Source organism: Dermochelys coriacea, chromosome 3 (genome assembly GCF_009764565.3).
Source record: "Dermochelys coriacea isolate rDerCor1 chromosome 3, rDerCor1.pri.v4, whole genome shotgun sequence".
NCBI classification, from domain to species: Eukaryota; Metazoa; Chordata; order Testudines; family Dermochelyidae; genus Dermochelys; species Dermochelys coriacea.
In genome coordinates this window covers 186,137,793-186,209,557 of record NC_050070.1, presented here as the reverse complement: position 1 = coordinate 186,209,557, position 71,765 = coordinate 186,137,793, and the positions used below count along the sequence as shown (strand labels likewise).

General features: G+C 44.7%; 1 long non-coding RNA gene across 1 annotated transcript; it reads left to right on the top strand.

Moving 5' to 3' along the window:
* The first annotated feature begins 39,527 nt into the window (after positions 1–39,527).
* On the top strand, positions 39,528–53,192 carry LOC122459672. The gene is made up of 3 exons (XR_006280496.1): positions 39,528–39,789; positions 45,283–45,284; positions 53,171–53,192. It is a non-coding gene; the product is annotated as an uncharacterized LOC122459672 (long non-coding RNA).
* Positions 53,193–71,765: the final 18,573 nt, after the last annotated feature.

Genomic DNA, 71,765 nt, shown 5'->3' with positions numbered 1-71,765 from the left:
TGCCATATATTTCCTCTTATAGCAATCTCGGATGATGACCCAGCACATGTTGTTTGATTTACGAACACCGTCACTGCAGATCTGACAAAACGCAAAGAAGCTACAGCACTCAACCTCATGTTTAAGAATCTGAAGTGCCATCCAAAATCTGAAAGGGACAAGGCGTGGAGCATGCTTTCAGAAGTCTTAAAAGAGCAACACTCTGATTTGGACATTACGGAACCCGAACCACCAAAAAAAAAATCAACCTTCTGCTGGTGGCATCTGACGCAGATGATTTAGGAAATGCCAGAATGTTTACTTGAACAATCTTAATTTGGCCTCCTTGTGTGTATACATTATTCTACAGTCTTTAATTACATGATCACATTCTGTTTTTTCCTACAGGACCCCCTGCCTCATTCAGTGCACAGGATGGACTTAATGAGCAGCTATTCATTATTTGCCTCTCTCTTTTGTTCAATGTGTAACCCCATGCCTAGTGACTATATACTATTCAAACCTTGCTCTGAAGACAGTATCAGAGTGCTTCACAAATATTAATGAATTTACCTTCACAACAACTCTGAGAAGACTAGAGGGTATTATTATTCCAATTTCAGAGATGTGGGGCTGAGGAACAGATTAAGGTCAAAAGTATCTACCAATTTTGAGTGCCCAATTTGAGGCACTTAGGACCTGATCTTTCAGAGTACTTAACACTATGTAGCATTTTGTATGTTCAAATTAGAGCTCCCATTGACCGCTGTTGTAGCTGTGAGCGTTCAGCTGTTCTATAAATCAGATCCCAGAGTCTCAAGTTGGGCACCCAGAAAATAAAGAACACACGATTAGTGACCACTTTTGAGAAATTTGCTTTAAGTGACTTGCCTAGCATCACACAGGAACCCTGTGCCAGAGGCAGGGATAGAATCCATTCTCCAGGGCAGCATACAATTGCCTTAATCAAGACCCTCCTTTCTCATCCTGCAGTTCCTTGTTTCCTTCACTACACACTTTCAGCTTTTGCAACAACTGAGGCAGACAACAGCCTCACTCACTGCAGAACCCTGATTCATCCCCAAAACAGGTCCATCGTGCAGTCCATTGTGCGCTCTGAATGAGGCAGAGGTCTCGTCATGTGGAAAAAATAGTGTGAGCTCACGTAAAGACTAAATCATATTGCATCTGCACAGGGTGAGGGAGGATGTCGAGGGGATGCAAATTAAGGTTCCACAAGCAACCGTGATTCTGGCATTTATTAACTTTTGAGTGCTTGATTTGCAACCTTAGTCATCTTATTTTAACATAATTTTTGTGAGTAATTTCATACTTAGAAAAAAGTTAAAAATAGAAATTCCATCATATGGTGCCATATTGACAGCTAGTCCCTCCCTCATGCATCCCATTTTTTTTTTCCCCTTTGGCGCCCAGTCTCTACCCTCCTGCAAAAGGCACCCAGTCCCAGTACAACCAATCCCAGGCCTCCTCACTCCCTGGCTCCTGGTCTCCAACTCCTTCCAGTCAGTCTCCTCTAATTCCCAGTCACAGTTTCTCCTCCTCTCCTCTAGTCCCACCTTCACCAGACTCTTTGTTCTAGTTTACACTGTTCCCTCCCCTTGGTTTGGCTTTTGTGCTCTCTGCGTTTGAATCAGACAGCTTCCTCCTCCACACTGCCTGGGTGCTAGCAAGGGGGTCACTGTGCAAACAGGAAAGAGAGGCTCCCTGTTCTCAGTTCTGGTACCCAGCCCCACCCTGGTCTGAAGCAGCAATTACGATGCAGACCTGAGCCCCCATGGCCCTGGGCTGGAGCCTGATCAGTTACTCTATGGGGATGGTGCATGGGCAGTCTGGTCAGCACTACGAGTAGGTCTGAGAGACTTGACATGATCAGTGAGGATGGAATCGTCAGAGATTTTAGTTGCTAAAATCTAAGTCTCTATTGAACATATGCAAACTGTGAGTCTTCAAAGGCTTATAACTTGGACAGATTTTCATGCAAATAGCAAAAGGCACATCCCTGACACAAAGCAAATTTCAAGTCCCTGCCCCAAAGCATAGGGGCACTAGAGCTTTTAAAAGAAAAGGCAGAATTTTTTAACATGGGCAAACAATGTATTTTTCTCTAGCCTCCTTCATGAAGTGGCAGAATCATTCTGGCTGAAACTAAACAAACAAACAAAAAACCTGGGCAGACAGCATGAAAAGTTGCAGCCCAAACAGTTAACATTTTGCAACGTTGTAACTGAAAGCAGGGTCTTATAATAGGTAGTGTTGAAAAACCTTAATAGGTGGTGCTGTCTGCCCAGCCTATCTATCTATCTAAATTCATCGCTAATGTAAGACCATTAAGTGAACAGAATTACACCAGGGATCATTTGGCCATTTTAAATAAAGTTACACAGAATTGCTTTTAGTACTAATTTTATCATTTCCCACTAATAATAAACATCCCTTTACAAGACAAAACAAACATAGCCTGTATATTTGATTTTCACATGTGTATTCTGTCATTTAATATACAAAATGAAATAGATAACAGGTCTTTGATCTCAGTGTGAAGTTCATATCTGATTAGTCTAGTGTCTGAACATATTCTGTTAAAAGCTAAGAACATAAGTGTGTTAAAGTGATACGTCACGTATGCTACAGTAAATTTCCACACTAAATCTGTGGTGTAAATTGAATTACACTAATCACACCTACACATTCAGCATTACTTTATTTGCATAACAAACAGATCTTACAAACTATGTGCACATTGTATGCTCACCAATTAGGCTCTTTTTTTTGTCTTTCAATCCTCTTGGTTGGTCATTCATAAAAAAAAAGTTGTTTTTGTTGGTGTTGCAAAGAAAAGCTGCTAATGAAGGAGCAATGAATGGTCTGATTGTGTTACTGTTTGTATGGTAGTATCTTCATTTGCATCAGTGCCAGGCACAGATCCCAAGACTCATTTTGCAGTCTTCAGTGTTCTTCTTCCCCTCCCCACACTGGAGCCAAACAAGCATATTTATAATTCACTTCAAGAATAAAGAAGGAGATGACTTCTTTTCTCTTGTCACATTACTGCAACCTACATGCATTAGAGAGTGAAAATACTCTGCTTCCTCTTCCCCTGCAGATCCCCTGTCTCAAATTTCAGATTGATTTCGCAATATGTTACTGTGGCAAGATGGCCAATTTTAGTCTGGTGGGTCCTGCGCTTTTCTGGGCGGGGAGCTAAGATGCCACCCTTTGCCCCTGCTCTTGGGTGCCAAGGGCCCTGCTACTAGCCCAGGTAGGTGGTAGAGGAGGGAAGCGGGGGAGTGGTCTGGGTTTGCTCCTCGCTCTGAGTCCCAGCCCCTCTCAACCCCTGTGGGTTTCTTATCCTCATCCCCCTTAGGTGGGGTTACTCTCAGTTCTTAGATGCTGGGAGAAAGAGAGTCTCCTTGTCCTGCTGGGCAGGGTCTCCCTTACTCCAATTCTCAGGTCTTCCAAATCTCTCAACACACCTCCAAGCTTCAGTTCTCTCTCCTCTTCCTCTGTCTGCCTGACGCAGGGGGTTTTATTAGGTTCCTAACAGGGCCTTAATTGACTGCAGGTGCTCCAATTAACCTGCAGCCACCTTCCCTAGTCTACAGGGAGCCATGCCTTAATTAGCCTTGAGTTTATATATTTCCCCTCTAGCACTCTCTCACTGATCCCTGGCCCTCCTGTATCACATATCCGCCCCCCCCCCCCCCAAACACCACGGGGTTCGGCTACTTGGGACGAGAGGCAGTGTTGTCATGACAGCCTGTATGCATTGCCGTGTTGGCTTCTGGCTCTATGCTGTATCCGGAAGTGGAAAGGTTGTAGGGATAGAAACCATCTAGTCACTCGTGCATTCCTCTCCTTGTTTGTGTGCATTGGAGTGGGGCATGGTCTGTCACAAGGGTGAACCGCCACCCAAGCAGGTACAACCATAGAATCTCCATGGCCCATTTAACCGCTAGGCATTCTTTTTCTACTACGGCACAGCGTTGCTCCCTGGGCAGGAGCTTTCAGCTAAGGTAAAGGATTGGGTGCTCCTCATCCCCTACCATCTGGGAAAGGATGGCCCGAAATCCTACCTCCGAGGTGTCTGTTTGTAGGATGAACTCCTTTTTGAAATCTGGGGTTATGATCACTGGATGACTGCAAAGGGCCATCCTTAGGTCTGTGAAAGCTTCTTCTGCTGCTTCAGTCCACTTAACTATCTCTGGGCCCCGAGCTCTTATCAGGTCCATCAGAGGTGCTGCCCTGTGGCGAAGTGAAGGATGAACTAGCGATAGTACTCCACTATCACTAAAAATGCTCTGACTTCCTTCTTGTGCATCGGGCAGGGCCATTCCTGTATTGCCTTCACTTTGTTCCATTGAGGCTTCACCAGGCCCCTTCCGATTACATACCTGAGGTATCTGGCCTTGGTTAACCCTATTGCACATTTGGATGGGTTAGCGGTGAGGCCAGCCTGTCTAAGAGCATCCAGTACTGCTTCCATTTTCCCCAGGTGCATCTCCCAGTCAGGGCTATGGATTACCACATCGCCTAAATAGGCGGCAGCATACTTGGCATGGGGTCGAAGTAATCTGTTCATCAATCATTGGAAAGTCATGGAGGCTCCATGGAGCCCAAAAGGGAGGACGGTATATTGGAAAAGGCCATCGGGTATAGAGAAAGCGTTTTTTTCCTTGGCGTCCTCAGCCATGGGAATCTGCCAGTAGCCTTTTGTCAAGTCCAAGGTGGTTAAGTATCGGGCCTTACCTAACTGATCCACCAGCTAATCAATACATGGCATTGGGTAGGCATCGAATTGGGATACCTCATTTAACTTCCGGAAGTCATTACAAAACCTCAGGCTGCCATCAGGCTTGGGGACCAAAACAATAGGGCTGGACCATTGGCTTTATGATTCCTCAATCACCCCAAGTTCCAACATCTTCTTTACTTCTGCCCTAATTTCTTCTCTTTTTGCCTCTGGTATGCAAAAGGGTTTTATTGTCACCCTTGCTCCGGGATAGGTGACGATGTGGTGCTGGATCAGCATCGTACAGCCTGGTTGTGTGGAGAACACGTCTTGGTTCCTCTGTTCATTGTTCTGGGGCTAATTCAGGGATATCTTTACCTTCCCTTGTGGGCCATCTGCCTGGGATGGAACCAGCAGGATGGTCAGGCACGTCTCCTGATCATGCCAGGGTTTCAATAAGTTGACGTGGTATATCTGCTTTGGCCTTCGGTGGTCTGGCTGCTTCACCTTATAATTCACCTCCTCAACGGCTTCCACGATCTCACAGGATCCATGCCAACTGGCCAGGAGCTTACTTTCTGTTGTTGGTACCAGCACCAGCACGCATTCTCCTGGTTGAAATTTCTGTGTTTATTGCCCAACGATTGTAGTAGGTTCATTGGGACTCTTGTGCTTTTTCCAAATGCTCTTGTACCATGGGGGTCGCTTGGGCAATTCTTTCTCTCATCTGGGCTACATGTGTAATGACGTTCTTCCCCGGGTTGGGTTGTTCCTCCCATTCTTCCTTCACAATCTCTAATATGCCATGCGTGTGGCATCCATACAGTAACTTGAAGGGAGAGAATCCAGTAGATACTTGGGGAACTTCTCGTATTGCAAACATCAGGTATGGGAGGAGGGTATCCCAGTCTCTTCCATCTTGGGACCACCTTTCGGATCATGCTCTTGAGAGTTCTGTTAAATCGCTCAACCAGACCATCTGTTTGGGGATGGTAGACTGAGGTTTGCAAGGCTTGGATGGGGAGCAGGGTACATAAGTCTTTCGTTACTCTCGACATGAAGGGAGTACCTTGGTCTGTCAGGATCTCCTTAGGGATGCCTACCTGAGCAAAAACCTGCACCTGCACCTGCATTTGCCTTGGACGTGGGGTTTCTTAAAGGAATGGCTTTGGGGTACCGTGTAGCATAGTCCAGAATTACAAGTATGCTTTGGTGGCCCCGGGCTGATCTTTCTAGTGGGCCCACTAGATCCATTGCTATCCTTTCAAAAGGCACTTCCATTATAGGCAAGGGTACCAACGGGGCCCTTAACTGAGGTTGGGGGCTATGCAGCTGGCATTCTGGGCAGGAGGTGCAATTGCGCTGGACTTCTGCCCATCCCCCCGGCCAGTAGAACCTCCTTAGGACTCTATCCAGGGTCTTGTCTACACCTAAATGTCCCCCAAACAGATGACTGTGAGCTAACTCTAATATGGCCCTTGTGTGCTTCTGTGGCACCAAGAGCTGTTCTACTACTTCCCCCTGTATTGGCACTACCCAGTACAACAGATCATGCTTGATTATACAGTAGGGCCCTGGGCCTTTGGTTTTCCCTTCTACTTGCATGCCATTTACCTCTATTACCTCCTCTATCACGTTCGCATACAGTGGGTCATCGGCTTGGTCCTGCCCAAAACAATCGCGTACGGGACCGATCTGTCCTGATTCTATTGGAATGGGCTCCCCTCCTTCTCCTGGGATGCTTCCGCTCATGCTGGGGGCCATCTCTAGGTCTCCCCGGAACCTCCTCCAAACCAGGGCAGCTCTTTGGTTTGCTGCCAAAATCCTTCCTAGTCTTTTGTCTGCCATCCTTTCCTGTCTGGATTTCCGAGGCTTCCCAGGGGAAAATAATTCTGGGGAAAATCCAGCAAAAATTGTGGTAGGGTCATCCATGGGCACCTCAGACTCTGCTCGGGGTTTACTTGCTTCCCCTAACTCGATGGGGGGAAGTAAACTCTCAAACCCAGGAAAGTCCCTGCCAATTAAGACCGAATAGGGGAGCTTGGGGACCACCCCTGCAGTCATGTTGGTATTGTTTCCCTGGATCTCAATCCATATTGGAATTGTGGGGTAGAAATTTATTGTGCCATGGACACATGTCACTCCATTGCTCTTGGTCCAGCTCAGTTGGTCTTGCCCCACTAACTTCGCTGGGACCAATGTGACAGCACTCCCAGAGTCCACCAAAGCTATGGTCTGGATGCCGTTCATTTTTACCGGCCTGGTGTACTCATGTGGGGCCATTGCGACCCCTACCAGGTTGATTAGTCCACATTGGTCCCCGGGATCTCCCAGATTACATTGCATGGGCTCCTCCCTATTGGGGCACTGGGCTGCTATATGCCCGAACTCCCCACACTCATAACAGCGATACTTTATCCCGGAGGTTGCCCTCTGTCTTAGACCCTATGACTCGCTCCCCCAACTCTCTCCCCCTGGACTCCCAGGTCCTCTTGGGACCCCAGGCCACTCCTTGGGGCCTATTCTTCCGGCTATGGCTTTCCTGGCATTCTCGATGATCTGGGTCCTCGGGGTTGGGACTGGTTTCCTGAAATGCTGTGTACCACCTCTTGGGGTTTCGAACAGTTCATGAACTGCCAGTTGTCTCTCGATGAGTGTGACCAGTTCATCATAGGTGAAGGGGTCATTCTGGCCTACCCAGGCTCGGAGACCCGAGGGTAGTCCCATCATATAGTGATCCAGCACCAGGAGCTCCATCATTTTCTCTGAGCTGAGAGCCTCCAGGCATAACCATTTCCGGGCTAGGTGAATTAGGTCAAATAGTTGTGATCGTGGTGTCTTGTCTTCGCAGTACTGCCATTCATGGAAACTCTGGGCTCGCAGGGCTGTCGTTACCCCTGCCCTGGCCAAGATCTCCGCCTTCAGTTGGGGGTAATCTGCCACCTCCTCTGCAGTCATATCATAGTTGGCCTTCTGGGCCTTCCTGCACAAAAATGGGGTGAGGATGCCTGACCACTGGTCTCGGAGCCAGGCCTCCCACGGGCTGTCCTCTCAAAGGCCAGGAGGTTCACCTCCACATCATCCTCCCAGGTCATTTTCTGCAGACAGTAGCTGGCCCATATGGTCTGCATCCCATCGTACCCGCAGCTCCTCTCTGTAAGGGCCTTCACCTGGTTCACTAGTTTCTGCAGCATGGCCCAATCTTGGGTGGCCTGGGTCATCAGAAGGCAATTGGTCTCTTGCTGCAGTTGCATGGCCTCCTGTTGGGCAGCTGCTTGGACCCAGATAGCCTCCTGCTGGGCAGCAGTGGCTTGCACCAGTGCTTTGACCACATGCTCCATTTTGAAGCAGGGTGGTTGTGACCCCCCCTGGACTATGTTCACGGCACAGAAATCCCACTATTCACACCACGTGTGGCAAGATGGCCAATTTTAGTCTGGTGGGTCCTGCATTTTTCTTGGCAGGGAGCTAAGATGCCACCCTTTGCCCTTGCTCTTGGGTGCCGAGGGCCCCGCTACGAGCCCAGAAAGGTGGTAGAGGAGGGAAGCAGGGGAGGGGGTCTGGGTTTGCTCCTTGCTCTGAGTCCCAGCCCCTCTCAACCTCTGTGGGTTTCTTATCCTCATCCCCTTAGGTGGGGTTACTCTCAGTCCTTAAATGCTGAGGGAAAGGGAGTCTCCTTGTCCTGCTGGGCAGGGTCTCCCTTACTCCAATTCTCAGGTCTTCCAAATCTCTCAACTCACCTCCAAGCTCCAGTTCTCTCTCCTCTTCCTCTGTCTGCCTGACGCAGGGGGTTTTATTAGGTTCCTAACAGAGCCTTAATTGACTGCAGGTGCTTTCAATTTACCTGCAGCCACCTTCCCTAGTCTACAGGGAACCACGCCTTAATTAGCCTTGAGTTTATATATTTCCCCTCAAGCACTCCCACTGCTCCTTGGGCCTCTTGTATCACAGTTACCTGTTGGAGAACATACAACACACATTTCCGGCCACCTCCATATGTTTCCTTGGGAATATGTAATTGTCACGGAGTGTGGGGGAGACTGGGCCCTGCACCCCCCATTTCCTGCAATCCACCATGACTCTCAGCCAGCCAGTAGAACAGAAGGTTTATCAGATGACAGGAACACAGTCCAAAATATAGCTTATAGGTACAGAAAACAGGACCCCTCAGTCAGGTCCATCTTGGGGGATAGGGAGCCCAAGCCCCGGTGCTGGGCCTCCCTCCATTTCCCAAACTGAAACCCCCTCCAGCCTCTTCTCTGGCTTTTGTCTCTTTCCCAGGCCAGGAGGGCACCTGATCTGTTTGTTCTCCAACACCTTCAGTTGGCACCTTGCAGGGGAGGGGCCCAGGCCATCAGTTGCCAGAAGACAGGGTGTTGGCCATTCTCTTTGCAGACAGCATCACACTGGCCCTCTAGAGCTCTGCAACAATCACACATCCTTATCCCACCACCTAGATACTTAAGAAAGGCATGGGGGAAACTGAGGCACACACACAGTATTCAGAGAAAACATTAAGAACATTCCCACTTTGTCACAGTAATGTATCCTCTCAGAATGTGCAGCCATTTACTGCTGCAGGGAACTGAACTGCTATTTATAATATTTCTGGTCATCACTGAGCAGGGTGCTGTAAAAACAGAAGAGAAGCCACAGTCCTTGTCTCAAAGAGCTTACACAGAAGAGTCCCAAAACCCATAGGTCCCCTGGGAGTACAAGCATTCTTCACTAGGTCAATCTTTCTCCCCTTATTGCAGCAAATGAGTTTATATATTTTGTAGTTCAAAAGTGACTCCTCAGATCTGGTGTTGTCTCTTGTTCTTCCCATTTTTTTCTGTCATTTGAATTTTTTGTTAAGCTTTAAAAAATAACATTTAAAAAAAAAGAATGTAGTGCTTTGTTTTCTGTATGTGTTCACAGAACAAGCCTCACTTCATAGAATGCCAGGGAGAGGATAATGCAGTCTCCCATTAGAGTTGTTTCCATCTTTTTCGGGGATGACAGTTTAAGTCTGCTGGCTACAGATGGCCTTTGAAAACTGACAACACTTGCTGTTATGCCAGTGTATGACTTCATCTGTGTGACTCTGCATGTGACCGCAGCTTTCTTCCTCTTCTGCTAGCCAAGAATGTTTCACAGTTTCCAATTTACTGGTGCAAGAATAATGGAGGATCCCTCTGCATAAAAGAATCACCAGCCTGAAACTGCTCTTCTGCTTGTACTAGGAGACATTCAGAGCTGTAAAAAGCATATTATTAAAATCTGTTTGTTTGGGGTTTTTCCCACCCACTCTGAAGTTAACTTGGATGAACCAGCATCTTTATAACTGGAATACTGTCTGAAATAAATAGTTTTCCATTCTGTTGATGTCAATCTGTCTGTTTTAGGGTTTTCTATAGTGTCCATCACTCTAGTACCTGAGTGTTTGCCAGGTAAATTAGACCTACATAGAATAGTAGGAGTGGAAGGGATGTCGAGAGGTCTTCTAGTCCAGTACCCTGCACTCAAGGAAGGACTAAGTATTATCTAGACCATCCCTGACAGGTGTTTGTCTAACTTGCTTTTAAAAATCTCAAATGATGGAGATTCCACAACCTTCTTAGGCAATTTATTCTAGTGTTTTACCACCCTGACAGTTAGGAATCTTTTCCTAATGTCCAACCAAAGCAGCCTTTGCTGCAATTTAAGCCCATCACTCCTTGTCCTATCCTCAGAGGTTAAAGAGAATAATTTTTCTCCCTCCTCCTTGTAATAACCTTTTAGGTACTTGAAAACTGTTGTCATGTCCCCTCTCAGTCTTCTCTTCTCCAGACTAAACAAACCCAATTTTTTCAATCTTCCCATATAGATTTTCTAGACCTTTAATAATTTTTGTTGCTCTTCTCTGGACTTTCTCCAATTTGTCCACATCTTTCCTGAAATGTGGCATGCATAACTGGACACTCCAGATAAGAATAATACTCCAGATAAGAACTAATCAGAGCAGAGTAGAGCGGAAGAATTACTTCTCGTGTCTTGCTTACAATACTCCTGCTAATACATCCTAGAATTACGTTTGCTTTTTTTTTTTTTTTTGCAACAGTGTTACACTGTTGACTCATATTTAGCTTGTGGTCCCTTTCCGCAGGACTCCTTCCTATGCAGTCATTTCATGTTTTGTATATGTGCAACTGATTGTTCCTTCCTAAGACAAGTACTTTGCATTTGTCCTTATTGAATTTTGTCCAATTAACTTCAGACCATTTCTCCAGTTTGTTCAGATCATTTTGAATTTTAGTCCTATCCTCCAAAGCACTTCTTACCCCTCCCAGCTTGGTATCGTATACAAACTTTATCAGTGTTCTCTCTATGCCATTATCTAAACCATTGATGAAAATATTGAACAGAACTGGACCCAAAACTGATTTCTGAGGGACCACACTTGATATGCCCTTCCAACATGACTGTGAACCACTGATAACTACTCTCTGGGAATGGTTTTCCAACCAGTTATGCACCCACCTTTATAGTAGCTAGGGTTGCCAACCCTCCTGGACCGGCCAGGAGTCTCCCGGAATCGTAATCGATCTCCTGGTGGCTATGGAAACCAATCCAGGAGATTTTAATAGGCCACTAAGTGTCCCCGCAGATTGGCCAGCTGGGAAGGGTGGGAGAGGGGCTCTGTCTTCCCACTGTGCCTGCCCTCCCCACCCCACCCTTTCATGCTCAGCTCTGTCCCTGGCAGCTAGGCTGGGTGGGGAGTGGAAGGGGCAGAACCAGCTGTTTCTCGCACCAGTCACTGGGTTGCTGCTCTATGTAGTGCAGCAACCACTTGAGAGAGTCTGGCTGAGGTGGCAGTGGCCTGCCGAGGATAGGCATCCAGGTACTGGGGCTGAGCAAGCCAGAGACCCCTTTCCTCTGGCATGCTTGGCCCTTGTCACCAGCAGCTGAGCCCAGGCAGGGAGCAGGCCACTGCTGCCTCCCTAGACAAGTTCTTTCTCAGAAAGCTGCTGTGCTTCATGGAGCAGCGACCTAGCGTGCCTGGCTTCAACCATGAGAGGTGGCTCTGTTACGCTTCTTTCCTGGACCCAGCTGCCAGGGAGACTGGCTGAATATGCCAGGGGCAGGGTGGAGCAGCGGGAGAAGGACAGGGCCCTTCTCCCTGCAGGTAATGTGGGTGGAGAGAGTTCAGCGGCCTCACGCGAGGCGCAGGGAGGGAGTCACTGGGCAGAGGAGATACATGAGGTGGTCACATGTGTGACGTTATTGACATGAACTGTGACTGTATAGAACATTGTTGCAACCAGGGTACTATGTTGTACCAGGTCTTGTACAGAGGAGGCCAAGTGCGGTGTCTATGGAAAGGTTGTAGTTTGCTGGTTATGATTATGCTGTCTGTATGTGTGTATCATTTTTGTAGTTGAAGTTATGAATATTGGCTAAGTACTTGTATCTCAATGTGTTTGATTCTAAGTAGCCTCAGTGAAGCATTTGGTAAGCTTCTTGAGAAAGGACTATTCTCAGTAAGTGCCCAATCAAGAAACACTTAACTGACAATGGACTTTGGGAGACCCCAATCCACATATGAGCTTTCCTGGGAATGTTCAAACTAACATGTAAACAATGGTGTTGGCCTGCAAAAAGCTGAATCATTTATGGACATGTGACTTGCCTAGGTGGCTACAAACTCCATCTTGTTGCTGTGACTTTGCACAGAAGAACAAAGGAGTTTCCACCCACAAGAAAGAGAATATAAAAGGCCCTTGCAGCCTCTCCATTTTGTCTTCAGCTGGCTCAAGACGTGGCCTTTCCACCCCAAGAGATGCCTGAAAGAAACTGGAACAAAGGACAGTAATTACGGGGGTGTGAGTGATTGCTGGACCCAGACTAGAAAGGAGTTCAGTCTGTAACTTACTTTGTTCTGTCTGTTATTAGTTGGAACCACTTAAATCCTACTTTTTGTATTTAATACAACCACTTTTTACTTATTAATTAACCCACAGTATGTATTAATACCTGGGGGGGAGGGAGGCAAACAGCTGTGCATACCTCTCTATCAGTGGTATAGAGGGTGAACAATTTATGAGTTTACACTGTATAAGCTTTACACAGGGTAAAACGGAGTTATTTGGGGTTTGGATCCCATTGGGAGCTAGGTGTCTGAGACAGGGGCACTTCTTAAGCTGTTTTCAGTTAAGTCTGCAGCTTTGGGGCACGTGGTTCAGACCCTGGGTCTGTGATGGAGCAGACTGGTGTGTCTGGCTCAACAAGGCAGAGTTCTGGAGGCCCAAACTGGCAGAGAAAAAGGGCTCAGAGATAATCTCAACACATCAGGTGACAGTCCAAAAGGGGGTCTCTGTGACCAAACCCATCATAATGTGTTCTCCCCTTTAGATCATTTCCCCCCAGTACGGAGAGGCACGGGTCATCTATGAAGTGACCACTATTTCAGTGCATAGACTAAGGTAGCAAGTGCAAAACAGCTGTGTTCCATCCCTACCTAACCACTGCACAAGCCTATTTGCCTCTGTACTCTAAAATTGCATGGGATTATTATAACCTATTAAAAATAATTCTATAAGCAAACAAGGCAAAAACATCTTTATTTTTAATTTAATGAGTATCAGGTACAGAAAATTTTTTTAAATTGTTTTTACTTACAATTATACAGTGTATATAGAACATATTTTTTACAGAGTCATGCTAATCGGCCAGGCATTTCATGTAGCCTAAAGACTGATTTTTGAGCACAGATGGAGCAAGTTTTATTTAATGTGTGTACTAAATGTGTTTGCTGGTGTAGAGAGTGGGTCAGCCACAGCCAGGGTTGTGTTTCAGGAGCACCATCCCAGTGGAATCTCTAGGAGGCATCATGACCATAGAGAGCTGCAGCATTCCTTGCAAGGCGTGGTGATAAGCCATGGACCCAGTCCTCCATTTTTCCATCCCTTCTCCAGCAGGTATGCAGACAATAGTGAAGCTATGTGAATCCCAAGCTAAAACTTCTACTGGCCCTAGTCCTTGTGCATAGGGAAGGAGGAATGTAAGAAACTTCTTGCAGGCCCAAGCAGGAAGAATAAAAGAGCCAATTATTACATTTATATAGAGAGACCTACCAAATTCACGGTCCATTTTGGTCAATTTCATGGTCATAGGATTTAAAAAATAATAAATTTCATGATTTAGGCTATTTAAATTTGAAATTTCACAGTGTTGTAATTGTAGGGGTCCTGACCCATAAAGGAGTTGTGTGTGGGATTTCAAGGTTATTGTAGGGGGGTTGCAGTATTGCTATCCTTACTCTGCGCTGCTACTGGCGCTGCGCTGCTACTGCCTTCAGAGCTGCAGCTGGAGAACGGTGGCTGCTGTCTGGGAGCCCAGTTCTGAAGGCAAAGCTGCCTCCAGCAGCAGCACAGAAGTAAGAATGGCAGGATATGATATTGCCAGCCTAACTTCTGCACTGCTGCCTGCAGAGCTGTGACCTCAGTCAGCAGCTGCCACTAACCAGCTGCCCAGCTCTAAAGGCAGCAGCGCAGAAGTAAGGGTGGCATGGTATGGTATTGCTACTCTTACTTCTGTGCTGCTGCTGGCAGGGTGCTGCCTTCAGAGGTAGGTGCCCTCCAGATCTCAAGGCAGCTGTCATAACCATAGGGGTAGCCTAAACTCCTCCTTACCTGTAAGGGGTTAAGAAGCTTAAGTAATCTGGTTGGCACCTGACCAAAGAAACCAATGGGGACAAAAGATACTTTCAAACTTAGTGGCGGGGGGGGGGGGGCAGGAGAAAGAGGTTTCATTTTAGGTTCTTTGTTTTCTGTGGCTGTTTGCTCTTGGGACTAAGAGGGACCGGACATCAATCCATGTTCTCCAAATCTTTCTGAACAAGTCTCTTATTTCAAACTTGTAAGTAACAGCCAGGCAAGGTATATTAGTTTATCTTTGTTTTCTCAACTTGTGAATTTTCCCTTTTCTAAAGGAGCGGACTCACCACTGCAGCGCCTCCTGCTGGTCATTGGGAATTAGCTCTTTTCCAGTGTGGAGCACCCTCTGCAGGCTGGTGATCCACACAGATCTGGCTCCCGTGTCTCTCACAGACCCTGGTGCCCCTTTCTCTGTGGTTCTGCCCCCTGGCAGTACTCCCACACCCTGCCTCTGGGTCTCCACTTCCTGGGGAACCCCCAACCCACTATCCCCACCTTGCCTCAGTCTGGGCTACTGCTAGTCATCACCAAGCCCCCGCTCCCTGGGGCAGACTGCAGTGTAAAGGCCACTCATCACAGGCAAGGGGGGTTCAGACCTCTTTCCTTCCTCTGCCTCCCTGTACCTCTATGGGCCTTGGACCAGGCCCTACAGCCTGGGCAGTTGCCAGCCTGGAGCTCCCAGCTCAGCCTGTTCCTTTCCCAGCATTGCACCACCCTCAGTACCCTGGCTGGCTGGCTGGCCCTACTCTCTCCCAGCCTGGAGAAAGACTCCTTGGGCCTCTGGCTCACAGCCTTTTTTATACAGTGCAGCTGGGGCCTGATTGGGGCATGGCCCAACTGCAGCTGCTTCCCCAATCAGCCATCCTCAGCCACAGCCCTCCCCAGGGCTGCTTTTAACCTCTTCTCTTTTAGGAGTGGGGTAGCCATCCTGCTACAACTTTGCTAGAAGGAGGTTTATCCTTGTTTTGTTGTAATTTTGAAACTAAGGCTAGAGGGGGTTCCTTTGTGCTTTCTGAATTTTCTGCTACTCTGTAAAGTTAACTACCAGCCTAAGTTTACAGAGTTGATTCTTTTACCTTTTTCTCTTTAAATAAAATCCTTCTTTTTAAGAACCTGACTGATTTTTCCATTGTTCCAAGACCCAGAGGTTTGGATCTTTGATCATTTTTAACCAATTGGTTAGGATATTATTCTCAAGCCGCCCCAGGAAAGGTGGTGTATAGGCTTGGGGGAATATTTTGGGGGAATTGGACTCCAAGTGGTCTTTCCCTGATTGTTTGTTAAATCACTTGGTGGTGGCAGCAATCCTAAGGCAAGAAGGGAATCTGTGCCTTGAGGAAGTTTTTACCTAAGCTGGTAAGAATAAGCTTAGGGTGTCTTTCATGCGGGTCCCCCACAGAGTTCAGAGTGGGGAAGGAACCCTAACAGCAGTGCAGAAGTAAGGTTGGCAATACCATGACCCCCACAAAATAACCATCTGACTCTTCTGAAACTCCCTTTTGGGTCAGGACCTATGTTCCCTGTAAGCTGTGCGGCCACACAGCAGGCTATCAAGGGCTGCGCAGGTGGGGAGAGGCGCCACTCCCCCGGCCCAGCCCCGCCCCACTGGAGCTGCTGGGGAGAGGAGTCCCTCCCCTGGCCTGGCCCATCCCAGTCCAGGCTTGCCCGAGCTGCCGGGAAGAGAAGCCTCTCCCCCGGCCCAGCCCAGCCCAGCCCCGCCCCATTGGAGTTGCCATGGCCAGGGAGCAGCCTGTATCCCTCATCCCCGGCCCCACCCCAGAGCCCACACCCCCTGCACCCAACCCTCCGCCCCAGCCCTGAGCCCCCTCCTGCACTCCGAACCCCTTAGTCTCATCCCCACCACACATCACCTCCAGATTGGTGCACAAAACAAAATTCATTCTGCACATGGATGTAAAAAATTAGAGGGAACACTGGTCAGGACCCCCAATTTGAGAAACGCTGGTCTCCCCTATGAAATCTGTATAGTATAGGGTAAAAGCACACAAAAGACCAGATTTCATTGCCTGTGACGCGGGGTTGGAATAAAACTATGATCTTGGAACATCCATTCTGTTCCTATTCAGCACCACCGAGTTTGGAAACCTTCAGGAGGTGACATACTTCATACCCATTAGAGTAGACTTCCTGATGGCTACTATCTCCAATCAGATGAGGGTTTTTTATTTGAAACTGGGAGCTTTCTCTACAGAGATCTGCTATTGTACTTTTTAATTCAAATAGGTAGTACTCACAACTGTCATAACATTCAGTCCCCAAGAACATTTAAGAAATATTCTTTCTCTGAGGTTTAATCAAAGTCCAGTCCTTAGGAGCACTGACAGTCTCAGGGTGGAGTAATCATGGTTTCTGTACTGAGAGCTGCTAGATGACCACATGGCTATCAATACATAAATTCACCACATTCTGCATATTGGTCATCCAGTTGCAGCCAATGACTTTTTTTTGGACATGCCTTAGTTCCCAGGGGAATATCCTCATTTTGTTTGTCCATATTTAAAGGATGATCCTGCTTCCCACCCTGCAGGCATGCTGCTGTGAATATCCCATTGTAACAGATCAGTAGACCTTTAGCATGATGAAGAATAGGAAAATTTATCTGCTTACCTAAAAATTCCCTTTTTTGAGTAATAAGGTCCACAGATCCAACCCACCTTGGAGACAAACAGATCATCAAGACTAGAGATGGAAATTGACATAAAATAATTTGGTTTTGTTGTCATTAGGGGGAATTTTCTTACTGAGGAGCATGGGGAAATTGTGCTTTTTCCTCAAAGTACAGTTAACACAATCTGTAAATTGGGAAAGTAGAAGTGAATTATCCTGGCTGTGGAAATTATCTCAGTTGGAGGGAACTCCAGGGAGCAAGATAATACCTTGCTGTCAATGACTGACAGGTCTCATTCTGCCCCACAGCTGCAATCAGGCTGAAGTATTCAATTGTAATGGATACATGGATTTTATAAATAGAAGAAAGAACACTTTCAGGTAAGCACAGATACGTTTTCCTATTCCTCTCTCCTTGCTGCGAAAGAACAGGGCAGATGTCACAATTTCTGAAGCTGTTGAACCCAGCCCACCTGGCCAAATGTCAGTTTAGCAGACACCAAATTAAAAGAATGATATAGACATAAGAATTTCTATTGCAGTTTCTTTAGTCACATAGCTGAGATGTAGCTGAACAATTAGGATGGGTTGTTCCATAACATAACAATTCAGAAATGTTTCACACTGTTTGAATCTGATCACCTGCTAGATCAGGCAGAGTGCTTGTTGTCTGGCCAGCTTGATGTCATCTTTCTCTTGCTGGTCATGACACTATAATTCCCCTCATCATAGACTTAGTTACCAATGCCGCAAATATTATTATTCCTATGGAGTGCCCTGATAAAGCTTCTCTTACTTGGATCCAAAGTGCTGGCAGCTTCCCTGGTGCAGTTGAGGCAGATGTCATACTGGCAGCTTCCTGTGCCCTTGAAACTTGTAACTGTGAATGAATTTGGCTCCCTTTACTTGGCTTGTAAATGCTACCCCAAGGATGAAAACAGAAACATGAAAATTTCCCTTGCATTTCTTGTTTTATCTCTATTTTATCCTGCTGATGATTGTGTCCTTTGGAAAGGACAGAACACAGCAGCAGCTGGTTGGCTCTTGGGAAAATTCTCTCTGCCTGCCAGTTAGTGAAAGGACACAATATATTGACTGGTAATGACATAAACGATCAGGGCTGGATTGACAACATGCAGGTACCCAAGCTTATGGGAAGTAGGAAATCAATCTATGAATTATTTCCTTTTACAAGTACTCCCTCTTCAAGGGGGAAAGGGATGTCTAGCATTAAATTCCTTCCCTACTCCAGGTCAACTACCAGAGGGAAGATCAGGCCTAGCAGCCAGCCCTACCACACTATGGTTGTACTACTGGAAATGGAGATAGAGCTGGTCAGTGAGTTTCAGCATCCATGTAGATTATGGGGCCCAGAAAAGTGGTGACTCTCAAGATTTCACTTGCTTTGCTTGTGCTTAAGGCTAGCCCTGTAAACAGTGCACTGTGAATGGATACTCTACCACTGTTTTGGGGCTGCTTTGGGTAATTGTGATGGGATCCCTGGGGTGCACCTGGGTCTGTCCTCTTAACTGTCCAGCCTGGACTGCCTCTCACAATGCTTTGCTAGTGACAAGCAGCAAACCCCTCCAGGCACTGTTATCACTCAGCACAACCGCATGTGGAGTCCCACACACAGCTAGATTGCATGAATGCTCCCAGAGCCACTCATGAATTACACAGAGAAAAACACCAGCCGATACTAGTCAGCTCTGTGTTCTTGGGGAAACAGGGTGCAGTATCCAGCCAGTCTGATTCATGAAGGACACCCCTCCCACCCAGCCTCTGCTTGAACCAAAACCAATCAGAAGAAAGACTTACAGAAAGCAATGAAAAGGTGGTGGGAGACACACCTAAACCCCTCCTGACAAGGGTGATAGGATTACGGTGATTCCCCTAGCCTCATCTGCATCAAAGATGGGACAGGGAGGCATCTTCATTAGCATACAGAGTGGAGAACAGAAATTCCAAGGCAAGAACCACACTGAACTCTGGGAGCAGAAAAGCAGGGAAGCACTGCATCATGGGGGATCTCTGCTCCAGATGTTAATGAACCTACACCTGCACACACCCAGCTCAGCAGTTATCAGACCAATTCTAGTTATGAATCCTTGACTGATATCCAAAATAGTGAAGCTGCCTAATTGCATTGTGATCTCCCTTGAAGGAGCACCACCCATAGCCAGGAATGATCAGTTCCTATTGTCTAGCCTAAAGAAAACCCTTGAGTCATCAGTTTACCCATAAACAAATCTAGTGTTCTCCCTTGAACTATTGTTGTTTCCCTACAAAAACCCCTACCTATTCTCAAGTAAGGGTTCTAATGCCTGGATCCAAACTCTGTATCAGTTGCACTGGGACTTCATTTTCTCCTGACTGATCGTGCTGGGGGCTCTGCCTGTCTCCAGCATTCAGGACCCTGAGCTATCACCATCACCTGGGAACTCCGACCAGTTCAAGCTTCATGGAGTGGTGAGACCCCAGTGCTCTCTCTCTCTGTTTTTTTTTTCTACCTCAGGTATAACTTTTTAACCCTGAATTGTTTGATCAGATATAGTTTTCTATATCTGACCTTTGTAATATTTAAAAAGGTAACTGTTATGTTTGTTTAGGCTCTCCTTGTGTGGTTATCACTATTATTCAATACATAACTTTTATGGTTAAGCTGGGTGCTTCCCTCCCTCTCTCTCTGAACTTTACTGTTTTGTGGTTTTGGCTTCCCATTTACTCTGCAGCAACGCTCCTTTTACCTAAGCTAAAGATCCCTGTAGTGCCCCAAAATACTGTGGGGTTTGCTCATCAAGTGAGTTACTACCAGAACAATTGTAACGTGAAAATGGGGATAAGGACGTGCCATGAGGTTGGCAGCTTGGAAGTGCTGCTTGACCCAGTCCACTGAGTCCATGGGGCATATAAGGGTGGCAGCCTGGAAGTGCTGTTTGACCCAGCTTGCTCAGGCTTACTCTATTCTGGTGCGATACCTGTGACATATAAGGGTGGCAGCTTGGAAGTGCTGCTTGGCCCAGCCTATTGAGTCTAGGGGCATATAAGGGTGGCAGCTTGAAAATCCTGCTTGACCCAGCCACTGAGTCCAGGGATATATAAGGGGTCAGCTTGAGAGTGCTGACTGATCCGGTCCACTCAGACTTGCTCTATTAGAGTGTATGTGTGTGTGTGTGTGTGTTCATCTGATTCTGGGGCTGGAGAAACCCAGCCCTGGGGAACCTAGATCCTGCAGGATAGCTCCAAGGGAGGGGACTTGCAGAAGGGAGAAGCAGAGCTTCATAGGAAAACACAAGTGACACCAGCAGTACATTGATAGAATTACAGAACACCCCCTCACCAGAAGAGTAACCCTAATGAGCATACCCCAAAGTAAGAGGCAAATCTGGTAACACAGCCAAATCCCCCCAGCTCCCAGACTTGTACCTCAGGAATATACTGTCTTGCACTGCTCACGACAAGCTGTGCAAATTTATTAATTGGTTCACCACTTTCACAATGGAAAGCGGATATACACTAGCCTTTGTAAACCTATGCAGATTTAACAAACACTTCAGGAAAACTCACTGGTAAAACATGTTTATTGACTACAAAAGATAGATTTTAAGTAATTATAAGTGATAGGCAAAAAGTCAGAGTGGTTACCAAAAGAAAAATAATATATAAGCACAGTTTAAACTCTTAACCCTATTAGACTGGGCAACATCTAGATTAAGCAGTTTTTCTCACCCCACCGGATATTGCAATTCATAGTACACAGGTTTCACCCTTGAAACCTGGGCGTCTCCTCTGTTGGAGTTTTTGGTCTTCTGAGTGTCCTTGTTGCTTGCACCATGGTGGGAGGAGAAAAGGCGAAGCAAGGGGCCACTGTGTTCTGTTTTATACCTTTAGTCTCATGTAGTTGGAGAACACAAGTCCAGGCATGTCTGGTGGGCATTGCTGAGTCCCCAGGCAAGGTTGAGCAATTCTCCTGGTGTGGCCTTGTGCAAGTAAGTAAGTGCATTGTAGCTTCCTTGCTGGACAATGGCTGTTGATTGTTGTTTGACACCCGCCCAGGTGTTGTCTCTGGAGAACTAATATCTGGCCGATTCCTCAACTTACAGCATGTTTTAGTGATAATCATACAACACAATCCCATAACTTCATATGAACTAATGACATATATATTTAAATAGAACAATGACTTTCTGCAGATCATAACCTTTCCCCTGATACCTTACATGGCATACTTTATATGCAAGATCACAATTATATATAAATGAGGAATATGGGGGTTACAGGGCACTCCCGCGAGGTACAGAGTGTCACAATTATTTATTAGGATCTCATCTGAGGATCCTTGGTCTGGGACTCGGTGTTAGGACATAATTAATCTCCAGGGTGGGCAAGAAGAAAGCCTCCTGCACCACTGTTGAAGCCTCCTTCCAAAGCTAAACAATACAGTGATATCATTGTTGAAGGAATTTTGGCAGAAGCCATGTGAGTGCCTTGTCCTCCTTGATGTGTATGGAGTGGGACAACACTCCAAAATGGGCCTAATTGTTGATTATTTTAACTTGAACCAAAACCCTGGAACTGAACATTCTATCTTAGGGGAAGTTTGGCTCTAGTGTGAATTTTGCAGCTATCCCGTTTCTCTATGTTGAGTTAACCAAAACATAGATCCAAATGCCCTTGAATTTTGGAGGAGTTTGGATCTGGACCTGAGCTTTACTGCTTGGGCCCATCTCTAATTCCAAAGTGTGGATGTGTCTATTTTTGCCCTGAATCAAATTTATAAAAATGCTGGTAGGCCTTTTGTGACCCCCGTCTCTATCTTTAATCAGGAAGTGAATACAGGATGTAAGAATAAACATGAACTAAAAGTTAACTATTGATTTTAAAGTATTTGTTGTTTAAAAATATTATGATTCTACTTTAACGTATTACTATTTTAAAAATACAGTTTTAAACTACTCTTTAATGTATGTAAGTATTCACAGTGCCCTGAAACTGATGATCAGAGTCCTGTTTTTTCCATTATGTCTAATAACATTGTCTTCCTGTCTGCTTTTGGGTAGCAGATATGGAATAGAAATGAGCAGTGGCAAAACACCAGAACATCCAGTTCGAGCAAAGCGCTAAATCTGAGTTTACCCTGTAATGTAGAACAGGTCTTAAAGTATTTCTGTGTAGGTCATAGCCACTGGAGAAAGATGAGCTATGTAACTGATATGTGTAAATTTCCTGTCTCTCTCTCTTTTTTTTTTTTTGGTATATTTCTGTCCAGTTGATTTGGACTGTCTCTGAAACACCATCTGAAAGATTGTGTGGTAACTTGCGGGCAAGAAGCAGATTAGAGATTAGTGAAAATGCATGAAAGGAAAACTACCGAAGCAAAATCTTGATGTGGTCTTAACGGCACATGCTGTTTTTTGTTTCAGATTCTATGCTGAGTAACACTGGCATCTGCAAATAAACCCAGCTCATACAGGCTGGCCTGATGGGTGGGCAACATGGGCCATCACCCAGGGTGCCATGGTCGGGGGGGTGCTGTGATCAAAAAGCAAGGAATGGGGCACGCCTGGGGTGCGAGGCTGCGGAAGGGAACTTGGGGCAATCGGGGTGGGGGGAGGCAGCGAGGCCCAGGGGTGATGGGTGAGGAGCCTGAGGAGGCAGTGGGAGCCAGGGGCGATGTGTGTGGTGGGGAAACCCTGGGGAGGAAGCCAGGGCCAGGGGCGCCAAAATACAAGTTCACCCAGGGCACCATTTTCCCTAAGGCTGGCTTTACACTAGAGTGCAAGATACAAACTAAATGGGAGGCACTGGTGTCTCAATCTCTGAACTTATACATACAGTACAATGAATCACTATCAACAATAAACTCATAAGACACAGATGGCAGTGCACACAGACTGCTGTGACACAGACTGCTTCTTATGGCATTGGATTCCTACTTTATAACAGGGGGTCTTGTATTTTTAATATGCTACTCATACCTGGGCCTGGGCTATAACTAATGACTAAATGAGAAAACCAACTAAGAATTATCTCCTTTATAATTTCTTTTTTTCCTTCAGTCATCAGATTGTACCTCTGAGCCTGTCATGCTCTAAAAGGATTTTTTATGGCTGCTGCACTTTAGTTTAAAAACTAGCATGACATTTTTATAAGTAACTTAGTCACTATAAACTTGTCTCTTTGGTTTGTGCTCAGCTGCAGCACCTTAACTGTGGGAGGACAACAAGAAGCAACAAGACATAGCAGTTATACAAGCAGAAGGTCTCTCAGGTATGCAAATAGTGAGAAATTGGGCACTTCCCTTTGTGTTCATGTTTAGGGGACAAAATTAATTGTGAAGACAACAAGGATAGGAAGGATTTTTTACACCGGTACAAAGAAGTACAACTAGGAGTAAGGGGATGGAATTAGGAAGGGGAAAGCGAAACTAAATATCAGGAAAAACATCCTGACAGTGATGTCTCACACCAGAAAATAGACTCCCAAGAAATACGGTGAAAGCCCCATCACTTGGAATGTTTAAAGTAAGACTCCAAAATGTATTTGGATGCGGGGGGCAGAGGGGGTAAGCCATTCTCATGTGTACTAGTTTTAATGTGATAACTGTTACCATAGTTACCTGTCTTAGAAATGCATATATAATCATAGGTTTGAGGCTCTGTGATTGGGAGATCTCCAGAATGTGGCCATCCCCAGAGACTGACACTGTTATCCCCAATACTTCACTCCTGACCAACTCAAGATGTAAGGATCCTGGGGGAAAGTGTTCCCTACATAAATCAAAAAGAAAAGGAGTACTTATGGCACCTTAGAGATTAACAAATTTATTTGAGCATAAGCTTTCGTGAGCTACTTCTCACTTCATTGAATGCATGCAGTGGAAAATACAGTGGGGAGATTTTATATACACAGAGAACATGAAACAATGAGCTACCATACACACTGTAACAAGAGTGATCAGGTAAGGTGAGCTATTACCAGCAGGAGAGTGGGGATGGGGGGAACCTTTCGTAGTGATAATCAAGGTGGGCCATTTCCAGCAGTTAACAAGAACGTGTGAGGAACAGTGTGTGGGGGGAACAAACATGGGGAAATAGTTTTACTTTGTGTAATGACACATCCACTCCCAGTCTTTATTCAAGCCTAAGTTAATTGTATCCAGTTTTCAAATTAATTCCAATTCAGCAGTCTCTCGTTGAGTCTGTTTTTGAAGTTTTTTTAACCTATTCTTGCAACAAAGATCATTGCCAACTGTGTCCACATATCTATTCAGGGGACACCATCATAGGGCCTAATCACATCAGCCACACTATCAGAGGTTTGTTCACCTGCGCATCTACCAATGTGATATATGCCATCATGTGCCAGCAATGCCCTTCTGCCATGTACATTGGCCAACCTGGACAGTTTTTACGTAAAAGAATAAATGGACACAAATCAGACGTCAAGAATTATAACATTCAAAAACCAGTCGGAGAACTCTTCAATCTCTTTGGTCACTCGATTACAGACCTAAAAGTGGCAATTCCTCAACAAAAAAACTTCAAAAACAGACTCCAACGAGAGACTGCTGAATTGGAATTAATTTGCAAACTGGATACAATTAATTTAGGCTTGAATAGAGACTGGGAGTGGATGGGTCATTACACAAAGTAAACCTATTTCCCCATGTTTATTCCCCCCTCCCCCCCCACTGTTCCTCAGACATTCTTGTCAACTGCTGGAAATGGCCCACCTTGATTATCACTACAAAAGGTTTTTTTCCCCCTGCTCTCCTGCTGGTAATAGCTCACCTTAAGTGATCACTCTCCTTACAGTGTGTATGGTAACACCCATTGTTTCATGTTCTCTGTGTATATAAATCTCCGCACTGTATTTTCCACTGCATCCATCCGATGAAGAGAGCAGTAGCTCACGAAAGTTTATGCTCAAATAAATTTGTTAGTCTCTAAGGTGCCCCAAGTACTCCTTTTCTTTTTGCGGATACAGACTAACACGGCTGCTACTCTGAAACCTACATAACTCACATAGACTCAGTTAATACCAGACAAACTATCACAATTAGGGCCAGGGATCAATTTTGAATGAGACACACTCTGTTACATCAGTAGTAAGATCACCCAGTTCTATTGATGCCAGCGTTGTTTGGAGGAATAAAGAGTGAGTGTGTTAGGGCTTGGCTACACTTGCAAGTTAGAGCGCATTAAATCAGCCCTGGGCGCCCTAACTCCTGAGGTGTCTAAACTGGCAAGGTGCTTAGAGCGCCTGGACTCTGTGGCTGGAGCGTTCCTGGTAATCCACTTCCATGAGAAGCATAGAGCTTGCTTTGCCATGGCTGAAACGCCTGGGTGTCACTGTGGACAATGTGTTGCATTACTGCACTGTGATTGGCCTCTGGAAATGTCCCATAATCCCTTGAAGTTAAATGGCCACTCTGGTCATTGTTTGGAACTTGGCCGCAGGCATGCGGATATCCCCTTTCAAAGCTCAGTTTTTGACAGCCAGCATGTTTATCTGCTCTGCAACAAAGCAAACCATTACTGTGGAATGCTCCTGCTACAGAGGCAGGCACGTGTGCGTGTGTGTGAGAGAAAGGCAGGGGCGTGGGTGCTGATGTTGGGGTTTACCCCTTTCCCCTGCCGCTGTCTGAATTTACAAGACAGCATGCTGACACACTCTCTGCCCCACAAAACACACTGTCTCTCCCCCCATATACACACAACACACTCCCTGTCACACTCCACCTCCCCTCCCCATTTGAAAAGCATGTTGCAGCCACTTGCACACTGGGATAGCTACCACAATGCACTGCTCTCTGTGGCGTTGCAAGAGCTGCTTATGTGGCCACGCCACTGCGCTTGCAGCTGACAGTGTAAACACATGGCAGCACTTTCCCTGCTGCAGTCTCCAAGGGCTGGTTTAACTCCCAGCGCTCTACATCTGCAAGTGTAGCCATAGCCTTAGTGAAAGTCCATGCTATCCATGTGGCAGCACTGAATTTGGCACCCAGAAGAGGCTGCAGAGGCTTAGGAAATGGGGTATAAATCACTGTCTAAAAGAAATATTCAGATCTGGAATAATGCCTGTCATTATATTTAGAGTAGTTGGTATAGAACCAAATTCTCATAGATTTAAAGTTTTTGCCTAATGTATGACATTACCAGATAGTCATATAGTTCACATGCTCTTTCACAGGCATTTGATATGTAACTGAATTTTGAATATGTTTTCCTTGATGAGGGAGAATGTGGATGTGAATTTACCTATGACTCTGGACACTAGACATGACTCTGGACTACAGCCATCCTACAGATCATACTACAGCCATCCTAATTTTCATACTGTCACTAATAATTTTGGCTTGGAGGTCATGGTGTTCATGATAACTGAATTTCAATAAGGTCAGTGACCCTGCACCAGTGGCTCCTGTGTCCAGTGGGGTTGGGCCTGGCTCCCTGCTCTGGGCATGTGACATGGCCCATGTGGTCACAACATTTCTTTGAAAAAAGAAAAGGAGTACCGGTGGCACCACTCCTTTTCTTTTTGCGAATACAGACTAACACGGCTGCTACTCTGAAACCAACATTTCTTTGGTGAGCCACCTCTCTATAGACGGAGATGGAGGGTGGATACACTAAACCTGTGTGCTGTGACCATGGGGGCCAGCCCGGTGGGACTCAGGAGCAGCTGGTATCTTGTGTGAGTGCAAGTTGGGGTTGCTCTCATCTCTTCACTCTCAGCTCCACCTTTCCATGCCTTATAGCATTACATCTATGCTGTAAAAAAAAAATGAGGAGTACTTGTGGCACCTTAGAGACTAACAAATTTATTTGGGCATAAGCTTTCGTGGGCTAAAATCTTCATTGGATGCATGCAGTGAAAAATATAGTTGGAAGATATATATATACACAGAGAACAAGAAAAAATGGGTGTTGCCATACCAACTGTAACAAGACTAATCAATTAAGGTGGGCTATTATCAGCAGGAGAAAAAAACACTTTTGTAGTGATAATCAGGATGGCCCATTTCAAACAGTTGACAAGAAGGTGTGAGTAACAGTAGGGGAAAAATTAGCATGGGAAAATAGTTTTTACTTTGTGTAATGACCCATCCACTCCCAGTCTTTATTCAAGCCTAATTTAATGGTGTCCAGTTTTCAAATTAATTCCAATTCTGCAGTTTCTTGTTGGAGTCTGTTTTTGAAGTTTTTTTGTTGGAGAATTGCCACTTTTAGGTCTGAAATTGAGTAACCAGGGAGGTTGATGTGTTCTCCGACTGGTTTTTGAATGTTATAATTCTTGATGTCTGATTTGTGTCCATTTATTATTTTGTTTAGAGATAGTCCAGTTTGGCCAATGAACATGGAAGAGGGGCATTGCTGGCACAAGATGGCATATATCACATTGGTAGATGTGTAGGTGAACGAGCCTCTGATGGTGTGGCTGATGTGATTAGGTCCTACGATGGTGTCCCTTGAATAGATATGTGAACAGAGTTGGCAACAGGCTTCATTGCAAGGATAGGTTCCTGGGTTCATGTTTTTGTTGTGTGATGTGTGGTTGCTGGTGAGTATTTGCTTCAGGTTGGGGGGTTGTCTTGTCAACTGTTTGAAATGGGGCATCCTGATTATCACTACAAAAGTGATAATCTCCTGCTGATAATAGTCCACTTAATTGATTAGTCTCATTACAGTTGGTATGGCAACACCCATTTTTTCATGCTCTTTGTGAATATATATCTTCCTACTGTACTTTCCTTTGCATGCATCCGATGAAGTGGGTTTTAGCCCATGAAAGCTTATGCCCAAATAAATTTGTTAGTCTCTAAGGTGCCACAAGTACTCCTCGGTTTTTTTTGCTGATACAGATTAACACAGCTACCACTCTGAAACCTGACTCCTATACTGTGTAATTTATCAAAAATTTCCAAGGCAGAATCATAACCTTAATTATTAACTATCCATAAACTTTTAAAATGTCCTGTGGGAATATGACACTGGAAGGCTTTCCCTTCATGCTGCCTATTTTCCCATCTCTCGTGCTAGCTAATCACTGGGGCACTCAGAAGAGTATTGGAAATTCAGGAATGCAAATACACAATATTTATGCATCTTAACTGTTAATATTTTACTTATCTGAATGAAGCCTCTCTCTGTATAAGCCCCCTTGGAAATGCAAACATAAAGCTTTCACAATTTTTGGTTAGCCTTACCAATTGCAAACAACATTTGTTTCAATATGGAATGGTGGTCATAGAGTATAGGTCTTTGAAAGTTTTTTCAAAATCTCTCCATACTTTAACATCAGTGTGACCCCTCTACCTCTTCCATGGGAGAGGGAGAAAAGAAAACAGGGTGTCTGTACTAAGGCAGTGAACCTGACCTTACCCATTATTGTCCTACAAAGAAAGATAGAACACTGGGGCTCAGAGGAAGAATTATGACAAAAGGGAAACTACACATGCATATAGATAAATAGATTCTGGGACCATACAGTACCACTGTGGTCATGTAGTCTGACTTCCAGTATAACACAGACCATAGATCTTCCTTAAAATAATTCCATTTGAACTAGAGCATATCTTTAAAAACAGGTTTCAGGTTTCTGAGCAGCCGTGTTAGTCTGTATTCGCAAAAAGAAAAGGAGTACTTGTGGCACCTTAGAGACTAACAAATGCTCAAATAAATTTGTTAGTCTTTAAGGTGCCACAAGTACTCCTTATCTTTAAAAATTCAATCTTGACTTAAAAATTAACTATCTAGTCACTTAGTTAGGATCTGTGCAACACAAAGGGCAGCACTGTCCTGTAGACACCAGTAAATGGGGTTTGAATTGAAACAATTGTTTAAAAGGAATGCACAGAAGAGGAGTAATATACCTAGAGATTTCAGAAACGTCCTTTTTGTACTGAAAATCCTCAGACATATAACAAGAAATTATTTGTCTATTAGAAGGAATTGCTGTGAGGAAACTTGTTTTGTTAGGTAAAAGCTGTATAGCAGAGCACGGGCAGGGCCGTCCTTACCCATATGCAAAGTACGCAGCTGCATAGGGCACCAGGAAATTTTGGGCACCAAATTTCCTGATGCCTTGTGCAGCTGTGTGCTGCTCCAGCCCCTGCTCCTGCTCTTCTCCAGGGCCCCCGCCCCTACTCTGTCCCAGCCCTGCCTCTTGAAGTTCATCTTATTGAATCAGACCAATTCTCCAATTTATCAATGTCATTTTGAATTTGAATCCTGTCCTCCAAAGTGCTTGCAACCCCTCCCGGCTTGGTGGCATCTGCAAATTTTATAAGCATATTCTTAACTCCATTATCCAAGCCATTACTGAAAATATTGACTAGTAACAGACACAGGATTGACCCATGTGGGACTTTACTAGATACACCCTCCTTATCTTACAGTGAATCACTGCTAACTACTCTTTGAGTTCGGTCATTCAACCACTTGGGCACCCGCCTTATAGTAATTTCATCTAGACCACATTTCCCGAGTATGCTGAGCTCTTGCTCAGGGACAACTCAGCAAAGTGCTCCTAATGCCTCTCTCACCCCACCTATACCTCAACAACCCTCCACCAGCCCCCAATTATCCTGACAGCACCCACATGCATTCCAGCAGCCCTGACATACAGCCTGCTCACCTCAGCCCCACCAGCCACAACCCCCAACATCCCCCAGTTACCCCCAAGCCCTCTGGCCACCAATAGTTTGCCCCCAGCGTCTCACCCACTGCCCCAGGACCTTCCTGTACATTCACCACAACCCTCCCCCACTCAGCACTTCACGACACTACCATCTTGGGCTGTGGTGGCTCCTCCCAATCCCAGCCACCCAGCTATGTTTTCTCCCATCACCCGCTCTATGCTTACATGGATCTGCACTGCTCAGGTTTTTCCCAGCCCCTGCTTCATCATGATCAGAAGAGCAACTGTGTCAAATTTGAGTGAGTGGCATTATGACCAGGTACTAGTATCTGGCTGGTGACTCTTGCCCATATGCTCAGGGTTTAGCTGATTGCCATATTTGGGGTCGGGAAGGAATTTTCCTCCAGGGCAGATTGGACAGGCCCTGGAGGTTTTTCGCCTTCCTCTGTAGCATGGGGCATGGTTGACTTGAGGGAGGCTTCTCTGCTCCTTGAAGTCTTTGAACCATGATTTAAGGACTTCAATAGCTCAGACATGGGTGAGGTTTTTCATAGGAGTGGGTGGGTGAGATTCTGTGGCCTGCGCTGTGCAGGAGGTCGGACTAGATGATCAGAATGGTCCCTTCTGACCTTAGTATCTATGAATCTATGAATAGGTGGTGTCACTGCACTGCTTCCCTCACCACAGTGATCAGGGGCCCCGCCCAGATGGAGACCCTGTGCAAGTGCCCCACGTGCACATTGGTTAATCTGGGCCTGCCAAAATCAGTAGAGTCCTGCCCATTGACGTTAGAACATTGCCTGACATTTTGGAACTGATCAGGTGTGCAACACAATAATCCTTCAGGATAAATCTTATGGGATTACTGAGGACCAGCAGAATTGTCTGTTGCAGGCAAGTGGCGGGAGGGAGGGGGAGGGGGAAAAGTCTTTGTCTCTGAATCTTAATATTCTGCCCTCCCTGTACCAACAGGAGAGAAAGGGACATGAGTCAGCTGAGGTCCTGATCCCGTCCTGCTCCCTCTCTGTCCCTGACCTGCACACCACCCAGGCTTGAAACCTCCATTTCGCCTTTTACTTCCCCACTTTCCATGCCCAGGCTGGCATTCAATTTTCTCTGTTCTTCACTAGACCTTGCTCCCTTGGACATCTCTCCCCTTGACTCCTGTAGCTTCTTCCTCCCTGGCTTAGCCTCTCCCCTTGCTCAGCCAAAATGCTTCTGCTAAAATCACCTTCCTCCCCTGATGCTCTGCTCATGTCAGTTATTTCTTCAGATCCCTGCACTGCCCTCCCCATGCATCCTGCATCAAGGTCAGACTTTTCACCTGCAAGGCCCTACCCCACTCCTCCTGCCTACATCTCCTCCTGCTCCCCCTCACTCAGCCCAGACCTTCCTCCTCACAGGCCCTTGGTAAACCTCTCTCCATCACTATTATGCTGCCTTCCCTGCCCCCATTCTGCATGGAACAGTCTCTCCCTCTTCCCATGTGTCCTGGGACTTCCCACCCCGTCTTCATATCCTTCCCCAGAACTCACTCTTCTCAACAGTGACCCCTCTTTGACATTCCTGCACATGGTCTCTGATGTCCATCCCTCTGCAGGAATTGTGTGAGGAAACTCACTTGGCTCCATGGCAGAGCAAAGTGTCTGCTAGTTGTTTACTCTACTGAGGTGACAGTATGAACCTGCACTGTCTTGAATAATAAGCTCATACCATGCAGGCAAGCTGGCAATGCCCTGTGTTTGCTGTGATGAAAACAGTAGCGCTACAACCCTCGTTGGCAACAGCAGGGGGTCCATTGTTTTGAATGTGCCCCTATAGACATTAGCTTGGTGGTCTGGAGGGATGGCAAAAATATTTAAGAGAAGTAAAGATTCCCTTTTTATAATGGATTTTGATGCATTTCCCACTGCTGCATTACATCCCTCCTGGGAGGTGTCCTTCCAGTCCTCTAGCTCCTGACGTGGTCTTCGTGGGAAAGGAGTAACTGTGGCAGCTGTTTAGTTTGAAAAACAATAACATACCCCTTTATTAGTAACTTAGTTCTGATGATCTCGCTTCCCTGTATTCACTGAGTTACAGCACATGAAATGTGAAGCTTAATGGTAGGCAGGCATCTTCCCTATTATCAAGGGGGTGGGAGTGGTCTGTTTGTGCTGTATGTGATCTACTGGAGACTGTGGCCCTACTAGTAGCTTTTGTGGAACAAGATTTTATCACAAAGGATGAAAAGGAAAAAAATGAACTATCTAGTCACTTAGTTAGGATCTGTGCAACACAAAGGGCAGCACTGCCCTATAGACACCAGTAAATAGGGTTGTAATTGGGGCAAGGGGGGTTATTGCAACAAGGAATAATGGGAAGTAATGAGGAAAAGGAAAATATAAATGGAATCTTAGGGGGAAATACCATAAGGTTTAGTTCTATCCAGCTGTGGAATGTTCTCCCAAGGAAGGAGGCCCTAGTCCCATCCATCTCTTGGGTCTTTAGAACTGGACATAAAATGCAACAAAGCTGACAGTCCTTTTTAATTACAGGGCTGGATCGAATGTTCTTCAAAGTATTTTGCAACTCTACTGTCCATGGAATTCTTTGCACACTCACATCCAGGATCTGCACATGAGTTTTCTGACTGGGTTAAAGCAGAGCCTCTGCAAAGTGACTCTGACAGTCCTGTGCACCACCAGTTCCCACTGCATAATTTCTTCCCTCTTCTGAAAGTAACACTACTGCTGCAATGCTCCTGTTCCCGCAGCTGGGAGGACAGGGTTACCACTTCTGAAGCTGTACTTCAGGTCTATAGACAAAAGTGGGGGAGTTCCCAAAGGATGTTGATTCTGCTCCTTGGAGCTGATACTTCTACTCCCATGCTCAAGCCAGGACTGACCCAACGTGTGAGAATTCAGGGACTAGCATTCACTCTGTGTTACATTCTGGTTCCAAACACAACTGCTTTTCTGTTCTCTCAGGATAGCACTGGGATACAAGGACCATAGTTGTCTCTGGCAGAACATGTGGGGATAATGGGCTAGTGCTTTTCTAGGAGGCAAGGTCCCAGCAGAAAACCTCACCTTGTTTCTGTTTCATTCACAAAAGAGTGAAGCTGAATGCAGGTTATGTCAAACAAGTAGAACTTTATTCAACCCTGTGGACTGCTCTATCTATGTGGCTGTTTGCAGCCTAACTCCCACCTTTCCTATTCCACTGGTGTCTCATCAATAATAGTCCCTTCAGGGAACACAGGCCCTCTGTCTCCTGTCCCACTGATCATGCTACAATTTCTGTTTGCACATGGGGTTCCTGGTTCAGGAGCAGTGAGACAAATAAGTAAAGACTGGTGGAGAGAAGAGAGAAAACGAAGAAAATTGAGGGAAAGTTTCCTTGTCTTCCTAAATTCTAATCTCAGGATAAGACTCTTTGAGGAAAGCCACACTAAATCAGTGACTAAACTTGTAATACCAAATTCTTATGTGCACTGGCCTGTTGTGGTTTGCAGTTCCTAAGATGCAAGGTGTGGAAATACTGTGGAAACCTCCTGGTCAGCTCTCGTGAGGTCTAGTGCATATTGCACTGAAATGCCACTTCTACATGATTAAGGAGTGAAATTGATGGGGTGTGATTTGGAGTCCTGTGTTCCAACCCACTCTCAGGGTGAAGATTACAGATGAGACACAGTAAAAGAGAAATCCTTAGAGCCCCAGTGAAAACAAATAGCATACCACCTGTGTGATAGAAAACTAGGCAATTCATCCCTGAGTCACTTACAAAACTCATTTAAATGCCAGTGCCCTATGACCTCCTGCCTGGATCCACTCATTGACCCACTGCAGCCACAACATTGGTCTCTCCACATTGACTCTTCCTCCTCTCATCCAGATCTCCTTGATGGCCACACCTGTACACACATTTAGATTACTTCATAAGATTTACAGAGAAAGAGAGATTGCAAGAGTTCATTCACGCTTAGTTTTAGCCTACTGTTTCGTTCCACACACTTCATTCTTACAGACTTGCTGGGCTTTTTGATACACGGGTTCTAAGCACATATATTATGAATACATTTGTTTTATATGTACTTAGAAGGATGTGAAAATTTGGTTTTAACTGCACTTTTGACATTTGTCAAAGTAACTCAAACTCATGGGAAGGTCATACTGGAGTCAGATCCCTCTGTTGTCCTAATCTTTGTGCTGTGTTTTTTTTTGTGAGCTTGTAATGTATTACATGGGGGCATGCCTGGGAAGCGTGCATAGGTGGCTTTTCCTTTTTGGTATCTGGTGTCCCATGTCTTGTGCAAACTAACCACTAGTGATGTTGGGAAAGTTCATGGGCTGCTGCTGTTCAGCTAAGAAAAGAACATGGTATTTTATTAGAAAAATTTATAAAACCTCTCCTGCCCTGAATGTGATGGGCCCCAGACTCTTAGCTCAATGAAGTGAAAAGGCAGGTTGGGGAAACCCTAATTATATAAAAAGCTTTGGCTCCCAGGCCAGTGGTGTTAAGAAACTTGGGTTCTTTGGCTTGTCTGTGTGGATTCCCCACTCTGATACAACACTAAAATTCTCCCAAGATCCTTCCATTATTAACCCGGTAATCCTTAATGACTGATCCAAAGTGAGAGAATGCAGAGTTTAGTGTCATCACCATGTCACAATGCACTCTAGCTCCCCAAAGCATGAGGCTTCAAGCAAAACAACGTTGTCATTGTTTCTGGATACTCTGATGAAAGCTGTGGGATATGTGCCTCTAAAAGAACCCAGGGGATACAGGGGAAGCCCCACTGTAACAGTGAATCGTGTTCTCCACAAGGTATGCCTCTCACCTCAGCTCAAACTGAGCTTACTTTCTCTGATCCCAGAGCAGTTGGGCCAGAAGGTGAAGGCCTGGGAAAAAGGTGGAAAGGAAGGGGAGAACTCAGAGTAAGTTTCCTTGTGTCTTCAAGTGTGAATTGTTGGTGCAGGGGTATTTCTGACAGAAACTGGTCTTTCAGCCAGTAACTGTGGAAACCCCAGGTGTGAATCCCAGTTGTGGATTGCTATTGCTGTGGTGAAAATTTTAGACATATTGTGGAGTCTCAGCATGAGCCTACTCAGTGGTGAAATTTGAGAGCTCAGATTTGGAGCCCTGTTCTTCTGTCCTTTCTCAGATTGGGAGTTGTAATTTAGGACAAAAATGAGGAAATCTTCAGAGCCCAAGGGAAAGCCTTTCTACCCCTACCTCTCCAATCAACACATATTCTAAAAAAGGCTCCCTGAACCTTCACTGCTATATTAATACATAATAAACAGATTACGATCATTTACAATCAGAAGAGCAAACCAAACCCCTTTCAGGCAGAAGAAGTGTCCAGTCTTCTTACTAGAATCTCCCTGGAGTTATCCAGCTCCTTTTTTCTCTTTGGTGAGAGGCCAGTCTGTTCAGTAGTCTTACCTGCTGTATCTGTCAAAGGAAGTACACCTAAAATTCCCCTGTTTACTTGAAAGTGATTAGCCTCTAGCCATGACATCATAGTGAACTAGCTATGAAGTATAGTTTGGAGTTTGCTCTCTCCTGCTAAAATCTGTTATCTAGCTCAATGAAGTAGGTTACAGTCAACATTTTCAAAAATGGCCAGTGATATTGGGTGCCCAGTGGAGGACACACTGAGCATGATTCCCAGAAGTACTGAGCACCATCACCTTGATTCATTTGGCGTCATGGAAGCTCAGCAATTCTGAAAATCAAGTGCTAGGTTTTTCAAATTGGGAACTCAAAAATGGAGGTATGCAAAATCACTGCCTACTCTGAGAGTTTTGCCCCAATAATATTAACTGTCCTGAACTTCAGAGTTTGAATCCAACATACATGAACCTTCACAAAGCTCAAAGATGTTTGGATCTGAAGTTTGGTTTGGATCCATCCCTACTTAATAAAGCATATCAGAGAATTAATCTCAATTTTAATTTATTCTACAGTCCTCTATTTTTGTAGCTCTTTTCAAAAACCTATTTTATTACAGTGTCTCAGGCTACAAGGATGAAAACCACAGATGCTTTGGGCCAGATCCTATACTGAAGAAATCAGTGTAGCTCTGTTGGGTCCTGTTGGGGATTTGTTTGTAGTGAAATTCTTATAGGGCCTAATCCTGAGAAGTGCTGAGCACTCATAACATTGGTTTTGCTAATCAAGAAGCATAATATTGCTTTAGCATAACATTGGTTAATCATAACGATGTTAAGTATAACATTGGTTTTACTAATCAAGAAGCAGAATACCAAAGTTTATCCTCAATAAGAGCAGAATTCAGAGAGAAGCTGAGCATCCTAAATTGCCTTTCAGAGGTGATCAGCATCTAGCAGGATTGAACCTTAAAAGTGAAATTAACAAGATTCATCCTTAGACCCTGGTGTAGTTGCACTAGGCATGAATTCGTTTTTCTAATTTGGAACCTCACACTGTATTTCTTGTGTAAATCAGACTCTCAGTGAATTCAGTGGGAGTTTTTGGATGCAGAAGAAATGCAGGATAGGGCTCTGACAGAAGCAAATAAATGGAAAAAATGGATGCAGAAACAAATGCAATGACTAGCCCTAGAATATGTAAAATAGCCATAAATACTTTTACAGCTTATTACATGGCCTCCTGTTTAATAGCTCAAAACCAGGTTTACACTATCTTCTGTTTTGGCTCCTTGCTAACATGGAATCCTAAGCTTTTATTCCAGGTAGACTCCCAAATTCCAAGGTTAGCAATTTTCCACTGCAAGTGAGGAATCCTTATAGGGCCATTCTGTAGCTTCCCTTAAACGTGGAGTATAGAATATCTGGTGATCCAAAGCATTTCACATTTTAGAAGCTAGTTTAGAAAAAGACCAGTTCAGCAACTTTATATAGAGGTATGGCATCTACAAAAAGTGGCATTAGAAATTATTTCATTGTTCCAGTTAAACAACACAATTGGACAAACATGGTTCCCTCCTGTGGATATTAATTTCACACACTGGCGCTCTAAATAGCGGTGATGAGACCAAGTTAGCCTTAATTTTGTGAAAAATGTAATTATAATTTACTTAAAAGCACTGTATTTGTTGTAATGCAAATCAGATTAGTGATAGATACATCAGATTTTGGAAAAAGAAAAGGAGTACTTGTGGCACCTTAGAGACTAACAAATTTATTAGAGCATAAGCTTTTGTGAGGTACAGCTCACTTCATCGGATGTATTTGGCTGTAGCTCACGAAAGCTTATGCTCTAATAAATTTGTTAGTCTCTAAGGTGCCACAAGTACTCCTTTTCTTTTTGCGAATACAGACTAACACGGCTGCTACTCTGAAACCTATCAGATTTTGGAAATCATAATGAAAATAGTTGTTTTGTTGTATTAAAGAGACACTGCGATAACTTTGTGGGCTCCCCAAATTATCTAGAAAACTATATGCAATCCCATATCCAAGATTTTCCTGATCCATCTTTTAAGGGAGCGAAAACAAACTAACCAATTTTAATATATGATAAAGACCCTTCTAAAAAGGGAACTTTACTTGGATCCTGAGTAGGAAAGGAGTAAGTGTTGCAGAGTTCAGATCTGAATCCATCTTGGGAACTGAATTTCCCCAAGGTTTGTAGGTATTTGGATCTGGGATTTTGGTTGAGGCCCACCTCTAATCCTGAGTGATGCAAATGCAACCTAAAGTCTGGCAGGATTATTTTATACTGCATATAAGTAAATATCACTGAAATTTTGCTATGTAGCTATTCCATTAGGTCCTCTTTTGGGAAAAGGGTAAATCTGTCAGTGTGGATCCTCTACCTGGATATGAGACTCCTCCAGTATACAAGGCTTTGGAGGAGCATCAGATTACATGTTTCATCTGCTGTGCTGGGGACTAATTCACATGATCTAGCTGGGGGTCTTGTTCCCTAGAGAGGAAGGGGAACTCCAACAATGGGCCCCTCCTGAAAGGTTCAGTGTTCACTGAATGTCATCAGCAAATCTCTCAGCAAGATCTGAAGCTGCTGATGGGATCTCCAAAGAACGCACTGTCAGGATCCTGACAAAAGGAAGAAAGGAGAACAGCAGAATATGGACACTGGACTTCAGAAAAGCAGACTTTGACTCCCTCAGGGAACTGATGGGCAGGATCCCCCGGGAGGCTCATATGAGGAGGAAAAGAGTCCAGGAGAGCTGGCTGTGTTTTAAAGAAGCCTTATTGAGGGCACAGGAACAAACCATCCCAGTGTGCAGAAAGACTAGCAAATATGGCAGACAACCAGCTTGGCTTAACAGAGAAATCTTCGGTGAGTTTAAACACAAAAAGAAAGCTTACAAGAAGTGGAAACTTGGACAGATGACGAGGGAGGAGTATAAAGATATTGCTCGAGCATGCAGGGGTGTAATCAGGAAGGCCAAAGCACAATTGGAGTTGCAGCTAGCAAGGGATGTGAAGGGTAACAAGAAGGGTTTCTATAGGTATGTTAACAACAAAAAGAAGGTCAGGGAAAGTGTGGGACCTAATGAATGTGGGAGGCAACCTAGTAACAGATAATGTGGAAAAAGCTGAAGTACTCAATGCTTTTTTGCCTTGGTCTTCACTGGGCAGCACAGGATGGGAAGGAGGTGAGCAGCCCTCAGTAGTGAAAGAACAGGTTAAGGACTATTTAGAAAAGCTGAACATGCACAAATATATGGGTCCAGATCTAATGCATCCAAGGGTACTGAGGGAGTTGGCTGATGTGATTGCAGAGCCGTTGGCCATTATCTTTGAAAACTCATAGCGACTGGGGGAGGTTCCGGACGATTGGAAAAAGACAAATATAGTGCCATATTTTAAAAAGGGAAAAAAGAGAACCCAGGGAACTACAGACCTCACCTCAATCACTGGAAAAATCATAGGTTTCAGAGTAGCAGCCGTGTTAGTCTGTATTCGCAAAAAGAAAAGGAGTACTTGTGGCACCTTAGAGACTAACAAATTTATTAGAGCATAAGCTTTCGTGAGCTATAGCTCACTTCATCGGATGCATTTGGTGGAAAATACAGAGTGGAGATTGATATACACACATAGAGAACATGAAACAATGGGTTTTTCATACACACTGTAAGGAGAGTGATCACTTAAGATGAGCCATCACCAGCAGCGGGGGGGGGGAGGGGGAAGGAGGAAAACCTTTCATGGTGACAAGCAAGGTAGGCTATTTCCAGCAGTTAACAAGAATATCTGAGGAACATTGGGGGGTGGGGTGGGGGGGAGAAATAACATGGGGAAATAGTTTTACTTTGTGTAATGACTCATCCATTCCCAGTCTCTATTCAAGCCTAAGTTAATTGTATCCAGTTTGCAAATTAATTCCAATTCAGCAGTCTCTCATTGGAGTCTGTTTTTGAAGTTTTTTTGTTGAAGAATAGCCACTCTCAGGTCTGTAATCGAGTGACCAGAGAGATTGAAGTGTTCTCCAACTGGTTTTTGAATGTTATAATTCTTGACGTCTGATTTGTGTCCATTTATTCTTTTACGTAGAGACTGTCCAATTTGACCAATGTATATGTCAGAGGGGCATTGCTGGCACATGATGGCATATATCACATTGTTTCATGTTCTCTGTGTGCGTATACCAATCTCCCCTCTGTATCCTCCACCAAACGCATCCGACGAAAACAGACTCCAACGAGAGACTGCTGAATTGGAATTAATTTGCAAACTGGATACAATTAATTTAGGCTTGAATAGAGACTGGGAATGGATGAGTCATTACATAAAGTAAAACTATTTCCCCATGGTATTTCTCCCTCCCACCCCACCCCCCACTGTTCCTCTGATATTCTTGTTAACTGCTGGAATTAGCCTACCTGCTTGTCACCATGAAAGGTTTTCCTCCTTTCCCCCCCCTGCTGTTGGTGATGGCTTATCTTAAGTGATCACTCTCCTTACAGTGTGTATGATAAACCCATTGTTTCATGTTCTCTGTGTGTGTGTATATAAATCTCTCCTCTGTTTTTCCACCGGGTGCATCCGATGGGGTGGGCTGTGGCTCACGGGGGCTTGTGCTCTAGTGGATTTGTTGGTCTCTGGGGTGCCACGGGTGCTCCTTTTCTTTTTGCGAGTGCAGACTGGCACGGCTGCTACTCTGAAACCTGTCCTGCAAGAGCGTCTGAACAAACTTTAAAAGGCAGCTGTCCTCCTTTTTATCTGCTTTAACTTTCATACTATTTTCTTTTTGTGCTATGTTTAAAATATGTGTTTATTATTGGCATTTGTGCTTTGTACAAAATATTTAATCAAAGTTTAATTGCTATAACAAACCACTTGCAACTCTAAGGAACTTAGGTCAAGAATCAAAGCACCCAAAAGAGTGTTTTATCTACACCAGAACACCTCCCTCTTCTATAAGCTGCCAGTTTATTATAGATCTGATCCTTTATCTCAGTAAAACAAATGTTATAAAGAAAAATGTTTTAGGAAAGATCTGGCCCCATAGGAGAATGTGAGGATGTTATTTATGTTGGATATTCCAAAGTGAATTTAGGGATGTGTTAGAACAATAAATCTAGGCTGTAAAGTTGGCTCTACTTCTTTGCAAGAAAACTCTCTGCTTGTGTCCTTAAATTTTTAGAGAAAAATGTGTGTAGTTGAGAAAAAGTTTTGTAGAAAACCTTAGTTGATTTCTAAAATTATTGAAATGGCAAACTGTTTTGGAGGGCATATTTGCAAAGTATTTTAACTGAATGCAAAGTATCTAATGTGGTTTTCTAATATCATTGCTACGTGTGGTAAAATGCATTATGTACTAACATGAAATCTAATGACCTTGCTCAGTTGATTACCAATATAAGAAGACATTTAAGTCTAGACTATTTATGATATTAATGGGGAAGTAATTAGTTACTGGCAGAGCTCTAGCCACTCCTTCCCCCAACTCAGAAAGATAAGAAGAATCATGATCAACAATTGTTCTAGAGAATCAACAACTTCTTCAATCACTATTTAAGCTAAAGACTCGTTAAGAATGATTTAATTGTAAAAGGTTTCAGAGTGGCAGCCGTGTTGGTCTGTATTCGCGGGGAGAGGGGGAGTGCTTGTGGCATCTTGGAGACTGGCAGGTTTGTTGGAGCGTGGGCTTTCGTGGGCTGCAGCTCGCTTCGTCGGATGCGTTTGGTGGAGGATACAGAGGGGAGATTGGTATACGCACACAGAGAACATGAAACAATGTGATATATGCCATCATGTGCCAGCAATGCCCCTCTGACATATACATTGGTCAAATTGGACAGTCTCTACGTAAAAGAATAAATGGACACAAATCAGACGTCAAGAATTATAACATTCAAAAACCAGTTGGAGAACACTTCAATCTCTCTGGTCACTCGATTACAGACCTGAGAGTGGCTATTCTTCAACAAAAAAACTTAAAAAACAGACTCCAATGAGAGACTGCTGAATTGGAATTAATTTGCAAACTGGATACAATTAACTTAGGCTTGAATAGAGACTGGGAATGGATGAGTCATTACACAAAGTAAAACTATTTCCCCATGTTATTTCTCCCCCCCACCCCACCCCCCACTGTTCCTCAGATATTTTTGTTAACTGCTGGAAATAGCCTACCTTGCTTGTCACCATGAAAGGTTTTCCTCCTTCCCCCCCCCCCCCGCTGCTGGTGATGGCTCATCTTAAGTGATCACTCTCCTTACAGTGTGTATGAAAAACCCATTGTTTCATGTTCTCTATGTGTGTATATCAATCTCCACTCTGTATTTTCCACCAAATGCATCCGATGAAGTGAGCTATAGCTTATGCTCTAATAAATTTGTTAGTCTCTAAGGTGCCACAAGTACTCCTTTTCTTTTTGGAAAAATCATGGAGCAGGTGCTCAAGGAATCCATTTTAAAGCACTTGGAGGAAAGAAAGGTGATCAGGAACAGTCAACATGGATTCACCAAGGGCAAGTCATGCCTGACCAACTGAATTGCCTTCTATGATGAGATAACTGGCTCTGTGGATATGGGGAAAGCGGTGGATGTGATATATCTTGACTTTAGCAAAGCTTTTGATACAATCTACCACAGTATTCTTGCCAACAAGTTAAAAAAGTATGGATTGGAAGAATGGACTATAAGGTGGATAGAAAGCTGGCTAGATTGTCAGGCTCAACGGGTAATGATCAATGGCTTGATGTCTAGTTGGCAGCGGGTATCAAGTGGAGTGCCCCAGGGATCAATCCTGGGGTCAGTTTTGTTCAACATCTTCATTAATGATCATAGAATCATAGAATCATAGAATCATAGAATATCAGGGTTGGAAGGGACCCCAGAAGGTCATCTAGTCCAACCCCCTGCTCAAAGCAGGACCAAGTCCCAGTTAAATCATCCCAGCTAGGGCTTTGTCAAGCCTGACCTTAAAAACCTCTAAGGAAGGAGATTCTACCACCTCCCTAGGTAACGCATTCCAGTGTTTCACCACCCTCTTAGTGAAAAAGTTTTTCCTAATATCCAATCTAAACCTCCCCCATTGCAACTTGAGACCATTACTCCTCGTTCTGTCATCTGCTACCATTGAGAACAGTCTAGAGCCATCCTCTTTGAAACCCCCTTTCAGGTAGTTGAAAGCAGCTATCAAATCCCCCCTCATTCTTCTCTTCTGCAGACTAAACAATCCCAGCTCCCTCAGCCTCTCCTCATAAGTCATGTGCTCTAGACCCCTAATCATTTTCGTTGCCCTTCGTTGTACTCTTTCCAATTTATCCACATCCTTCCTGTAGTGTGGGGCCCAAAACTGGACACAGTACTCCAGATGAGGCCTCACCAGTGTCGTGGGAGGGGAACGATCACGTCCCTCGATCTGCTCGCTATGCCCCTACTTATACATCCCAAAATGCCATTGGCCTTCTTGGCAACAAGGGCACACTGCTGACTCATATCCAGCTTCTCGTCCACTGTCACCCCTAGGTCCTTTTCCGCAGAACTGCTGCCGAGCCATTCGGTCCCTAGTCTGTAGCGGTGCATTGGATTCTTCCATCCTAAGTGCAGGACCCTGCATTTATCCTTATTGAACCTCATTAGATTTCTTTTGGCCCAATCCTCCAATTTGTCTAGGTCCTTCTGTATCCTATCCCTCCCCTCCAGCGTATCTACCACTCCTCCCAGTTTAGTATCATCCGCAAATTTGCTGAGAGTGCAATCCACACCATCCTCCAGATCATTTATGAAGATATTGAACAAAACGGGCCCCAGGACCGACCCCACTTGACAGGATGATGGGATGGATTGCACCCTCAGCAAGTTTGCGGATGATGCTAAACTGTGGGGAGAGGTAGATATGCTCAAGAGTAGGGATAGGGTCTATAGTGACTTAGACAAATTGGAGGATTGAGCTAAAAGAAATCTGATGAGGTTCAACAAGGACAAGTGCATAGACCTGCACTTAGAATGGAAGAATCCCATGCACTGCTACAGGCTGGGGACCAACTGAGTAAGTGGCAGTTCTGCAGAAAAGGACCTGAGGATTACAGTGGATGAGAAGCTGGATATAAGTGTGCCCTTGTGGCCAAGAAGGCTAACGGCATATTGGGCTGCATTAGTAGAAACATTGCCAGCAGATCAAGGGAAGTGACTATTCCCCTCTATTCGGCACTAGTGTGACCAGTTTCAGGCCCCCCAGTACAGAAAGGATGTGGACAAATTGTAGATAGTCCAGTGGAGGGCAACAAAAATGATTAGAGGGCTGGGGCACATGACTTATGAGGAGAGGCTGAGGGGACTGGGTTTATTTAATGTGCAGAAGAGAAGAGTGAGGGGGGATTTGATAGCAGCCTTCAATTGCCTGAACGGGGGTTCCAAAGAGAATGGAGTTAAGCTGTTCTCAGGGGTGGCAGATGACAGAACAAAGAGCAATGGTCTCAAGCTGCAGTGGGGGAGGTCTTGGTTGGATATTAGGAAAAACTATTTCACTAGGAGGGTGGTGAAGCACTGGAATGGGTTACCTAGGGAGGTGATGGAATTTCCATCCTTAGAGGTTTTTAAGGCCTAGCTTGACAAAGCCTTGGCTGTGATGATTTAGTTGGTGTTGCTCCTCTTTAAGCAGGGGGCTGGACTAGATGAACTCCTGAGGTCTCTTCCATCCCGAATCTTCTATGATTCTATACTTCCCAATGGAGACACCAGAGGAGTTCCATTACTGGTGATAGAACACAGGCTTTTTGGACCTCTACAAGTCATATCTGAGGAGAGAAAGGATGGTTCAGTGGCTGGGGGAACTAGCTTAAGACTTGGGAAGCAAGGGTTCATGTCCCCGTTCTGCCACAGATTTCTGGTGTGACCTTGGGCAAGTCATTTAGCCTCTCGGTTTCTCAAAAAATGGGGATAACTGTAGATTGTGAGGCACTCACATTCTATGATAATGGTGGTCATATGCATTTATAAAATAGATAGATGGAACTAAAAGCAGTAGCGCTTTGTATGCTGCAGTCACTAGAAATCACATACTTAAAACAGACGTTATGTTCTATCCAGGAGAGGACAGTGGTAAATGCATATGCTAAGTGAGTATACTAGTTATGGTCAGTGTCCATCCAATGTAGCAAAATACTCAACTCTGTGTGTAGGATGAGAGACTTCATCTTCTTTGGAAATATTGGGATTTTTTTTCTGTTGGTTTGTGCTCTGTCAATAAAAGAGTTTTCATTTTTAGACTCTTAAATGGGACAATCTAGCAAAATCTATTACAAATGGAAATGTCCCTATCTCCATTTCCTGCTTAGGCTAATAAAGTTTCTCTGACATAATGGGAGACTAAGGAGTTTGCAATGCTATAATATTGGACTCTTCATGATCACTGCCAAGATCATGGAGCAATCTTAAAACACCGCTTATTCTATGTCTCCACAGTCCCTAAGGTTACTTCACATAGCTGAATTCAGTATATCTTCTAAGGGACAAACTTAGATACACACATGCAACTCCCACCTGACTTAGTAACAGTTATACCTGTATATCTGAGAGCAGAATTTGGCCCTTAATATGTTAATTAATATACCCATTTAAAAATAAATACACACTTAAGCTCCCATTACTCCAATTCTCTATCCTTATTGCCTATGATAATTGTTATGAGAGTGAAATATTATTATACCAAAACTCATTTTATTCCATGTTGGGTCAAGTTTCTCTCATAATTATACCTATGAAACCTCAGTGATTTCACTGGTACTGCATAATGTAAATATTAACAGACTTTTCCCCATACAGTATAAAATTATTACTTTTACTGTCTCCATCGGCCAGTTTGCCCAGTGTTTACTCTGAATTCCCACTTCCTCTTCCTGTGAATTTCCTCTTCATTCTCTTGGTTAAATTCCTCAATCTCTGGCAGTTTCTGGGGATATTTGTCATGCATTTCCATTCCTCTAGGATAGGCCACTCAGCCTCTTTCTGCTGACAGGATCTGGTTTCTCCTGAAGTTCGTGAAACATCACTCTCTCTCTTTCCCCCCTCTGTCTTAAATCTGTATTCACCAGATATCTCTGGATTATTTTCCCCTTGTCAGCTGCCCTTCAGACTAGAACTGGAACATAGAGCATCAGCACCTTTCTCTAAGGGTATGTCTACACTACGAAATTAGGTCAAATTTATAGAAGTCAATTTTTTAGAAAGTGATTTCATACAGTCGATTGTGTTTCCCCTCCACACTAATGCACTAAGTGCATTAAGTCGGTGGAGTGCTGGCATCGACTTTTGGAGCATTGCACTGTGGGTAGCTATCCCACAGTTCCCGCAATCTCCGCCACTCATTGGAATTCTGGGGTAAGCTCCCAATGCCTGATGGGGCAAAAACATTGTCGCGGGTGGTTTTCGGTACATGTTGTCAGTCACCCCTCCCTCCATGAAAGCAATGGCAGACAATCATTTCATGCCTTTTTTCTGTGCAGGTGCCATACTGCTTTCAGCAGACAGTGCAATAGGACTGCTAACGGTTGTCTTCATCCACCGCTTTCGCTGCCACTCTGCTCTCCTGCTCTCCTGATGCTATGAATCCACCTCACAGGTCCTTTATATGGCCGTTGTCATCCACCACTTCTGCTGGTACTCTGCTCTCCTGGTGGTCTTGGAGGGCTGCTTCCGCTGCAACTCTGCTCAGCTACTCGTGTCTCTCCATACCACGGCAAGCGTGCAGCCCGCTCAGCTGTTGTGTCCTGGCAGCAGTCAGTGCAGTAGGTCTGCAAAACTGGTCATCCAACGACCACTTCCCCTGCAACTCTGCTGTCCTGCAGATGCCATACCATGGCAAGCATGGAGCCTGCTCAGATCACCGCAGCAGTTATGAGCATTGTAAACACCTCGCACATTATCATGCAGTATATGCAGAACCAGAATCTGCAAAAGCAGGTGAGGAGGCAATGGCAGCGCCGTGACGAGAGTGATGAGGACATGGACACAGACTTCTCTCAAAGCATGGGCCCTGGCAATTTGGCTATCCTGGTGGCAATGGGGCAGGATCATGCTGTGCCAGGCCTATTCTGGGCCTGGGAAACAAGCACAGACTGGTGGGATCGCAAAGTGATGCAAGTCTGGGATGATTCCCAGTGGCTGTGAAACTTTCGCATGCATAAGGGTTCTTTTATAGAACTTTGTGACTTGCTTTCCCCTGTCCTGAAGTGCAAGAATACTAAGATGAGAGCAGCTCTCCCAGTTCACAAGCACCTAGTGATAGCCCCTGGAAGCTTGCAACACCAGACAGCTACTAGAATCAATTTGGAGTGGGCAAATCTACTGTGGGGGCTGCTGTGATCCAAGTAGCCAACACAATCACTGAGCTGCTGCTATCAAGGGTAGTGACTCTGGGAAATGCACAAGTCATAGTGGATGGCTTTGCTGCAATGGGATTCCCTAACTGTGATGGGGCGATAGATGGAAGGCATATCCCTATCTTGGGACCGGACCACCAAGGCAGCCAGTACATAAACCGAAAGGGGTACTTTTCAATGGTGCTGCAAGCACTGGTGGATCACAAGGGACGTTTCACCATCATCAGCATGGGATGGTCGGGAAAGGTACATGATGCTTGCATCTTTAGGAACTCTGGTCTGTGGGAATGGCTGCAGCAAGGGACTTACTTTCCAGACCAGAAAATAACCGTTGGGGATGTTGAAATGCCTATAGTTATCCTTGGGGACCCAGCCTACACCTTAATGCCATGGCTCATGAAGCCATACACAGGCACCCTGGACAGTAGTCAGGAGCTGTTCAACTATAGGCTTAGCAAGTGCAGAATGATGGTAGAATATGCATTTGGACGTTTAAAAGCACACTGGCACAGTTTACTGACTCGGTTAGACCTCAGTGAAACCAATATTCCCATTGTTATTACTGCTTGCTGTGTGCTCCACAATATCTGTGAGAGTAAGGGGGAGACGTTTATGGTGGGGTGGGAAGTTGAGACAAATCGCCTGGCCACCGATTAGGCGCAGCCAGACACCAGAGCAGTTAGAAGAGCACAGCAGGACGTGCTGTGCATCAGAGAAGCTTTATAAACCAGTTTCATGGCTGACCAGGCTATTGTGTGACAGTTCGATTTGTTTCTCCTTGATGAAAACCCACCCCCTTGGTTCACTCTACTTCCCTGTAAGCCAACCACCCTCCCCTACCACCTTCGATCACCGCTTGCAAAGGCAATAAAGTCATTGTTGTTTCAAATTCATGCATTCTTTATTAATTCATCACACAAATAGGGGGATAACTGCCAAGGTATCCCGGGAAGGATGGGGGAGGAGGGAAGCACCGGGTGAGGTGGTGAATGAGGAAAGGAGGGAAGGACAAGGCCACACTGCACTTCAAAACTTATTGAATGCCAGCCTTCTGTTGCTTGGGCAGTCCTCTGGGGTGGAATGGTTGGGTGCCCAGAGGGCCCCCCCCATTTTTGGGTGTCTGGGTGAGGAGGCTATGGAACTTGGGGAGCAGGGCGGTTGGTTACACAGGGGCTGCAGTGGCGGTCTGTGCCTTTCCTGCACCTCAACCATATGCCGGAACATATCAGTTTGATCCTCCAGTAGCCTCAGCATTGCATCCTGCCTCCTTTCATCATGCTGCCGCCACCTTTCCTCTTGATCCCACTACCTCTCCTATTGCTCCAGCCAGCTATCCTCTCGTGCATCCCTTTGTCCTCGTGTTCATTTTGTGCTTTCCTGGACTCTGCCACTGTCTGCCTCGACTCATTCTGCTGGGTTCTTTCAGTTTGGGTGGACAGAGACCATTTCATCACGAGTGCTTTTTTTCACCTTCTTATCTATGCTAGCCTCTGGGAAGGAGATGCTAGTCTCAGTGTTGAAACATTTGCAGCTGTGGGAGGAAAAAAGGGAGATTAAAATTGAAAAAGACACATTGGCCATTTAAAAGGAGGAACTGATGTTTTCAAGTTAACATGCAGCACAAACCCAACTGACCCACTCCCCAATTCTCTGGGATGATCACTTCACCCCTCTCTCTACCGCGTGGCTGACAGCGGGGATGATTTCTTTTCAGCCACAGGCAAACAGCCCTGCAGGAATGGCCCCCTCTGATGTCCCCTTAATAAAATTCCCCTATTTCAACCAGGTGACCATGAATGATATCACTCTCCTGAGGATAACACAGAGAGACAAAAAACGGATGTTGCTTGAATGCTAGCAAACACTGGGACCACACACTGCCATGCTTTCTTATGCAATGATTCCAGACTATGTGTGACTGGCCTGCCGTGATAAAGTGTCCTACCATGGAGGATGCAATAAGGCTGCCCTCCCCAGAAACCTTTTGCAAAGGCTCTGGGAGTATCTCCAGGACAGCTTCATTGAGATGTCCCTGGAAGATTTCCGCCCCATCCCCAGACAAGTTAACAGACTTTTCCAGTAGCTGTACTGGCCGCAAATGCATCCCAAGTCTTCTGGGAAAATTAATCATTAAACATGCTTGTTTTTAAACCATGTATCATATTTACAAAGGTACACTCACCAGAGCTGCCTTCTCTGCCTTCAAGGTCCAGGAGCCCGGGTTAGGAGGGTTGGGAGGGTATTGGCTCCAGGGTGGTAGACAGTTCCTGCTTGTCGAGGAAAGGTTTCTCTGCTTGCCTGGTGTGTGCTATCTTCAACCTCCCCCTCCTCATCATCTTCCTCATCCCCCAAATCCTCATCCCTGTTGCATGAGACTCCCTTGCAGGAGTCCATGTACAGGTGTGGGGTAGTTGTAGGGGCACCCCCTAGAATTCCATGCAGCTCATCATAGAAGCGGCACGTCTGGGGCTCTGACCCCGAGTGGGCATTTGCCTCTTGGGTTTTTTGGTAGGCTTGCCTGAGCTCCTTAAGTTTCATGCGGCACTGCTGCGGGTCCCTGTGATAGCCTCTGTCCTTCATGCCCTTAGAGATTTTTTCAAATATTTTGGCATTTCGTCTTTTGGAATGGAGTTCTGATAGCATGGATTCATCTCCCCATACAGTGATCAGATCCAGTACCTCCTGCTCGGTCCATGCTGGAGCTCTTTTGCGATTCTGGGACTCCATGGTCATCTCTGCTGATGAGTTCTGCCTGGTCACGTCATGGTGGCCAAACAGGAAATGGAATTCAAAAGTTTGTGGGACTTGTTGTGTGTACCTGGCCAGTGCATCTGAGCTGAGAGTGCTGTCCAAAGTGGTCACAATGGAGCACTGTGGGATTGCTCCCGGAGGCCAATACTGTCGAATTACATCCACACTAACCCAAATTTGACCCAGCAATGTCGATTTCAGCACTAATCCCCTCATCGGGGAGGAGTACAGAAATCAATTTTAAGAGCCCATTAAGTTAACAAAAATGGCTTCATTGCGTGGATGAGTGTTGGGTTAAATCTATCTAATGCTGCTAAATTCGACCTAAACTCGTAGTGTAGACCAGGGCTGAGTGTTTTTTCACTTTCTGTTCTGACCAGTTTAAAAAAAATCTTTCTGATTTCATGTTCCTCCCACACTCAATCCCATCCCACCGGGTTAAAAAATTGCTTTGCTGTAAATCATTCTTTCTTGAAAGTGGACACATTGTAGACCTTTTCACTTATAGTGCATGACATTTAATCTGAAGTTAGCACTTGTTGCCCTACAGTACTCCAGTTTTTATCTTTATAATTCTATGACAGATGGTGTTTTTTGTCTCAAAAGCTAATGGGGTGCTGTATGGTTTGAGAGCAAACTGACATTCGCCATCATTACAAGCTGAAAAAAAATAAGCTGTCTGTGCAAAACAGTGTGTATGTTCATTGTCAACCTCTCTTAGTAGTGAAAAAGGAAACCCACACAGTTCTTAAATAAAGAATGAATAAAGATGGGTGCGTTGAATGCTTTGTCATGGAAGTGGATGAATGTTAAGTGTTTTAAGACAGACAATTTGATACAAAATATACACTTGAGAACCCTAACAATAAGACAGAAGTAAGAGTAAGGAACTGATCCTGGTTTGGGATAATTCTGTTATGTATCTATAAACTGGCATAGTCAGCCAATTCAGTTCAAAACCAGATTCAAAGTCATCAGAGACTCCTTGAAGTCCATGGGGCTCCATGTGGGTGCAGTGATCCACCCACTTCGATCCAGTTGCAGAAGTGGGGCTTTATTCTATTATGTCATTGTGTGTATACCGTTCAGTGCATGCTATTTGATAGCTAGCTAGTAAGTGATGGGCTAAACTTATTATAATTTTCTAATTTATAGTTTTCTTGGTACTAATTGCTTTGTAGGGATTTCTCTGTTTAATTGTAAGTTTGTAAAAAAAATGTAATGGGAGAAATAGGAACAAACAGCATTTTCAATTTTCCATGGCCTTGATATTGGTAGGAAAATTACATTTTAAGTTGTTTGCATCAAATAGATTCTTGTTAGTGATCTTTTATTAATATGTGTTCCTTAATGGGTTATAGCTGCGGGGGTTGCTAATTGTAGAATTATGAATGCCAGTAACATCCATTATGAAATCTGATTAAGAGCTGAGTGCTGTTAGATTGTTTGCTGCCCTGAATATGGAATATTGGAATATGGAAATCTTTCAGATTTAAAGCAGCAGATAAAATCAACAAGCTGATGGGGCCAGATGGATCAGGCAGTTGGAAATGGGCAAGGTCAATGGAAAATTAACTAGGCAAATTGGTTTCAGAGTAGCAGTGTTAGTACAGTGTTAGTCTGTATTCGCAAAAAGAAAAGGAGTACTTGTGGCACCTTAGAGACTAACAAATTTATTTGAGCATAAGCTTTCGTGAGCTACAGCTCACTTCATCAGATGCATTCAGTGGAAAATACAGTGCAGAGATTTATATACACAGAGAACATGAAACAATGGGTGGTACCACACACACTATAACCAGAGTGATCACTTAAGGTGAGTATTACCAGCAGAAGAGCGGGGGGAAAAAACCTTTTGTAGAGATAATCAAGGTGGGCCATTTCTAGCAGTTGACAAGAACGTCTGAGGAACAGTGGGGGGGGGGGATAAACATGGGGAAATAGTTTTATTTTGTGTAATGACCCATCCACTCCCAGTCTCTATTCAAGCCTAAATTAATTGTATCCAGTTTGCAAATTAATTCCAATTCAGCAGTCTCTCGTTGGAGTCTGTTTTTGAAGCTTTTTTGTTGAAGTATTGCTACTTTTAGGTCTCAGAGTAGCAGCCGTGTTAGTCTGTATTCGCAAAAAGAAAAGGAGTACTTGTGGCACCTTAGAGACTAACAAATTTATTAGAGCATAAGGTTTCGTGAGCTACAGCTCACTTCATCGGATGACATCTCACACATCTAATCACATCTCCCCATTGTATTTTCCACTGAATGCATCCGATGAAGTGAGCTGTAGCTCACGAAAGCTTATGCTCTAATAAATTTGTTAGTCTCTAAGATGCCACAAGTACTCCTTTTCTTTTTACTTTTAGGTCTGTAATCAAGTGACCAGAGAGATTGAAGTGTTCTCCAACTGGTTTTTGAATGGTATAATTCTTGATGTCTGATTTGTGTCCATTTATTCTTTTACGTAGAGTTTTACTGTCCAGTTTGACCAATGTACATGGCAGAAGGGCATTGCTGGCACATGATGGCATATATTACATTGGTAGATGTGCAGGTGAACGAGCCTCTGATAGTGTGGCTGATGTGATTAGGCCCTATGACGGTGTCCCCTGAATAGATGGTGTCCCCTGAGTTGGCAACGGACTTTATTGCAAGGATCGGTTCCTGGGTTAGTGGTTCTGTTGTGTGGTGTGTGGTTGCTGATGAGTATTTGCTTCAGGTTGGGGGGCTGTCTGTAAGCAAGGACTGGCCTGTCTCCCAAGATCTGTGAGAGTGATGGGTCGTCCTTCAGGATAGATTGTAGATCCTTGATGATGCATTGGAGAGGTTTTAGTTGGGGCCTGAAGGTGATGGCTAGTGGCATTCTGTTATTTTCTTTGTTGGGCCTGTCCTGTAGTAGGTGACTTCTGGGTACTCTTCTGGCTCTTCAATCTGTTTCTTCACTTCAGCAGGTGGGTATTGTAGTTATAAGAATGCTTGATAGAGATCTTGTAGGTGTTTGTCTCTGTCTGAGGGGTTGGAGCAAATGCGGTTGTATCGTAGAGCTTGGCTGTAGACATCACATATCTATTCAGGGGACACCATCATAGGGCCTAATCACATCTCCCCATTGTATTTTCCACTGAATGCATCCAATGAAGTGAGCTGTAGCTCACGAAAGCTTATGCTCAAATAAATTTGTTAGTCTCTAAGGTGCCAAAAGTACTCCTTTTCTTTTTAGGCAAATTGGGAAATTTAAAAAAAATATTGATGATATTGAAGGAAAGTCAGAAAGGGTGGGATGGGTTTTTTTGGGTACACTTTTGCAACATGTAATAACATCACCTATAGGCTAATTTGTTAATTACCTAAATCAGATTGCTGTTTTGTTATTGTTTGAAAAATGAAATTCATAAAGTAGTTTTTTAAAATCCTAAATATTAGAACATAAGAACGGCCATATTGGGTCAGACCAAAGGTCCATCTAGCCCAGTATTCTGTCTTCCAACAGTGGCCAATGCCAGGTGCCCCAGAGGGAATGAACAGAACAGGCAGTCATCAAGTGATCCATCTCCTGTCTCCCATTCCCAGCTTCTGGCAAACAGAGGCTAGGGACACCATCCCTGTCCATCCTGGCTAATAGCCATTGATGGACCTATCCTCCATGAATTTATCTAGGTCTTTTTTGAACCCTGTTATAATCTTGGCCTTCACAACATCCTCTGGTAAGGAGTTCCACAGGTTGACTGTGCACTGTGTGAACAAATATTTCCTTTTGTTTGTTTTAAACCTGCTGCCTATTAATTTCATTTGGTGACCCCTAGTTCTTATGTTATGAGAAGGGGTAAATAACACTTCCTTATTTACTTTCTCCACACCAGTCATGATGCTATAGACCTCTATTATATCCCCCCTTAGTTGTCTCTTATCCAAGCTAAAAAGTCCCAGTCTTATTAATCTCTCCTCATACGGAAGACATTCCATACCCCTAGTCATTTTTGTTGCCCTTTTCTGTACCATTTCCAATTCCAATATATAATTTTTGAGATGGGGCGACCAAATCTGCATGCAGTATTAAAGATGTGGGCATACCATGGATTGATATAGAGGCAGTATGATATTTTCTGTCTTATTATCTATCCCTTTCTTAATAATTCCCAACATTCTGTTTGCTTTTTTGACTGCAGCTGTACATTGAGTGGATGTTTTCAGAGAACTATCCATAATGACTCCAAGATCTCTTTCTTGAATGGTAACAGCTAATTTAGACTCTATAATTTTATGTGTATAGCTGGGATTATGCTTTCCAATGTGCATTACTTTGCATTTATCAACATTGACTTTCATCTGCCATTTTGTTCCCCACTCATACAGTTTGTGAGATCCTTTTGTAGCCCTTCGCAGTCTGCTTGGGTCTTGAGTAGTTTTGTATTATCTGCAAATTTTGCCACCTCACTGTTTACCCCTTTTTCCAGATCATTTATGAATATGTTGAATAGGACTGGTTCCAGTACAGACCTCTGGGGGACACCACTATTTACCTCTCCATTCTGAGGGAACTGACCATTTATTCCTACCCTTTGCTTCCTATCTTTTAACCAGTTACCAATCTATGAGAGGACCTTCTATCTGATCCCATGACCGCTTACTTTGTTTAAGAGCCTTTGATGAGGGACCTTCTCAAAGGTTTCCTGAAAGTCTAAGTACACTATATCCACTGGATCCCCCTTGTCCACATGCTTGTTGACCCCTGAAAGAATTCTAGTAGGTTGGTGAGGCATGATTTCCCTTTACAAAAAGCATGTTGACTCTTCCACCAACAAATTATGTTAATCTATATGTCTGACAGTTTTGTTCTTTTCTATAGTTTCTACCAGTTTGGCCAATACTGAAGTCAGGCCTGTAATTGCCGGGATCACTTCTAGAGCCCTTTTAAAAAATTGGTTTCAGAGTGGTAGCCGTGTTAGTCTGTATCAGCAAAAAGAACAAGGAGTACTTGTGGCACCTTAGAGACTAACATATTTATTTGGGCATAAGCTTTCGTGGGTTAAATCCACTTCATCAGATGCATCCAGTGGAAAATACAGTCGGAAGATATATATATATATATAGAGAGAGAGAGAGAGAGAGAGAGAGAGAGCATAAAAAAATGGGGGTTGCCATACCAACTCTAACAAGAGTAATCAATTAAGGTGGGCTGTTATTAGCAGGAGAAAAAAATTTTTTGTAGTGATAATCAGGATGGTCCATTTCAAACTGTTTGATTATCCTGATTATCACTACAAAAGTTTTTTTTCTCCTGCTGATAACAGCCCACCTTAATTGATTACTCTTGTTAGAGTTGGTATGGCAACCCCCATTTTTTTTCCACTGCATGCATCTGATGAAGTGGGTTTAGCCCACGAAAGCTTATGCCCAAATAAATTTGTTAGTCTCTAAGGTGCCACAAGTACTCCTTGTTCTTTTTTTTAAAAAAATTGGTGTCACATTAGCTATCCTTCAGTCCTACAGAAGCTGATTTAGATGAGAGGTTACAAACTACAGTTAGTAGTTCTGCAATTTTACATTTGAGTTTCTTCAGAACTGTTGGGTGAATACCATCTGGTCTCGGTGACTTATTACTGTTTAGTTTATCAATTTGTTCCAAAACCTCATCTAATGACACCTGAATCTGGGACAGTTCCCCAGATTTGTCACCTAAAAAGAATGACTCCAGTTTGGGAATCTCCCTCACATCCTCAGCTGTGAAGACTGATGCAAAGAATTCATTTAGTTTCTCCTCAATGGCCTTATCATCCTTGAGTACTTCTTTAGAATCTCTATCGTCCAGTGGCCCCACTGGTTGTTTAGCAGGCTTCCTGCTTCTGATGTACTTTTAAAAAATTGCTGTTACTTTTTGAGTCTTTGGCTAGCTGCTCTTCAAATTCTTTTTTGGCCTTCCTAATTATATATTTACACTTCATGTGCCAGAGTTTATGATCCTTTCTATATTCCTCACTAGGATTTAACTTCCACTTTTTAAAGGATGCCTTTTTGTCTCTCACTGCTTTTTTTACTTTGTTGTTTAGCCACGGTGGCACTTTTTGGTTCTCTTACTATGTTTTTTAATTTGCGGTATATATTTAAGTTGAGCCTCTATTATGTTGTCTGAAAAAGATTTCCATGCAGCTTGCAGGAATTTCACTTTTGGCACTATATCTTTTAATTTCTGTTTAACTAACTTCCTCATTTTTGTGTAGTCCCCCTTTCTGAAATTAAATGCTACAGTGTTGGGATGCTGTGGTATTTTCCCTGCCAAAGGGATGTTAAATTTAATTATATTATGGTCACTATTATCAAGCTGTCTAGCTATATATGTCTCTTGGACCAGATCCTATGCTCCCCTAAATCAAGAATTTCCTCTCCTCTTGTGGGTTCCAGAACTAGCTGCTCCAAGAAGCAGTCATTTAAAGTGTCAAGAAACTTTATCTCTGCATCCAATCCTGAGGTGACATGTACCCAGTCAATATGGGGATAGTTAAAATCCCTCATTATTATTGAGTTTTTTATATTTATAGCCTCTCTAATCTCCCTGGTCAGATGGTCAGTAATATATCCCTACTGCTATATTCTTATTATTAGAGCATGGAATTACTATCCATAGAGATTCTATGGTACAGTTTAGTTCATTTAAGATGTTTACTTCATTTGATTCTATGCTTTCTTTCACATATAGGGTCACTCCCACACCAGCACATCCTGTTCTGTCCTTTCAATATATTTTGTACCTTGGTATTACTGTGTCCCATTGATTATCCTCATTCCACCAAGTTTCTTGGATGCCTATTATATCAATATTCTCATTTAATACAAGGCACTCTAGTTCACCCATCTTATTATATAGACTTCTAGCATTTATATATAACCACTTTAAAAACTTGTCACTTTTTAGCTGTCTGCCATTACATGATGTAATTGAATGGGACTCATTTTCATTTGACTGTTTCTCATCAGATCCTACCCTTATTTTATCATCTTCCATCCTCTCCTCCTTCCTAGGACATAGAGAATCTCCATTAATAGATCCTCCCTTAAGGGATGTCTCTGTCTGAACCATGTGCTCCTCCACACCTGTTGGCTTTCTCTCAGCCCCTAGTTTAAAAACTGCTCTATTCCCTTTTTAATTTTAAGTGCCGGCAATCCGGTTCCATTTTGTTTTAGGTGGAGCCCATCCTTCCTGTATAGGCTCCCCCTTTCCCAAAAGTCAACCCAGTTCCTAATAAATCTAAACCCCTCCTCCCTGCACCATCATCTCATCCACGCATTGAGACCCCGTAGTTCTGCCTGTCTAACTGGCCCTGCGCATGGAACTGGAAGCATTTCAGAGAATGCTACCATGGAGGTCCGGGACGTCAATCTCTTACCTAACAGCCTAAATTTGGCCTCCATGACTTCTCTCCTATTCTTCCCTATGTCATTGGCACTTACATGTATCCCAGGTACCGACTTCTCCCCAGCACTACACATAGGTCTATCTAGATGTCTCGAGAGATCTGCAACTTTTGCCCCAGGCAGGCAAGTCACCATGTGGTTCTCCCAGTCATCACAAACTCAGTTATCTATGTTTCTAATGATCAAATCCCGCATAATTATTACCTGTCTCTTCCTAATAACTGGAGTTCCCTCCTCCGGAGAGGTATCCTCAGTGCGAGAGGATACCATGACATCATCTGGAAGGAGGGTCCAAACTATGGGATTGTTTCTTTGTGCCCCAGTTGGATGTTCTCCTTCTCTGAGACTTTCATCCCCTTCAACTGCACAGAGGCTGTCAAACCAGGGATGGGACCATTCTACTGTGTCCCAGAAAGTCTCATCTATGTACCTCTCTGTCTCCTTTGGCTTCTACAGTTCAGCCACTCTGTTCTCCAAAGCCTGTACACGGTCTCTGAGAACCAGGAGCTCCTTGCACTGAATGCATACATATGCCACCTGCCCATAGGGCAGGTAATCATACATGCTGCATTGGGTGCAATAAACTGGATAGCCCCCACTTGTTGCTGGACTTCTGCCAGCATTCTCTTTTTACTCCTGCAGCTCATTCCTTTGTTGATGCTTTTTAAAAATGTTTTATTTTTTTTTGGTCCTGCTTTGAGCAGGGGATTGAACTAGATGAGCTCCTGAGATCGCTTTCAACCCTAATCTTCTATGATTCTATGATCAGGGATGTTTTTGGCTTTAAATTTAAAGAAGTTTAAAGAACATTAAATTATCCAGTCCCCCCTCCACACACACACACTCCCTCACAAAACTCCCCTGTTAGCTGCTCCTGGTTGCTAGCTCCTCTGGTTGCTTAGGAGCGAGCTTTTTAAAGCTCTGGTCTTCCTTAGTAGCCCCACCCCCTGTTAAGGGTTGATGGGTGCTAAAGAGCTGAGGGATCAAAGTCTGGTTAAGAAGCTCTCAGCCTTGCCTAGTAGGCTGCTAGGCTCAGCACACAGTACCCCAAACAAACAGACCACATGGTATATTTCAATCAAGCAGCAAGCACACCACAAATACTGGAAAAAAGTATATATCTCTTATTTAACAACTGTAACTAGTTCTATGTTTTAACCAAATTTGAGACTGTTACCATCTCCCACTGGCCCCAATCCTACAAGTGTCTGAGCACCTCCTGCAAACAACCCATCTGGGGCCTGATTCAAAGCCACTGAAGTCATTGGGAAGGCTTCCATTGAGTCACATGCCTTTGGATCAGCCCGAAACTGCAGGGCTACTTTACAGAGGGGAAAGAGCACAGCATAGCTCTCCTATAGCTCCCTGTTTCTTTCTCCTCACTGTACCTAACAACAGGAGAGTAAGTACATGGATCAACTGGGGAGTCGAGGAGACAGAATTTAAGAAAGAAAGCTTGGCAAAGAAATGGGAAGACAGAACTGGGGGAAAAGGGAAAAAGAATTGAGGGAACAAGGGATCTGGGGGGAGAAAATTGGTGACAAAGGAAAGGGAAAGGGAACTTGGTGGTAGCACAACTAATGGTACAGGGGACAGAGAGGAAGGGAGTTGCCTGAAGTAATGTGGGCAGACAAAGAACCAAGGGAAGGGAATGGATGGAAAGGATGAAGACAAAGATGATGGAAAATATGGAGCGAAGAAAGGGAAGGGGGAGGAAAATGGGGATGGAAGGAGGGAAAGAATAGGGAAAGGATGAGAGAGAGTGCACTCCCTATAAGTAAGAAGAGATAAAAGAGAAATGCAAAATAAGAACAAAATTGTCATAAAGAAAAAGAAAAGAGGAAAGGAAAGTTTTAAAAATACTTAAAAGGGTGAATATTTATAGAGAATGTATTCTTCTTCGAGTGCTTGTTCATGGAGGTAGTAGGTAGTAGGTGTGTGCGCGCCCACGTTCATAGTCAGAGATTTTTGCCTTAGTGGTATCTGTAGGGTTGGCTGTGGCGCCTTGAGTGCTGCGCTCAAGTGGTATATTAGGTGCTGTAGACCCTACGCCCTCTCAGTTCCTTCTTACTGCCCATGACAGTTGGTTGGAGCGCCTTGTCTTGCATCACAAGAGCATTAGCGGTTCTTCACAGCTATTGTCTGTCTTCTTTGTATATTGTTTGTAGGTACTTAGTTAGCCATTAAGTTAAGCATTAGATTAGTTTGGTAATTAGAGTCCCAGCTGGGACTTCACCTGGGAGCAGGGCATGGCCTACTCTCCCAGCTTCAAATCATGCTCATTGTGCAACAGGATGATGCCTATTAGTGTCTTTCATGACAGCTGTTTTGCATTTAACATTGAATTTCATCTGCCATTTTGTTGCCAAGTCACCCAGTTTTGTGAGACCCCTTTGTAATTCTTTTCAGTCTGTTTTGGACTTAACTATCTTGTGTAATTTTGTATCATCTGCAAAATTTGCCACCTCACTGTTTACTTTTTTTGCAGATCATTTATGAATATGTTGAACAAGCACTGGTCCCAGAGCAGTACAAGCCCCTGGGGGACACCATTATTTACTTCTCTCCATTCTGAAAATGGACCATTTATTCCTGTCCTTTGTTTCCTATCTTTTAACTGAAGTACCTGGGAATGCTTTCAGGATCATCTAATGCTCCTTAATTTAATTTAATTTAATTTAATTTAATGACAAGCCTTTTGTTATCTTAATCACCTGCCTCTGGTTATAAATGAACTCCCTGCTCCAAGGGCAGAAGTTGTTAGCAGCCCAGAACTCATCAGATTCCATACTCAAGCCTTGACTCCTGGGTGCTGAGCACCCAGTATTTTTTTTCTGTGGGTGCCTGAGCCCCAGAGTTGGCGCCTATGCACCCAGGGGTCCTTAAGATTGCCAAATCGCTGTGGAAGACCCCCGCTTCGATTCCACCTACTTCTAAGATGGTGGAAAAGAAATATTACACCCAAGCAAAAGGGTTTGAATATCTGTATACAAAACCTCCAGGGGTGTCACTGGTCGTGTCTGCTGTTAATGAAAGGGACAGGCAGGGTCAAGTCAGCAGCATGCCAAAAAACAAAGACTCCAAGAGACAGGACTTATTTGGCAGAAAGATTTATTTGACAGCAAGCCTGCAATTTCAGGTGTCTACCACCTGCCCCTGTTAGGCAAGTACAATTTTAACCTGTGGGACTCCCTTAACAAGTTTAAGGAGCCCAGGAGTTTGCCGCTTTGGTGGACGAGGGCATTGTGGTGGCAAAAGGGGCCCTTTAAATGGCTTGGGATACTACTGACTCATTGGCCAAGGTGGTCGCCTCCGCGGTGGCCATGAGGAGCAGTTCTTGGTTGCAGTCCTCCGGGTTATACCAGGTGATGCAAGACACCATTCAGGATCTCCTGTCTGAGGAGTCATGGCTCTTCTTCTAGCTGACAGATGTGAGACTCCATGGCCTTAAAGACTCACATGCCACCCTCCACTCCTTGAGCCTCCATACTTCTTAGCAGGCCAGGAAGCCGTTACGCCCTCTGCCTCCTCCACCTCCACAGTCTAGGTCAAGGGGGGACTCCCCAGCTGGGCACTTACAGGAGAAAGGATAGAGACAAGTGGTCTAAATGGCAACACCTGTTGTCTTTTCTGTTCATCTGCTCAGCCTGACCCTTCCAGGAACTAAGGAGACCAGAAGCAGTCATTTTGAGGGTGTGCTGGAGGAGGATGCCCCAGTCACTTCCCAGGATCCACTCTCCCACTCTTTCCTCAACCACCTCTGCCCCATCCAGTCAGATTGGTCTCAGCTGACCTCAGATCCTTGGGTGCTCAAAGTAATATTCTCAGGCTCCACCCTGCAGTTCATGGCTGAATCTCCCTCCCACCCCCCTTCCCTGTCCCTCTTCAGGGACCCTTCTCACGAGCAACTCCTCGTCCAAGAGGTTGAGAACCTCCTGCGCCTAGGGGCGGTGGAGAAGGTCCCTTGAGACATGAAAGCAGAGGGGTTCTACTCTCTGTTCTCAGTGGTAGCAGATGACAGAATGAGGAGCAATGGTCTCAAGTTGCAGTGGGGGAGGTTTAGGTTGGATATTAGGAAAAACTTTTTCACTAGGAGGGTGGTGAAACACTGGAATGCGCTACCTAGGGAGATGGTGGAATCTCCTTCCTTAGAAGTTTTTAAGGTCAGGCTTGACAAAACCCTGGCTGTGATGATTTAGTTGGGGATTGGTCCTGCTTTGAGCAGGAGGTTGGACTAGATGACATCCTGAGGTCCCTTCCAACCCTGATATTCTATGATTCTATAATACTCCCACTACTTCCTAATCCCGAAAGCAAAAGGGGGCCTCTGACGCATTTTGGATCTGCATCGTCTCAACAAGTCTCTCAAATGGTGGAAGTTTCACATGGTCTCCCTGGCCTCCATCATCCCCTCTCTGGATCCAGGAGACTGGTACATCATCCTAGACTTGAAGGATATGTATTCCTCCATATTTCTATTTTTCCAGAGCACAGGCACTTCCTTCATTTTATACTTGGCCAGCACCATTTCCAATTCATGGCATTGCCACTTGGTCTCTCGTCAGACCCAAGAGAGTTCACAAAGTGCATAGCACCAGTATCTGCTTACCTGAGGCACCGGGGTTTTCAAATTTACCTGTACCTCAATGACTGGCTAATAAAGGGTCGGTCCCAAGATCATGTGCGGTGACATCTTGATCTAGTTTGTTCCATCTGTCGCAACCTGGGGCTGTTAACAAATGAGAAAAAGTTGACCTTTATCCTGATGCAATGCATAGAGTTCATTGGAGTCATCCTCGACTCTAGTCAGGCCAGAGCCTTCTTCCCCGAGGCCCAGTTCCAAGCCATGGTCGACCTCATCTCATGCATGCAAGCTGACCCTCTCACCACTGCTCACATATGCCTGCGATTGTTGGGACACATGGTGGCCTGCACTTATGTGATCTGGCATGCGCGGCTCCACCTCAGGCCCTCACAGGCATGGCTGGTGTCAGTCTATGTCCCCAACAGACACAGCATGGACCATATGGTCAGGGTTCCGGACCACGTACTGTCATTACTCACCTGGTAGCAGAGTACTGCACTGGTGTTGGAGGAGATTCCCTTCATGGCTCTGTCCCCGTTGGTGACCCTCATCTCTGATGCGTCGGACCTGGGGTGGGGAGCCCACCTGGGCGATTTCAGCATGCCAGGTCGTTGGTTACATCATGATTGCTCCCTACATATCAACGTCAGGGAACTCAGAGCAGTTCGCCTTGCCTACTAAGCCTTCCTACCTCACATAAAAGGCAGGGTGGTCCAGGTCCTGAGGGACAATGCAGCAGCTATGTTCTACATCAACAAGCAGGACAGAGCCAGATTGTCTTCCCTTTGCCAGGAAGCTTTTAGTCTGTGAAACTACTGTGTACAATACAGCATCCATCTCAGAGCCGCACAACTCTCCAGAGCCAGGAATGCTTTGGCAGATCACCTCAGCAGGACCTTCTCATCTCACCATGAGTGGTCCCTCCATCTGGAAGTGGTCAGCTTCATCTTCCAGAGGTGGGGGACTCGCTAGGCAGACCTGTTAGTGTCCAGGCAGAACAGGAAATGCCATATTCACTGCTCATTTTGGGGGATCGACAGACGCTCCCTTTTGGACACTTTTCTACTCCCGTGGTCGGGGCTCTGTTGTACATCTTTCCTCCAGTGCCACTTATTCACTGAGTCCTCATGAAAATAAAGTAGGACAGGGCGAAGATGATCCTCATAGCTCCAGCTTGGCTGTGCCATCACTGGTTCAGCATGTTGCTGGACCTCTTGGTGGCTGCTCTGTTATAGCTGCCACTCAGGCTGGACCTGCTGTCCCAAAAACATGGCAGTCTTCTGCATCCAAACCTAGCAGCGCTGCACCTGACAGCTTGGCTGTTGTATGGTTAAATGTGGAGGAGCAGGAGTGCTCGGCCGCTGTCCAGCAGATCCTGATGGGCAGGAGAAAGCCTTCCACCAGAGCGACCTACCTGCCAAATGGAAGCCGTTAGATTGTTAGACCTCCGATAAAGGTATTCTGACCAAGCAGGCCTTGCTGCAGTTGATCCTGGACTACCTTTTGCATCTCAAGCTCCAAAACCTGTCCTTGTCATCTATTAAGGCCCACTTGGCTGCTATTTTGGCCTTCCATTCACCACTCGAGGCTGACTGCCAGGTTACTCAAGGGCCTTGAGCACCTCTACCCACGTTTCAGGGACCCCGTTCCACCATGGGACCTGAATCTTGTGCTGTCATGACTCTTGGAATCTCCCTTCGAGCCTCTGGCTTTCTGCTCTCTCCTTCTCCTGTCCTGGAAGGTCACATTTCTAGTTGCGATAACACTCCCCCCCGCCCACCATGTCTCTGAGATTAGAGTGCTTATCTTGGAACCGCCCTATACATTTTTCTACAAAGACAAGGTCCAGCTACAGCTGCATCCAGCTTTCCTGCCCAAGGTGGTCTCACAGTTTCATATGGGCCAGGACATTTACTTACCTGTCTTTTTTCCAAAGCTGCATAAGTTGGAGGAGGAGTGTAGGTTGCATTCCCTAGACATCAGGAGGATGCTAGCCTTCTACATTGAAAGGACCAAGCTGTTCCACAAGTTGACACAATTGTTTGTTGCAGTGGCTGACAGGATGAAAGGTTGTCCAGTGCCTGCTCAAAGAATTTCTTCTTAGATCACTGCCTGCATTCACTGCTGCTATGATAAGGCAAAGGTGCCACCTCTGGCGATTGTAATTGCCCATTCAACCAGGGTGCAAGTCTCCTCGGAAGCTTTCCTAGCCCAAGTATCTATCCAGGACAGTTGTAGGGTGGCCAGTAGGTCATCAATCCACACGTTCAAGTCCCATTACTCACTTACCCAGCAGACCCGGGATGGTGCTGCCTTCGGTAGAGCAGTGCTGCAAGCCACTAGACTGAACTCTGAGCCCACCTCCGAGGATACTGCTTGTGAGTCACCTAGCATGGAATCAACATGAACAAGCACTCAAAGAAGAAAAAACTGTTACCTACCTTTTGTAGCTGTTGTTTTTTGAGATGTGTTGCTCATTATCCACCCTCCAACCCCTCTGTTGGAGTTGCCAGCAAGAAGGAACTGAGAGGGCGTAGGGTTGGCAGTGCCTAATATACCAACGCATGAGCATGGCACTCAAGGGGGTGCTATAGCTGACCCTGCGGATACCACTAAGGCAAAAATCTCCAAAGACTGTGCACGGGGGCGCGCATGCACCTAGAATGGAATGGACATGAGCAACACATCTTGAAGAACAACAGTTACAAAAAGGTAGGTCACCATTTTTTGGAGGGAAACAAGCCCTGAAGAAGAGGGAAGAAAGAGGCAGAAGAAAAAGTGGAAGCTGAAGAAAAAAGGCAGACAAAGCTGCAATAATATCATAAGTGGCTTTTAGAAAGTTTGCTTTCTTCAGTGTATGAAATCTATGATCTAATAGAGATTTGGCTCTTTGCAGTTCATTACAATTGTTTTAAAAAAGGAGAGAGAGATGTTTTACAGACTTTGGATAGGGAGAGGCCATCAATTCCTCCCCAGAGCCTATTTGGACACTGTTTATAACATTCCTTTTTGTTGTGGGAGGTTGCCAGGTGCACTGTGAACTCACCAGTGATTCAGCAAAGAATATGGGAGTTTGCAAGAAGGCTTACTCCTCAGGAAATGTGTCTCAGCAGAGACTAGTCAGGCTGGGGATTGAAGTGGTATAGCATTGTTACTTGATAGTGCTGAATCAGTCTTCCAACAGCATTCTCAGGGATCTGATGTAGAAAGCCTGAAGCAACTAGCAGTACAAACTACTTGTCATGGCTGTCAGACGGGACAGTGCTGCATAAGGTGACATATTCTATAAATGGCTCAAATAGATAATGACACATTCCAATTGAGGGGTTATTCTTTTCATGTTGGTGTTTGACAAAATCCCAATGATATTAGAAAAATCAAGTGCCTATTCTGAACTCACACTGGGATACCTCCACTGATTTCAAGGGAGATACTCCAGTTTACACTGGCGTAAATGAGAGTAGATTCAGGCCCAGTATGTTTTAAAAGTACATCTTTTCTGAAAGAAAACTCATAGGGCCAGATAGTCTGTTCATGTAAATCAGTGTAGTTCCATTGACTTGGATGGAGATATGCTGATTTACACCAGCTGAGGATCTGGCCCATAGTAAGTGCAGTTTGTAATCAGAATTCTAACAAACCACTGTCTTCAATTAACAGCTAATTAGAAATGATTCCATACAGTTACTTCAGAACATAACTAGAGGTATATCTGATAAATAACTGACACAAGCCACCTTCCTCTAAACTCCATGTGTAAGAAGTGATAGCAGATGTTATGAATTAGATATCTAAAGGGACTGTAACAGCTGTATTCAGTAGGACCCTTGAACAAACTGGATCACCTGGCAGGTCAACACCATGAAATATTAAGATGGTAAAATTCTTCCTAGCGCCCCACAAATCAGATGTCATGGAAATAAATGACTTTGGTTAAAAAGTACTTTGTGGAAATCTTAGAGAATGTTTAATTTAGCTCAGTGGTTATTCAGACATTCACTATATTCTAGGGAGTGGAATTAGCCACAGGAAAATTTCAGTCAAAAGCTTTAAAATAGATTTATGATTTTCAGAATCCTTATTAACATACACTTGATTGTGTTTAATAATACAGTCCATTGCAGGTTGACAAACAATTAAATTACCCCCCCCCCATGCCTGCCCGCAAGAAACATATTTCTGGGAGCTTATTATGATGCCTTGGGTGCATCTAAGGAATGAGATTCTAAGGTCTGACTGCACAGTGGCTTGAATCATGCTAAGAGCTATGTTCGACACTGGTTGTCAAATATATAGCTAAGAAGTTCCCAGCAGGGCTATGTTCTCTCTGGATTGTGCATCCCCAGTAATAAAACAGTCACAGTCAAAGTCTGCCTGATTATTTTACATATATTAATTCAGTTTATCCCCTGGCTAGTTTCTACCATGGGAGTTCATGTGGAATTCTGATTGCTGCAGGAGAGGGCAAAAGTGTAAAATCAACTTGCCCTCTGCCAGGACCAGTGACAAAGTGTCTGTAATCTCCCTTGTTGCCCAAAAAGTGGGCAGCAAGGACTGGAGAGAGGCATGGTCAAAGCAGTCTAGATTATAAAACCATGGGCCACATATGTTGTTATAAATGGGCATTGTTCCGTTGAAGTAAAAAACTTTGTTGGAGCTTGAAGTCAATGTAGTTATACCAGTTTGTATCAGCTGAGGATCTGACCTGATGTCTTTAGTTCTTGTAAAATGTGTTTATTAATAATAAAATAATAATAATAATAATAATTCATGCAGGGGTGTAATCAGGAAGGCTAAGGCACAATTGGAGTTACAGCTAGCAAAGAATGTGAAGGGTAACAAGAAAGGGTTCTATAGGTATGTTAGCAACAAAAAGAAGGTCAGGAAAAGTGTGGGACCTACTGAATGGGGGAGGCAACCTAATGATAGATGATGTGGAAAAAGCTGAAGTACTCAATGCTTTTTTTGCCTTGGTCTTCACAGACAAGCACAGCTCCCAGACTGCTGCACTGGGCAATACAGCATGGGGAGTAGGTGAGCAGCCCTCAGTGGTGAAACAACAGGTTAAGGACTATTTAGAAAAGTTGGACATGCACAAGTCCATGGGTCCAGCTATAATGCATCCAAGGGTGCTGAGGGAGTTGGCTGATGTGATTGCAGAGCCATTGGCCATTATCTTTGAAAATTCGTGGTGATCAGGGGAAGTCCTGGATGATTGGAAAAAGGCAAATATAGTGCCCATATATAAAAACGGGAAAAAAAGAAAATCCGGGGAACTGCAGTCTCACTTCAGTCCCTGGAAAAATCATGGATCAGGTTGTCATAACCATACAGTTAAGGGTAGCTTAGAATTCCTCCTTACTTGTAAGGGGTTAAGAAGCTCAAATAACCTGGTTGGCACCTGACCAAAAGGACGAATGAGGAAAGAAGATACTTTCAAATCTGAGGGGAGGAAGACTTTGTTTGTGCTCTTTGTTTTGTGTGTTCCCTGGGGAAGCAGAGAAGCATCAGGTCAGAAAACTCCTTCTCCTAAAATCATCCTAAAATGAATCTCAATATTGCAAAAAGAGTAAGTAAATAAGGCAAGGCACGTTACATTATCTTTTGTTTTTAAAAAAGAAAAGGAGTACTTGTGGCAACTTAGAGACTAACAAATTTATTTGAGCATAAGCTTTCGTGAGCTACAGCTCACTGCATCCGATGAAGTGAGCTGAAGCTCACGAAAGCTTATGCTCAAATAAATTTGTTAGTCTCTAAGGTGCCACAAGTATTCCTTTTCTTTTTGCGAATACAGACTAACATGGCTGCTACTCTGAAACCTTTTGTTTTTAGCTTGTGAATTTTCCCTGTGCTAAGAGGGAGGTTTATTCCTGTTTTTTTGTAACTTTAAAGTTTTGCCTAGAGGGGAATCCTCTGTGTTTTGAATCTGATACCCTGTAAAGTTACCTTCCATCCTGATTTTACAGAGATGCTTTTTTTACTTTTTTTTCTCTTTATAATAAAGTTCTGTTTTTTAAGAATCTGGTTTACCTATTTGATTGGTAGATTATTTTCAAGCCTGCCCAGGAAAGGGGATGAAGGGGCTTCTCATAAATATAAAGGGAAGGGCAAAAACCTTTAAAATCCCTCCTAGCCAGAGGAAAAATCCTTTCACCTGTAAAGGATTAAGAAGCTAGGATAACCTCACTGGCACCTGACCACAAGGACCAATGAGGAGACAAGATACTTTCAAAGCTGGAGGGAGGGAAAAACAAAGGGTCTGTCTGTCTATGTGATGCTTTTGCCAGGGACAGAACAGGAATGGAGTCTTAGAATTTAGTAAGTAATCTAGCTAGTTATGAGTTAGATTATGATTTCTTTAAATGGCTGAGAAATTAGATTGTGCTGAATAGAATGAATATTCTTGTCTTTGTGTCTTTCTTGTAATTTAAGGTTTTGCCTAGAGGGATTCTCTACATTTTGAATCTAATTACCCTGTAAGGTATTTACCATCCTGATTTTACAGAGGTGATTCTTTTTACCTTTTCTTATATTCAAATTCTTCTTGTAAGAAATTGAATGCTTTTTTTCATTGTTCTTAAGATCCAAGGGTTTGGGTCTGTTGTCACCTATGCAAAGTGGTGAGGATTTTTATCAAGCCTTCTCCAGGCAGGAGTGTGCAAGGTTTTGGTGAGGATTTTGGGAGGAAAGATGTTCCCAAACAACGTTTTTCCAGTAAACGCAGTCAAACGTTTGGTGGTGGCAGTGGAAGTCCAAGGGTAAAGGGTAAAATAGTTTGTACCTTGGGGAAGTTTTAACCTAAGCTGGTAAAAGTAAGCTTAGGAGGTTTTCATGCAGGTCCCCACATCTGTACCCTAGAGTTCAGAGTGGGGAAAGGAACCTTGACATGGTGGCAGAGCGGTGGGATCAACTTGAAATCATTTTGAGATTTTTTTGAACCAGAAGCACAGATTTGAAAAGGAAATATTTTTTTTTCCTTTGGGCTGCTGGAAAGCAAGTTAAACTGAAAACAGTTAGAGTTTTTTTTTTCTCTGCTATGGGGCCAGAGCAGAGACAAAAGGGGATTGCCTTTTGTGAGCTGGAGTTTTCTCTACCTAAAGGCAGGATAGTTAACCTCCTGCAGGGAAATTCACAAGTCTTCACAGACCTGAAGTTTGGTTTTTTTTTACCTAAGAGCAACTAGAGGGGTTTTCTGCCTATTTGCCTGGAGCCAAAGGTGTTGTTTTTTTTTTTTTTAGGATTTCTCTGTAGGTTGACAATCACTATCAGAGAATATAGGTATCATATTCAGCACAGCAAAATTTTACAAGCCAAGTTTTTTTGTTTTGGTTTTCTGTCTAACTCTCGGGTGTAAAGTTAGTTAAAAACAGAGAGGTTAAGATGACAGACTTCACGGTTCAACAAAAGCTGGAATTAGCCAGATTTGAGAGTGAGGAAAAACAAAAGGAACATGAAAGACAGATAGAACTCATGCAGAGAGAAATGGAGGCAAAGGACAAAGACAGGGAGGCAGCGAAAGAGGCAGAACACCACCAAGCGGCTGCCCACAGGAGAGCAATGGAGGCCATGGACAAAGAAATGGAGGCAAGGGCCAAAGAACTGGAGGAGAAGGAAAAAGAGAGGAAGCATGTGGAGGAGGAGAAGGAAAAAGAGAGGAAGCATGCACTGGAGATGGAGAAGGCAAAGGCTCAGCAGAATATACCAACAAACCCTAGCAATCCTTCTCCAGGTACCACTTCCCCTCCCAGAAAGTTCCCCACCTACAAGGCAGGTGATGATACTGAGGCCTTCTTAGAAAACTTCGAAAGGGCCTGCCTTGGGTAAAGCATCTCTACAGACCAATACATAGTAGAGCTGAGGCCGCAGCTCAGTGGACCCTTAGCTGAGGTGGCGGCTGAAATGCCTAAGGAATGCATGAACCAGTATGAACTGTTTAAAACCTAGGTGAGAGTCAGAATGGGGCTAACCCCCAAGCATTCCCGTTGGCAGTTCAGAGCCCTAAGGTGGAAACCAGACGTGTCATTTACCCGTCATGCCTACCACATTGTGAAACATTGGGATGCCTGGATATCAGGAACAAGTGTTAAATCTCCAGAAGATTTGAACTTCCTAATGCAAATGGAACAATTCTTAGAGGGTGTTCCTGAGGAAATAGAAAGATACATCCTAGATGGGAAGCCCAAAACTGTAATCGAGGTGGGGGAGATTGGAGCCAAATGGGTGGAGGTGGCAAAGAAGAAAAAAAAACTGGTCGCAGTTGGAGCGGATACCAGAAGGGACAACCTCAGATCACACCCTACTACCAGGGGCCGCCCAAGGCCCCATCTACCCCCCCCAGGAACCCTCCAGCCACCTTATCGTCCCGCCACACCATTCTCCAGCAACCCACCTCGCCCCAGTGACCCATCAGCTAGATGATGTTTTAAATGTAAAGAGCCGGGGCATGTGAAGGCAAACTGCCCCAAGAACCCCAACAGATTACAGTTCATTGCACCGGAATCACATCAGAGGTCCTCAGGTCCAGATACCTCCCAGATACTCTTAGAGCGGAGGGAAACTGTGAGTGTGGGCGGGAAGGAGGTCACCGCATGGAGGGACACCGGAGCACAAGTGTCTGCTATCCTTAGTGGACCCCAATTTAATCAACCCAGAGATCCAAGTTACGATTCAACCCTTCAAGTCCAACTCTTTCAATTTGCCTACAGCCAAGTTGTCTGTCCAGTACAAGGGCTGGTCAGGAACGTGGACTTTTGCAGTCTATGATGATTATCCCATCCCCATGCTGTTGGGGGAAGACTTGGCCAATCATGTGAAGTCAGCCAAGAGGGTGGGAATGGTCACCCGCCAGACTAAACCAGCCGTCACGCCTAGCGCTGTTCTGGAAACTTCTACCAGGACCCAGTCAGAGGTGATGGACCCGGACCCCAGGCCAATGTCTGCAACAGCAGTAGTGGATCCAGTCCCAGAGATCCAGACAGAGCCAGTCCTAGAACCGGAACTGGTGGAACAACTAGCAACAGACCAACTGCCAGCACTGAATCCAGTACTTGCAACCCCAACCCCAGAGGGCCCCACCGAACCTGAACTGGCAGCAGCCAATAACCTACACAAGAGGCTCAGCCGGAGCCTGAACCCCAACATAGTGCACCAGTGGACAGCGGTTCACAGTCAACGGAAACAGCCCTATCCCCTACATCGCTTCCAGAGGGACCAAGCATAGGTCCATAATCCAATGAGGAACTGATGTCTCCAGCATCAAGGGAACAATTCCAGACTGAACAGGAAGTAGATGAAAGCCTCCAGAGAGCTTGGACGGTAGAACGGAGCAACCCACCACCTTAAGTCTTCTAATTGATCCAGGTTTGTTGTAGAAAGAGGACTCTTATACAAGGAAACTCTTTCTGGTGGACACCAGGAAAACTGGCATCCTCGGAGACAGTTGGTAGTTCCAACTAAGTACCGGGTCAAGCTCTTGAGCTTAGCCCATGATCATCCTAGTGGCTGTGCTGGGGAGAACAGGACCAAAGACCAGTTGGGGAGGTCGTTCCACTGGGAGGGAATGGGCAAGGATGTTTCTACCTATGTCCGGTCTTGTGAGGTATGCCAAAGAGTGGGAAAACCCCAAGACGAGGTCAAAGCCCCTCTCCAGCCACTCCCCGTCATTGAAGTTCCGTTTCAGCGAGTAGCTGTGGATATTCTGGATCCTTTTCCGAAAAAGACACCCAAAGGAAAGCAGTACATACCAACTTTCATGGATTTTGCCACCCAATGGCCGGAAGAAGTAGCTCTAAGCAATACTCAGGCTAAAAGTGTGTGCCAGGCACTAGCAGACATTTTTGCCAGGGTAGGTTGGCCCTCTGACATCCTCACAGATGCAGGAACTAATTTCCTGGCAGGAACTATGGAAAGCCTTTGTGAAGCTCATGGGGTAAATCACTTGGTTGCCACTCCTTACCACCATCAAACAAATGGCATGGTGGAGAAGTTTAATGGAACTATGGGGGCCAGGATACATAAATTCATAAATGGGCATTCCAATGATTGGGACCTAGGGTTGCAGCAGTTGCTCTTTGCCTACAGAGCTGTACCACATCCCAGTTTAGGGTTTTCACCATTTGAACTTGTATATGGCATGAGGTTAAGGGGCCATTACAGTTGGTGAAGCAGCAATGGGAGGGATTTACAGCTTCTCCAGGAACTAAAATTCTGGACTTTGTAACCAATCTACAAAATACCCTCCAAACCTCTCTAGCCCTTGGTAAAGAAAATCTACAGGATGCTCAAAATGATCAAAAAGCCTGGTATGATAAACATGCCAGAGAGCGTTCCTTCAAAGTAGGGGACCAGGTTATGGTCTTAAAGACGCTCCAGGCCCATAAAATGGAAGTGTCGTGGGAAGGGTCATTCATGGTCCAGGAGCGCCTGGGAGCTGTTAATTACCTCATAGCATTCCCCACCTCCAACCGAAAGCCTAAGGTATACCATATTAATTCTCTAAAGCCCTTTTATTCCAGAGAATTAAAAGTTTCTCAGTTTACAGCCCAGGGAGGAGATGACGCTGAGTGGCCTGA